Here is a 72,089-nt window from a genome sequence, read left to right on the forward strand (position 1 = left end):
TAATTTTAAAATGTTGAGAATTTATTTTTCTCTTCTTCAATAGCCTAGCAGTCAGAATTAGATGTTTGCAAATTAGTTTCAATTTAACATACAGATTCAGACTAATAAAGGAAAATGTCATGAACAGATTCTGAACATATGATGTTCTAGAGACAAAAAAGACTGCAGATTAATTGACAGATATAGCTTGGCTTAAATCTAATTAATCACTTGCTTGATTCTCTCTAAAGAAGCCTTTAAGCTTGAAGTGAATGATAAAATAATAGCATAGTAGAAATCCTTAAACAAGTATATATAGCTGCATAGGATAAAAAAAATTTTATTTTTAGAAGACTGTATTATCTGCTCATTCTATGTAAAACTAATAAACTAAAAACCCCCAGCCTTTATCTACACAAAAAAAAAAAAATTGCCCCATTAGAAATTAATTTTTCACTTTAATTCTATCCGCATGCAAACCAATTTCTGCTGCTTCTGTAAAAACATATAAGTAGAAATTATTTCAAAAACTCCTGAAGATAAACAGCATTGGAAGACCACAACAATTCTTGAAAAAAATAACAGTCTCAACAGTAATATAAAGAACTAATAAAGGGGGTTCTACATAGCCAGGACGTGCACAAGGCATGCCCAAGTGTTAGCTGACTGTGGTCAGAAGTAGGATGTCTTTTGTTTGCTTCCTCTGTTATCCAGACCATTCAATTAACCAAATAAGAGCATAGGCACATGAAAAATTGAAGTAATTTCCACCATTAGGTGCTCTTGTGTATTAGAAGCACTGTGAAAGACAACAATTCTACATTTGTCTTTGGAAGTATCTGTCGTGGTTTGTTCCTTACCTTCTAGTTTGTGACCATCGGCCCCATTGTCCCAGCATCGGAGCAACCAGGTGACAATGTGCTCCCCTGGAAGACGGGTGAAATCTTTTCGCATATTCCGCAGTTCGGTTGAGGTCTGGGGTAGAGAAGTGACCTCTTCTTCTTCTTCCTCTTCCTCTGATCCACGTAGTAGTAACTCTTGTTCAGATGCTGTTGCATGTAGTAATGGCATTGGGTCTTCATCTTTCTTCGCTTCACGGGTTGCTTTTAGTGCCTCTCGTCTGCTTTTGCTTGCAGGGGCAACAGACATTGTCACAAACTGGCCATTTGGTTTAGCTGCAGTGTTTGTCACTGTGGTTGGAGTGACTGCAGTGTCTGCCACTAGGATTGGAGTGGCTGCAGTATCTGTTGCCGGGGTTGGTGCAGCTGTTGTGCTTGGGAGTTGAGTAACACCAACAGCTGCATTGTCTGTTGCTGTCGTGGTTTGAGTAGCTACTGTGCTTGTCACTGGGGTTGGTGTAGTTGTGGTGCTTGGGGCAGCCACATTGTCTGTTGCTGTCGGGGTTTGAGTAGCTGCTGTGCTTGTAGTTGGTATAGCTGCGTTGTCTGTTGCGTTGCCATCAGATCCAGAGACATTTTTTTCCCTTTGAAGGTGCTGGATAGTGTTGAGCAGGGCTCAACACTAGGCGTAGGCCAAGCCCACGCACGTTGCAGCGAGTTGTCCCTCTCTGGTATAACCAGGACGACAGCACACCTCATTTAAGTGTTTTACTAGTTTTTCTGGATGTTGCACTTGTTCAGTGGTGAAGTTCCAAAGCACTGGAGGGGCCCACTGGCCTAGATACTTGCCCATACTATCCCACACACCCTGCCACTCATGACTGTCCAGCCTCAGGGAAAATCTCTAGGTGGTCCTCCTATATCGTCGTCTAACCCTAGACCAGATTTGAACCCGATACTGCTTAACTTTCGAGATCAGACGAAATAGGGTGTTCCCAGGGCGGGATGGCCGTGGGTAAAACACACTCCGTATGTTTGCCAACATGCTGATCCCCAGCACAATCAACAGGCAGGTTTCAAGGGTATTCAAAGGCCATCTAAAACCTTCAGAACTCTCAACTGCTGTTGCAAATAGGCTGGTGGGGGAACGGGGGGTGAAAGAGAATGCCTCCTTCGTAAGTTGACCTCCCGAGGAGAAAAAAAAAGGTATGCAATTGCTAAAATATTTCATTTTATACCTCCCAAAGTATAGAGGTGATGGCCACGCTGGAACCACAAACCAGACCAGTTTCATGATCAATGAGTCTATTGTATTACAAGTCATGACCATGAAGTACAGTGAAACAAGAACCTTAGCCCAGGCCCCCCAGCCGCTAAACACTAAAACAGCAAAGAGTGGCTGTAAGTAAGGTACAACATGCTGAAACTCTGAGATCAAGTGCAACAAGTCTGAGAGCCAAATAATCACCATTGTGACGAGTAGTAACAATGAGTGCTTGTCACAAATATGATTAGACACACTCTGGTCAGATCTGTCGTTATCTCAACCCTTCTTGCCCCACGTTGGGCCCCACGAAGAACTGTCGTGGTTTGAGCCCAGCCGGTAACTCAGAACCACGCAGCCGCTCGCTCACTCTCCCCCTTCTTCCTCCCCCCGCTCCCGGAGGGATGGGGAGGAGAATCGGAAGAATGTAACTCCCACGGGCTGAGATAAGAGCAGTCCTGCAACTAAGGTATAATACAAAACCACTACTGCTACCACCAACGATAATAATGATTAGTGAAATAACAAGGGGAGAGGATACAATTGCTCACCACCAGCCGACCGATACCCAGCCCGACCTGAGCAGTGATCTGGGCCTTCCGGGTAACTTCCCCCAGTTTACATACTGGGCATGATGTGCTGTGGTATGGAATACCCCTTTGGCTAGTTTGGGTCAGGTGTCCTGTCTCTGCTTCCTCCCAGCTTCCCCTCCTCCCTGGCAGACCATGAGACTGAGAAAGTCCTTGGTTGGAGTAAACATTGGTTAGCAACAACTGAAAACATCGGCGTTACCAGCGTTGTTCCCAGGCTGAAAGTTAAAAAACACAGCACTGCACCAGCTACTAAGAAGGAGAAAAATGACTGCTGTAGCTGAACCCAGAACAGTATCTTAGGTAACTGTGTTTTGTGCTCTGTAGGCAACATCTAGCCAATATTACTCACAGTGAGCTGTGCTTTTATTTTCCCTATTCTATAGCTCATGCAGCCATTCAGCAGGACTTTGATCCTGAATATTTATTGGTGTTCTGACTTCAGAAGCACGTCATCAAACCATCCATGGGCAATTTTGTTCTGAAACCACTATGTCCTGGTTTCAGCTATAACAGTTTTGGGGTTTTTCTTTCCTTCCTAGTAGCTGATGCAGCGCTGTGTTTTGGCTTTAGTCTGAGAACACTGTTAACACATCAATGCTTTAGATTTTGCTAGGTAGCGCTTACCCTGATTAAGGACTTTTCAGTCTCTCATGCTGTGCCAGTGAGGAGGGGAACAAGAATCCAGGAGGAAGCAGAGACAGGACACCTGACCCAAACTAGCCAAAGGGGTATTCCATACCACAGCACGTCATGCCCAGTGTATAAACTGGGGGGAGTCACCCAGAAGGCCCAGGTCACTGCTCGGGTCTGGCTGGGTATCAGTCAGTGGGTGGTGAGCAATTGTATTGTGCATCGCTTGTGTTTATTGTTTTCCTTTCCTTTTCCCCTTTTAGTTTTATATTCTCTCCCCTTGTTGTTTCCCCTTATCATCATCATCATTATTATTATTATAAGTAGTAGTATTATATCATACTTTAGTTATTAAACTGTTTTTATCTCAACCTGTGGGATTTATATTCTTTCAGTTCTCCTTCCCACCCCTCTCAGAGAGGGGAAGTAGGGGTGAGCGGACTGCTGCATGGTTCTGAGTTATCAGCTGGGTCTAAATCACAACACCACTAGCACCGGTATGTCTATTTGCTTTTTTTATAACGATGTGAAAAAAAAAATAAAATAATATGGACAAAGGAAACAATTCTGGTAAAGTTTTCATCTAAATATTCTAAATGGATGAATAATACAAGCACTTGATCAAACAGCTACCAAGCTGAAAGTAAACACAAACCTACTGATTTCAGTAGAATCACAAGTAGTAACATTTTCTTGACATATATAATCTCTTTTCCTAAGAGATAGATCAACATTTTCATTCGGGTTGAGTTTAACATACTATACACTACAACTTCTTGCAACACTTCAGTTAAGATTGGGGTAAACTATTTTTCCTTCTTAATAGAAAGTGTATTCTTCTACAGGTTTGTTTTTGTTTCTTTTAAAAAGAGCTTACAAATGGATTTATTTCTTAGTTATGAATCACAGTGCGTGTTTTTAGATATCCTTGATTATGACTTTTTTTTTTTTTAACTTTCTATTAATGTAGAAGGGTCTACATCTTTTTTTTGGATTTCAGTTGTAAATAACAAACATGTCACACAGAGATTTCTTCAGTAGAAGATAAAGACTGTAATCATTAATCCCCACCACTCCTGTACAAGGCTTCTGAATCAAGAGTTTTTATTTAATCCTAGCATCATGTTGTATTTTATTTCAGCAGGCTTCAACTTATAATGATTGTCAATATCACGTTGACCTTCCCTGTCTCCTAGTTTCCTATAGCTCTACCATGGGAGAAAGAAATCCTTTATTATTAATAGACTATTTTGAAATCCTCTGCACATCTACCTTAGAATCATACAAAGTCAACATTCAGTGATATATGCTGCCCTATCTGTCATTTTTAATCACAAACTGTACGCTCCAAGTAATAGTTATTGTAATAGGGAATGAATAATGCCACTTTGATAATAACAAGGTTTACAATGCATGTAAAATAGATGGGAATTTCCCTTTAATTTTAATGACTGGTGTGTTTTAATAGACTATCATTCTGACATGTTGCTGGTTTTGCAATAGTAGGTGAGAGTTATCGTTGAGCATATGCAGACTTTCATTTTAAAGGAGCTTAAGATAGTCAGAAGCAGACAAATAGCAAAAAAAAAAAAAAAAAGTTGTCAAATTGATAAAATGTACCAAGATATTTTAATCTAAAAATGGTTCCTGGTGTTGGAAATTATAGTTAATTTAACATCAGAAAGGGAATTACAACTTTCAGGAACCAACAGACATGATCATTTCCTTTGACCAACCATCTTTGCTTTTGTGGGAGTGTGGGATGTGGGGTGATGAAAAATGACTTTTGGGTTTTGGTTTGGTTTTTGTTTTGGTTTGGGTTTTTTTAAATAAATAATTAAAATGTAAGTAGAGAGTACATCAGCTCCTTATTAAAAAATGTTTACAAACACGAAGTGTTATACTCCATCTTACAGAGCACGGGATTCAGTTCAGAATTAGGAGTTTTGAATTTGACTGTAGTCTATGGAGATCTAGTAAATCCAGCCTGCCAGCTGAGCTGGTGAATCTGCCAGGGCTGCCAGATAGATACAACTCAAAATTGACAGGAGAGCTGTGTCTGTCTGGAGCTAGAAGTGGGGAAGGAATACCCCTGGTCACTGTGATGACACCAAATGCTCGTTAGGTAAGTGACAACAAGCCCATATGTAGGTACCTAATGCATAGACTGCTAAATTTAGGTGTCTTACTCCTTACAAATAGCAGAAGCTCTCTGAATTGGTTGTGGGGGCTTCTAGATATGGTGGAGATAAAAAATGGTCTATATTATATTTACGGTGTATTGAAAATTCTTTAAATATACGTTTTACTGTGTCTGTTGTATCTAAGATGAATAATAGATATTGTTAGTTTTCTGAAAAAAATTACTTCCCATTTTTAGTTAAAATTGCTGTAAAACACATTTGCTTACCCCTCAGGTGCTTTTAAAATGATGCTGGTTTTCATCCGTTTCCACATAACCCAAGGTCTCTCTAAATAGTTTTGTCACTGAAGGTCTTCTTTGCAGTAAACAATTAGACAAGCTACAAGCGGCACACCAAAGTCTTCCTCTCTGGAGACATTCAAAACTGCCTGGACATATTCCGGTGTAATCTGCTCTAGGTGTCTCTGTCTTGACAGCAGGATGGGACTAGATGATCTCCAGAGGTCTGTTCCAACCCTAATGGTTCCGTGATTCTGTGAAAATGAAGAAATTGGATAATAAACTCATAAGTCATCAAAGAAGGTAAGTACTTTCCTGAATTATAATAAAGACTTTTTATTTAGACTAGGCATATGCTTAAATACTTTGCAGGCAAGGACTAACCCAATTTATTTTAGGATCACAAAGGTACATACGATGTAAATGTTCAAAAGCATGGGTTTCCTGCTACTGATCTGTCCAGCCCACATGCTAGTTTTTTTCCAAATGTTGATTACATTTTCTTAGCAAGTGGAGCTATGAGGTGATATCTTAAATCTGCAAATAAGTGTTTTCATATTATGCATCTTACATTAAATAGACACAATAAAATTCTTTTTAGATGCAATTTTAGTTTATTCTTGTAGGTTTGGAGTAACGAAGCTTTCTTGGTCCAAAAGCAATAATTTAAAATCTCAATATTTATATGTGGTTTAATTATATATATTCCTTACGAATAAGATTAGGAGAAGGGTGCTAACAACACACCATGTGAAACTAACAATGAGATACTATCCTTTCTAGCTGCAGGGTTAGTGAGGCAAAGCTAATAAATTAAACTATGAAACCAAAAACTAATAAACCTCTAGGAGTAAAAAGAACTTCTTTCGTAATTGAAAACATGAGAGATTTGTGAGCCAGTGGCAATCACACTACAGAGTTCAGTGAATAAAACAAAGTCCCTAGAAGGCTGAAAATATGAGATATTCAGCATTATGAAAAAAGAGGAGGGAAAAGGTTTATAAAGGAGTTGTGTTCAATACAGTGCATAGTCAAATACATGTTTCAACAGTGCAATATGCTCAAATACAAATATGTTTAAATAATGAGGGGGAAACCACTTTATTTTGAATTATTTATGTAATGTTCTATTTATCAATGTTCTATGTCTTTGTAATTCTATTTTCACCTTGCTTTAATTTGTTGCATTTCAGAAGGTATAAAACAGATTTCAATCTGAAGCACCAGTGAGGGCAGAAATGCTTGTTCCATCTTATCTGTGTTGTAGCTATCTCTAATAAAGTCAGCTAGGTTTGTTCTTGCTTTGCTCAATGGACATTGTCCCAGAGCACCCACAGTGAAAATACATGATTGGTCTTGCTTTTGGATCAGTTGAGCTAGCTCCTGCCAATACTCAGACACAGTCCATGTATTCTATATAGCCTACCACTGCATGGTCTCTTTCAGAAATCCAACAGGAAGATGCTTTGCCCCAGCTAGGCTCCCTCTGAAAAGTCTGACAGCACCAAGCATGAGTATGTGCATGAGCACACACTCATGAGCATATCAGGCACACCATGAGTACCATCTGATCCTACGTAGTATGAAGCAGGAACTGGTCTTCTCAGACTTTTTACCTCAGAATTTTTCTCTTTTTGTAGCTTAATTTAGGGTTAGAGTACAGATTTGTGAACTTGAAGACAATTGGTGTAAAACTGTTTGCTGCAAAATCCAATGTTTTAGTGGTAATTTGCTATCCCCAACTGTAAGAATATGGTTTTCACAGTGTTTAATGACAGGATTAGAATTACAGTTTGAAATACATAAGGGTATATGTAAGGAAAGCTAAAGACAGAGAATGCCAGTGTATGGCTGAACTCAAAAGACCACCTCAGTAAGAAACTACTTGATTTTGACTGCAAATAATCTCCATTGTTGTTGGCTATGCACAGTTACCCACTAAGAGTGAGGAGAGGATTAGAGATTAAAACTTAAATTGAGGATTACCAGAGGTTTTGTTACGTATTTCAGAAGTCCATGGCTAGGAGAGCATTGGCAACTACATAAAAGTTTCTACAAGTATTCATGCTATTTGTGCTGTCATACTGAAAAAAACTGGAAAAACAGTTAGTGTCAATATAGGGTGTCTACTTTAAAGTAAGTACCGATGACGTGTTCAGTAAACAACACCTTTTGATTTCACTTCATCTTGTTAAGCACAAACAACAGTTTCAGCCCTGGAACAGTCTGAATCCCAAAAGGTTTTGGTTTGGGTTTTTTTCTTGAACAAAAAAAAAAGGGGGGGGGGAAGGGGAGGTAAAAGAAAACCTGAACAACCAAACAAACCACCAAAATACAACCCACAACAAGAAAACCCTAGATGAAAATTGATGAATGTTTTGTTGCTAATTAAATCTTTGACCTATTTCCATCCTGCACTCACCCTCCTCCCAAAGAAAACAGTACTGATGGCAAAAGACACAGGTAGGACAACACAGATACACAATTTTGATTTTGAAAAGCACGATTTTATCATACCTGCCCATTCTGACAGAAATGTTACCCATATTTCTTAAAATAAGCTTAAAACAAACATTGTAAATACTTCCCTTTCCCTTAGACAGCTCTGCAGTGATGGTAGAAAGGGATCAGAATATGGAAGAGATGACAACCAAACCAGCCAATATGCTTTCTTAAAATAAGACAAGTGCAAATAGCGCAAAAAAATAAATTAGATCATTAACTGTTGTCATAAATAATGGTAAAATATAGATAAAGCATCTCTTTAATATTAGTCTTGACTAGATTAGTTTATTAAGACCTCAGTACAATGCACTAAGTTTCTGTCTGTAGGCAAGCAAATAACCTGCAGGACATTATGACTTTCACTCACTACTCTGTTGCACTGTCTTTGAATGCCATATTCCATTAATCCCTCCTTAAGCTGCCCATCTGCAATGTGAGCACTTTTCCCTTCAACTCGCATGAAACTAAAGGCAATGGAATTCACAATGATTTGTTAAATATGTCCTATAAGCAGATATTAGTGTGCCATCATTGTGCACGTACTCCACATTACTCATGCAGCGTGTTTATAAATTACATTGTCATCATGAACCTCTTTTATGCACTTTGTTTGTCCTTGGTGTCTTAAAATACAGACTGGTTATCAGTCAAAGCTGTAGGAAATATCCTACAAGGTCATTCAGTGCAAAACAGATGTCCACATAATTTATGGCGATAAACATGTGCTTGTGCTTTATTAGACTAAATATTAGGTAATAAATTAAAGGAGGTATTATCTTGCAGGGGGTTAATCAACCTGACTCTATAGTGTGTAATTTATTTTACTGTTCAGGATTTTAAATGTTTTGGGTTTGGTAAGCTGTTTTTCTAACAGAGACAAAATTAGTGTGGCTGCCACAATATTTTATAAATACGTTTTAATAAACATATCTGTAATAAAAGGCAAGTGTTGCAGTAACTATGATTATTCATCATAACATTAACACGAGCAATTTGATGATGATCTTCCATGTGTAACATTGAAAAAGCAAATTTTCATTGCCATTTCCTACCCTAAGTTTTATGAAGAGTTTATTCCTGAAGTAAGCAGTAAAAACGTGATAAAATTCAGAATAGGTTTTAACCTTTAGGTTGTAATACTTTATTGCCCCTTCCTCTTAACGAAATCCTTCTCAAAGAGCTATATTTAGAAGATTGATTATTTCCATTAATGTTTGTTACAGAAATTTTCTCAACCAAGGTAGAATACACACAAATCAACAATTTCTGAAAAATCATTTGTTCCATTAAATCAGGGTTGTTACTAAGTTTCTCCAAACTAGGCCAAGATATGAAGCTTCCCCCCATCTCTGTAATAATATTGTCATGTGGCATTTTCTCAAAATTAATAAGGTGTTGCTGTTTATGTTAATTATTTTTCAAAGAGGTCTTGATTTGAATTCCGGTGCTTAACGATGCATGCATTGTCAAGTGGAGAAAAGACAGGCTTACAGCTAATATTCCTTCAGTCACTTTCTCTTCATTAGAAGAAAAGACATACAATATGAAGCTGCCACAGGACCTACTTCTGAAGTTTACAATATAAAATACCCCCATGTTGCAACACAGTACCACAAAGATTGCATATGTGCAGTTCTGCTGTTTCTTTCCTGCTATAAGGTAGTATATGCCAGGTACTGCTGGTCAGTCTGCTTCCACATAGCACAGGGAAAAACCGCGAACTGTGGATGCAACTAACCTGGAACAAATACACACATATGTGCATGCACAGAGTTGCTCAAAATGCTCAACAGTCCTTTGTCAATGGCTTATATGTGTTGCACCAAATATGTGACAGCAGAAACCACAGCAGCAAATCCTACACTCAACCATGCAAGACTTCATTTGTCCTTCTAACAGACAAGAGTCCTGTTTCTTAGGTTGTATGTAGAAGTTAAACACTTTCTCTTCACATCTAAATGAAATTAGAATTTGACTTATTGAATGAAGTGCTCTGGCCAGATTTAGCTAGGATGTAAAAGATTGCTCTAAGTGAAAATCACAGTGTAACAGACCTGAAGTGAACACTAAGGTCTTTTGACAAACTCTGAAGAAATGCCTTCATCAGATCTGTCCATTCCTAGTATAACATAAACATTCTTTCAGGAGAATTTGTTCAGTCTTTAGGTTTTAAAATGGACCTACGCTGTTTGAATGACCCTAAGTATTTAGGTCAAGGAATTAAAACATAAATAATGTATAAAAGGAAATCTTTCAAGATGACTTCTGTCTCTGTAAAGACAGCAGCTCCTGATGAATACTGCAGGAATTTCAAATGCAGCCTTTCTCTCCTTGTTGCCCTACCGAAAGAAATGGTAATGTTCAATTATAAAATTAGCCAAAAGTCTTCCTGATCATTACCACTTTTTTCAAAAGCATGGGACTATGTTTTATGAAGATAAACCCATGATTTGAATACATCACTCAAGGATTAATCTGCCAAGTGGAGTCACAACCTATGCTTACTTCCTCTTTCACTTTTTACTGAATACAAGTTATACACACAGAAGGACTTTTTTGCCATTGAAAGTTAAGAACACACAAAAAAGGGTTTTTTTTTATATTTATGGACAGTTTTCTTCCACCTTTTCTACAGGTGTAACAACAACAAGCTGAAATTCTCTCTCACTCTCTGTATATGGAGAATCAAATTCAAGTTGTGATGTACATGGCAATGGAAACCAAGTTTTATAACTTGTTTCTACCTGTTCGGCAAACCCATCAAAGTCATTCACTTTAAACATCGAAATCTGGTACAGTTGCCAGATACTTCTTACAGAATACAAGGTTAGAAAAGTAGAGATGGCAGTGTAAGGAGGACATGTAGACATGTAGAGTCTACTTCAGTTTCTGCTTCTCCACTAAGGAGACACATATCCACTCTCATTCACCTTCAGGAGTTTCTGTATACAGTGCACATCTGTCTTCAGTATTAGGACTAATTTACTTTCACCTCTGTTGTGTCTAAAATACCTGGGAGAATCTTCTCCAGAATTGAAAAACATTTGTTTTACATGATGGATTATGACTGGGTGTATTCAAAATGCTGTCAAGAAGCTAGATAGAATTATATTCATAGACCTGTCAGGTTTCATTCATTTTCTATGACTTTCTCTCTATTTTACTGACAATTTCAGATCATTTGGAGCAATTTGGGGTACACAAAGTGATTCATAATAATTTTGGAGGCTCCTTTGAGAACTTTGCAATATTATCAGGACTACTCCTGCTAAAGGCACATTTTACTGTCTCTCATAATTTGTTTCTGTTTTCTAACGATGTGTTGCCTAGTTTTCCATTGGGCCCTTTTTTTATTTTTCCCTGCACAGCTGACGGGAAAGATGAAAAATACATGCACAGAATAAAAACAGGTAACTGTCTTAAAAACATAGTTTAATTTGTATACTACAGAAGTGTACCAAAATCCAGAAACTTTCCTCAGCAATGGCAGGTAAGAAAAAGTCTTCTTATACTACCAGAGCTTTTGAGATCCAGAAAGAAAATCTAAAATCTGAAGAGAAGCAGTAATTACAAAATGGGAAAGAAAGTTCATCTACCAACTGAAAATGATTATATGATGCAGATATGCTGAGAAAGACTTGGGGGTGCTGGCTGACAAGAAACTCAGCATGACCTGGCAATGTGCACTCACAGCCCTGAAAGCCAAGCATATGCTGGGCTTTATCAAAAGGAGCACCAGCAGGTCGAGGCAGATGATTTCCCCCCTCTACTCCGCTCCCCTGAGACCCCATCTGGAGCACTGCATTCAGCTTTGGGACCCCCAACAGAAGAGAGAAGTGGACCTGCTCAAGCTAGTCCAGAGGAGGGCCATGGAGAAGACCAGAGGGCTGGAGCACCTCTTTAATGAAGACAGGGTGAGACAGTTGGGGTTGGGCTCTGGGGAGACCTTAAAGCAGCCTTCCAATAGGGGGTCTAAAACAAATCCGGAGAGAGATTTTTTGCAACGATCTGTGGTGACAGGACAAGGGGCAATGGCTTTAAGCTGACAGATGGGAGATTTAGGCTAGATAAAAGGAAGAAGTTCTTTGCTACGAGGGTGGTGAGACACTGGAACAGATTGCCCAGAGAAGTTGTGAGTGCCCCATCCCTGGTAGTGTTCAAGACCAGGCTGGATGGGCCTTCGGCGACATGGTCTAGTGGAAGGTGCCACTGCTCATGGCAGGGGGGTTGGAATTAGATGATGTTTAAGGTCGCTTCCAACCCAAGCCATTCTATGATTCTATAATATTAGTCTAATGATTTTTCACTGCTTTCCATGTTTTTCATATTTTCCTGGATTAAATGTTCTGTGCAGATGATAATTTTCCTCTTTCTTTTTGAAAACTAACCTAATATTTTCCCCTAGGGAAAAAAAAAAAAAAAAAAGAGAGACTACAAATGTTGGTGTAACAAGCCAGGAGATTATCACCTTTCAAAAACTTCTCTGTCTGGACTCTTGGGAAGACCATGCCATTACAATTTTTATCTGTGATCTCAGCAGTACCATTATTATATATGAAAGAGCTGATTTTAAATGTAATTTGCATAGAAGTGCTATTCTAGAGCTCCAGATACTTAAATTGCTTTAAAAATCTGTCTTTCTGGTGAATAACCAATATTTTTGAAAGTTGAAGCCTGGCTGTCCATTAGCTTTTCTACTTCCACAGCCCTTACAGGTAAAAGATAAAGATTGTGTTAGGAAGCAGTGGCATGGTATATAATGCCAACATCACAAAGGGCATAATAACGCCCATAAACCATTGCCTGACTAGTAAACTTTTTAGAAGAAAATCACACATTTTGTTGTTTTATTATTCTCATAACCATTCCATAAATGAAAAATAATAAATAAGAAAAAAAAGATAAGTGATAAATGGTAGAGAAAACTTTAAGGCAAAGTATGGCTATTGTCAGCTTTATTTTGTATGTATGTTCTTACAGTGAAGAAAGAGATAGGTAAAGCAAGGCTTTGCTTCCATACTGGAAACAAAGCTAATGTACTTATTCAAATGATAGGATTTCTTTCGATATGTGGACAAGCAAAGAAGATGATAGAGCTTGTTTGGTTTCTTTGCCAGAAATTATAAGTGGTTCATCTAGACAAAGATACACCTTTAATAATACTGCATCTTTCATTTCTATGACAAGTAATTTTTTCCAGGTTTGAACTTGAAAAATTGTATTGTTTAATAAAATTGACACTTCAAGAACTACTAACAATAATGTTAAAAAATAAAGTACTATGTGTCACATGTAATAGTAAAAATTTCAAAATTTAAAACTAAGCCACTAATAAAATGTGGTAAAAAGATGAATACAAATATACAAAACAATTTTTAAAGCATCCTGAAGCACTGTCTTAATATGGGCGAAGAGCATTTGGGAACAGAACCGTAACAGTAACTGAGAGGGGATCTCAGTAATGCATACAAATATCTCAAAGGCAGGTGCCAGAAGGATGATGCCAGACTGGGAAGAGGGTGCCCAGCAACAAGACAAGGGGCAATGTCCATAAACTAGAACACAAGAGAACACAAGAAGTTTCACCTCAGCATGAGGAATTTCTTTACGTTGAGTGTGGCAGAGCACTAGAACAGGCTGCCCAGGGGCGTTGTGGAGTCTCCCTCTCTGGAGACATTCAAAACCTGCCTGGGCACATTCCTGCGTAACCTGCTCTAGGTGGCCCTGCCTTGGCAAGGGGGTTGGACTAGATGGTCTCCAGAGGTCCTTTCCAACCCTAATGATTATGTGATTCTATGATTCTATTATCAGCTCTCTATTGCTACTTATCTATATATAATATGGCGTAATACAAGTTACTATAGGCCCCAAGTTATGACAAGATTTTTTGGGAAGAGATTTAAGTGGATTTTGTGCTGAGCTATAGCTGAAGAATATGGAATTTAGCATTCTAAAGTACCATGCTTCTCTGCTTTGCTCCACTCCTCAGCAAGTCAAATACTCATTATTTCACTTTTTACTCAGAGATACAGGATTAAATCACTAACTCACTGTGTTCAAAGGAAGGAAATCTCAATATGCCTGATGGTGTGGTTTAAGCCCAGCCGGTAACTCAGAACCACGCAGCCACTCAGTCGCTTCCCCTTTTCTTCCCCCCGCTGCTGGAGGGGTGGGGAGGAGAACCGAAAGAATGTAACTCCCACAGGTTGAGGTAAGAACCATCCAGTAACTAAGGTATAATATAAAACCACTACTACTACCACCAATAACAAAAATTATAAGGGAAATAACAAGGGGAGAGGATACAATTGCTCACCACCCACCAACCGATACCCAGCCTGACCCGAGCAGCGATCTGAGCCTTCCGGGTAACTCCCCCCAGTTTATATACTGGGCATGACATGCTGTGGTATGGAATACCCCTTTGGCTAGTTTGGGTCAGGTGTCATGTCTCTTCTTCCTCCTGGCTTCCCCTCCTCCCTGGCAGAGCATGAGACTGAGAAAGTCCTTGGTCGGGGTAAACATTACTTAACAAGAACTAAAAACATCGATGTGTTATCAGCGTTGTTCCCAGGCTGAAAGTCAAAAACACAGCACTGCACCAGCTACTAAGAAGGAGAAAAATGACTGCTACTGCTGAACCCAGGACACCTGGATGCTACTAAACTTTGGAAAATGGGAGATATTAATGTAAATTGCCTTTGATGTAAATATAAGAAATGTTAGAGTTGAAAAATGCTTATGTAACTGATTAATTATATCTCAGTTGAACCTACATGTGGTCAAGGACTAAGACCTGAAGGAAGATACAGTATTCCTCTCTGTTGTTCCACTGAACAGCAGTGATTAAACTAGGTGAGCTGATTGAAATATCTCTATTACTTACTATCCATCTAAAAGAAGCCAAATACCTATTTTCTAAAACATTATTTCAATTTTTAATTATCACCTATTGCTCCGTTTGGGCAAAGAGCATAAAACACAGTGAGCAAACACACGAGAATATTCTGTAGTGTTTTTTATTATTTATAAACACCAGCTGTTGCTGGGAAAATTTACTTTATATCAAGCGAGATAAAATACTTTTCAAAAATACAATCATAAATCCAGACTGTTCTATTTTTTCTTTTTTTTTTTTTGTGGCAAGCAGAGTGTCCCATGTGGTCAAGAGACAAGAATATTGAGACTATGTAATTTTGCATTATAGTGTGGTGGTAGGGCCCAGTTGTTAACTGGCACTGTTGCTCTTATGGGACTATCCGGTGATACAGAATTTACTAATTTGAATCTGTAATTAAATTTGACATTAACAAGTCAGTTACAACTGTCCTGTGTCTCTCTTTTGGTTTAATTTTTTTAGGCCTAATGAGGGAACAGATTCCTTTTTTGGTAAATAGAAATATCACCAACATTAGCTGTAGTTCTCAAATGGAACAGATATATATATCCTTTACTGTCCTAAAACCCTCTCAATCTCTGAACATATCAGTACACAACACAATCCAAAATGTGTTTGATAGATGACAAAGGTCAATTTGTCATTTATTCTCAGAAATTTATTCTCAGAAAAGGAAAAAGCAATTCTATTCTTTCCTTCTCTCCAAGAAATAGCTATTTCCATCCTTTGTCTATACAATTCTCTTATGTGTTCTTACCTTATAGCTCTCTGTTTCTCTCCTATTTCATTTTTCTCCAAAAAGAGGTGGACCAGAGGTTTGGGACCCAAAAAGCATAGTTCAAAATACTTCTTTCACAAGACAGGCTGATAGGATGAAGAGATAAAGGCAGTCGACCTGTAGCATAAAAGTGTTTTCATGATAATTTTTAAGAGTTGTATTATCATTCATAGGGCAAATTCCACAATTCTAGATGTTTACAGGTAATTGATACATAAAAAGTGAAATTTCTACTCATTAAACATAGTCTGTGACAAATTATTTCTAGGTATATTGGTAGGCATGCCAGGTACAAAAGCAACACAATGCCTCAGTTATTCCACACTAGGCTACAGTCATGCAGTTCTAGGACGAAAGTTAAACTTGTTTAGCACTAGCATGGAAATTAATTCAGTTTTCACAGTGTGTGTATACTATGAAAGTATCTCCTTGGATTATCAATGAAGAATTGTAGACCAATAGTTTTAGCTAAGAACTAAAGATATATTATTTGACAAACTAAAGTTAACATTCAAATAAACAAATTACAAGGCATAATCCCTTCTGAACTTCTTGTCACAAAGAAAAAGTTATCTTTTTCAAATAATTCAGTGTATAATTCACTATTATTGTAGATTGCATAATATTCAAATTACTGCTACAAATAATGGGGTGTAAGTTACTCCTAGGGAGATTCTGATTGGACATAAAAGAAAAATTTTTCAGAATGAGAACCATTAGCCATTGTAACAATCTCCCCAGGGAAGTGGTGGATTCCTCAACATTGGATGTTTTTAAGATTCAGCTGTACAGGGTGCTGGGACATCTAGAGTAGACTATGCTTTTGCCAAGACAGGTTGGATGAGGTGATCCTTGAGATCCCTTCCAACCTGATATTCTATGATTCTATGAAATATGTTTGCTTAAGGTGTTTGCTTTAAGTTCTTAGAGTATTGCTTTACTTTTGGCATACAGCAAAGAAGATTACTTTATGCCAAGAGGAATATCTAATAAGCATGTCAAGTTTCTATCAATTCCTTGTTTGGAACTCACTAATAATGATCAAACAATATCAAAAGTTGAACCATTGCTTTCTCAGAAGCACTAGAAGACAATTTTATATGAAATTCTTATATTACATCATCTGCCTATACTGATCATCTTACATGAGACTGTTCAAAACTTAGCCAACCATCAAATTATCCCTTTGTGACCTAATCCATGGACTTCTTTTCTTTTTGGACCATTTGGATTTTACTCCTCTCCAGTAAAACCCAAAGTTCAAATTTAATCCAAAACGTTGCCTTCAGACATGAGCTCTTTCACTACCACAGCTCCTTAGTCCCTGGCATTAGTTCTTGTTTTAAAAGGAAATAATGGAATAGAATGGTATTTAGGCCCCTGCCATGTATTCCCATCCAGCTCACATTGAGCAACTAGGTCCAAATGTAATTAACCTTTGTTTTCTATTTTCATCTCCTTTTTATCACATCTCAGAATTCTCTAATGTTCTGGAGCTTTGAGCCTGTAGGCTTTTCACAAGCTGTAGCTGATAAGCATTGCCAAGGCAGTTGACACCCTTTGTTTCAGTCCATGTCAGACATTCTTGTTCATTAACTTCTAGGTGGACCTTATTCTAACTTTCTTTTGCCGTTACAGGCACAGATCAATGTAACGCTCAGACTAGATCCATAAACTTAGCACTACTACATGTGGATTTCATAAAAAGTAGGTGAAGAATTTGTTTAGGTTATCAGGCAGTAATCTTGCCACCTAAATTAGTGAATGAAATAGTCATATCAAAACTGTAGGGAGGAAGAAGTGCTTCTTATAGTAGGATATTATGCTACTTTGTAGGTATAGTTTTCATGAATATGGTAACATTCTTTGCATAAGATGACCAGTGCAACTGAGTTTTACCATGAGACTAAGTGAAAAGACATTCTACTTTAATATTACTATGCTGCATGCAATATGTAGTACATTCATTTTATGTACAAAATAGGAATATTTTTCAGAAATGGAATATTTTAGTGAATGTTTGCATCTAAATATCACTGCCAAATCACTGGTATTCTGTTATCTTGTAAGGTCATCACCAGCAAAGCAGACAGACCTGGTTATGCCCTGTGAATATTAAGATTCCAAACAATATCTCCAGCCTTGTTTAGCATCCTTTTTATGACTTGTTTATTTCTCCAAATCTATTTGCCCTAACCTCTTATGACAGCCTGGATTGAAGCCCTGTACTTGCAGCAAGACCTCTATTGCTGCTGTGGGAATTGATTGGCAGGCTATCACATGCAAGGAAGCTGACACCAATGTTCCACTCACGACTAAGCCTGACACAGCTGGCCCTGGCCTGGTAGCTGAAAATTATTCAGAAGTTGAATTGCTGGGCTGCAGAGAAATAATAATTATAGAGACAGTTACTACCACCTCTGTGAAAGACTTATTCTGATCTGTTTATCAATATCATATACAGTATCATTATGAATTCTTACCAAGTACCTTGGACGTAAGAGAAACTTCTAATATATAGTGACATCTATTTTTTTGTAGCTGTGGCAAAGTACAGTCTTTAAGATAATACAAAGTGATGACAACACATTAACGATGGTGAGCGAGTAATATTTTATAACAGCTCTTCAATATTTCTGACATCAAATAATATCTCTAGCTAGTGATATCATCAAGACACAATGCCTCTAAATACCCTTCATAAAGGAGAAAATTGCTTGCATCATTTCACTGATGATATTAAATCTGATTTGTTTGCCAAATATGCGTAAGACCTTCAGCATTTGGCAGCTAATAGTAAGGATTAGCATTCTAGAATTGTTGCTGGAATGGCTGAGAAAACAACAACAACAAACCCCCCTTTTGTAATTAGACATTTAAGTGAAAAAGCTTGCTTGGCAGAAATCCAGTGCCTATATATTAATGTAAATAGCCATTACAGCAACTTTCTTTATTGCTGTTCTCATGAGATCCAACAACACAAACAACAAAGATGTGCCAACTGTTCTCTACTGGGATAGTCTGTTACAGCAGAAAAATAATGCATGAAATGCCATTGTTCCCACAGAAGCTCTCCTATATATTACAATAAAATGTATTTGTATTTTACTTTTAAACGATAACAGTCTGTTGTGTCACTATTAACTTTTTCAGTCTGTGATTGATAGTGTGATTCCCTGGATTTAGTAAAGTGTGCAAAACAGAACAGCAACAGAAACATCAGTAGGAGTATGTCCTGTTGGAGAAGGACCAGAAGGGAAGGATAAAGTGTAGGGTTTACTTTTTTTGAGACACAAAGTTATTTTAAGTAACTTACATTGGCACACTTCCAAATATTTCCCAGAACAATTGCTAAATTGTATTTTCAATAATCTTAGGAAAAAGAGGAGGAATACTAAAGTGTCCAGAAATGCATCTAATTAATTGATCATGTCCCTGTTCTGAAGTAAATGTTTACAAATAATCTCTGCTCTCAACATTTGAAACCTTACTGCACTAGAAAAAGAACATGACTACGCACCTAGGAGATCTCTGTCTTCATGCCTTCTCCCTTCTTTTACCCCTGTAAGAAAGTGGTATCAGGGAAAGAGTATCCATGGATTTTTAAGAAATAGCTGTGCTCAGATCAGAACGTTAAAAGAAACATCTGCTTTGTCTTGCTCTTTGCTAGATGTTTACAACAGTTAATGATTTAGAACTACTAGTTCTACATTCTTAGGTGTACTTATTACACTTTCACATAAAATAACAGTAGGAACTCAGTCTTCCAGGATTAACTTTTACTTCTTATGTTTTAGAATAGCTAGATGACTATAAATCTATAGCTTTGTTATCTGGATTGCAAAGTCAGGCTTTCTGCTCACTGCACACATGTATGCCAGGTAAGATATGAACTGACATCAGGCAGCAACCAGAAAAAGAGTATTTTGGGGAGAGCATGGAAGAGTATTTTGGGAAAAGCATAGAAGAAACACTATTCCACTTCTCTTATTTTTGGGTATCTTAGCCACCATTTCCCCCATAGAGCTGAGAGAAGGAACAAGTTCTCTTAGCCTTTTACAATTTATCTTGATACCAAAAAGAAACCAGATTACTGAAACTCTGTCGCAATGGGTATTCATTCAAAATGGAGTTCTTAGTTTACCATCAGAGACATCTAAGAAAACAAGGAACAGGATAGGTTTGGGCATCTGGTGAGAACAGAGGGGCAGATGGGGCCAGAATCATCATTAGGAAATTTGGCAAAGATATGTAATTTTGTGTTTATTTGTTTTAAATACCTAAACCAGAATTGTGTGGAAGTGAGCATCTGGGAGGAGACAGATGGAGTAGGGAGAAAGGTACAGCTGCCAAAACCTTAGGAAACAATAGAGTAACTTCTAGAGAGACTGCTTGAAAGAGGAATTCTGAGGAAAAAAAATGTGAGGAAAAGTATAATGCAGTAACTCTGTAGAAATATAGAGAGGAAAAATGGAAAGTTTAAATTTTGCCTTGCTGGAATGAGAGCTCTGTTGCTCCTGTTATTTAGAATGTGCAAAACTCCGATTACAAACTGTCCTCTTTGTAAGGAGATAAAATATTGCATCTCTACTCACTGCTTAAATCAAAGTGAGTTCTTGAATGGTCAGGAGAATCTCCTAAACACTAGGATAAAATTATTTTGTACAAATAGCATTTAGGCAAACTTAAAATCATGCCATGTCAACAGCACAGACTGAGAGAATTCTGTAAATTATATGTTATAGAGTAGTAGTTAGCGAAGTCTTCTAAATAGAAGAGATTTACATTCAGGCAAAGGAATACAAAACCTGTATCCCATATCCCTTGATAATGTTTCAGATAAAGACCTGTTGATTGAAACAGGGAATACTGCCATTTTGCAAACTGGCAAATCTAAGCATTGTTGATGAAGATTCTCTTGATTTATTTCGATAATTTTTTTTCACCTGTATGTTTTGGTTTCATTTTAAGTGTCAACACTCTTCTCCCCCGAAGTTCTGGAAAATAAAATGATTCACTGGGGGGAAAATGTAATAGTTTTCTGAAAATAATCTGGCAGCAAAGAAAAATAGCCTTATGCAGAGAAGGCATAAGGCTGTAATAGTTGCAGCCTTTATTTACCAGGGAATACAGTGGTAGCTGGCTGAGTTTGATTGTTTGAGGTAAAAGTAACCAAAAGATATTAACATCTTCCATAGTAGTTACTCTAATTCCCAGTAGAAGAGAACAGAGCTTCTTTCCAGTACAGAGCAACTCAAGCAACACAACCCCAAAAACCTGATACAGTTGACCAGAGAGTTTGCATGGTAGCTTTATGATATATAAACTTGCAAAGCAGGATCCCTTGGGATCATCTGAGCATGTATGTAGTCATTCTTGGTTTACATTCATAACCCTTCTCTGTGTAAATTTATCGGCATTATGTTAGAAAGCAAGAAACAGCTGTTAGGGTACCACATGAGGGTTGCCAGAGCTTCAGTCATTGCAGTCACAGGAGCCCCAACAATTGTGCAGCTGTGTTTATGTTAAACCAAAAACTAGTCGGTTCAGGTACAGCATCATCTGCCTCTGGTTTCTGCTCCCAAAACTGCTGGTATAACAGGAATTACATACATCAGCCAAAATATTTTCTTAATAGAACATTTCAAGAAACCTATTTATCTCTAAATACTTAGAGGAGAGGCATAACTGTCGGCATCAGTAGGAATATGAAGCTAACATAGTCACAAGAAACATTTTAGCTACTCCATGGCACAGCACACCTGTAGATCAGCATTAAAAATTTATTTAGAAACAAATCCCACTTTTTTGAGCAAGTATGTTGCATACTGAGCAGTTTCACTATCTGAAGAATGTTCAACTGAAAACACCTCACAAATATAAGTTAGAACAGATTCTTATATTTAAAAGATAGTATTTTAGCTTTTCTAGCTTCATATGCTTTAAAGAACAAAACCAGCATAAACTATATGAGAACACTTAATTTTAAATGACTGATGTCATACCTATCCACAGCCTGACACCGATATTCATAGTTGCACTTGATTTTTATGAAGGAATAGATATTCCTATTCTACTATAATTGCTGACGGTAAGCCACTTATGTATGTATCTTTTTTTGAATGCTGTCTGCTAGTCTTTTAGAATAGTTTAATAACTTATATTACTTCTTACTCTTCCTATAATCTTTAGGTAGGTGATTTAAAAGTCAATGCTTAGTTAACTAAAATGACTACTTAAAACTATTTGATCGGAAAGCCTTTTACCTCATGTTGGAATTCCTTCTCAGCCAATACATACAAATACCATTTTTTATAACTTTTTGATGTCAATTTTTTTTTATGGAAGGTAAATTGCAAAAAGTTTTAGTTCTGAAATATTATAAATGCACATTTATTGAGTCTAAGCATTTTGACGTTTTGCAATTTATTTTTTTTCTGACATGAAAGCAACATTTTCTAATAGTGTTGAAAGTACTACATCACATAGCATTCTGTGCATTTTGAGGAGAGTTCATGTCAGAGTATGCAAGATGTATGGAAGAAGTGGAATCATCAGTTCAACTCTTAGAAGAAAGATTTACAATGTGGTTAATATTGATCAGTATTGATATGTGCTGGAGTTAAGCATTTCAGGACATTTCAATGGATCATTTTGCTTATGTGAACTGACTGGTTGAATGAGCTGGAAACTAATATTTCATTTTTATTTTCTGAATCTAAAATTTTTCATAAAAATCAATGTTATTGTAGGGAGGGTAAACATTAAAGTATAAGCACTACATTTGTCAGATCTGTTTTCCATGGAAAATTCTTCAACCTTCAAAAATACATGTAAGATATTTTTTTATATGCTCTTTTGGAGAAAAAATTTATAGAATTTTGTACTGGTGCTCTTTGAGTTCTGAAGTTCTAAGAGTAAATTTTGATCGCATAGATCCAAATTGAAAAAGCCAGAAGCTCAGACACTAATATGAAATTGTTTTTTTTGTAGTTAAAATTTACCTAGCAAGCTAAAATGTTGCAATATTTATCATTACTCTACATATAGTTACAGCTTCAGAAAATATTTGTAGGTATCAATTTCACCACACTTTAAAACCACTTTATTTAAAGAAAGTCTTTGTTTACCCTCTTGACATTTTCGATAAAATAGGTAAATAAAGCCTAAATTGCAATGTACCATACTGAAAAGAAACTTATTTAGAATTCGATTGAATGCATAATTCTGTAAAAATATATTAGATCTTTCTAATTCAGATCCTCCCTAGTATACACAGTTTTCAAGTTTCTAATTTAGATGTGAAGCTTTTACAGATACAGTAACAGAAATCCGGGGATGTACTAGGCTAGTATTTAAACTTCTCACTAGTCCAGATTTCCTACTCCCTTTCATAATTATAGAGGGCATTCAGGTACATCTAATATTTTCCTAGGCTAAGATCACATGCTTGTGCACAAGTTGTCGGTAGCACAAAGCATGGAGCAAGGGTGATCAAGTACTAGCATAGCCTGGAAACCTCCTGAACAGTTGGGCTGCTAGACACAACCTGTGAACTCCAACTCCAAAGGCACAGGTACCAAACTGTATGGACACAATGAGACTGCTTTGAGACCTAGTCTGATGTACCTCTGCCCAAACGTTGTGCCTTTGACAGTGCTTCCTCATCCTGCCAGTTCTTGCATCTGCATGGATAGCTATTGTATTCAATAGCAAAGATGAGGACCTACCCTATACAAGGCCTAGATCGAAAGTTTGAATGCATTATGGTTAATGTCAGCTATTAAAACAGAGCAATGGGAAAGATGATTTTAGACGGAAATCAAATGTTTTTAAAATTATATACTCTTTCAAGAAAATTTGTTTTAATACCCATTTCCTGTTTTGGTACATGGTCATAAAAATATAGTTTTCTTAAAGATATGTCCTTGGCAATGTACTGGGCTTCACAGGATTTCGTAGTATGATTCATAAACTGATTAAAGATATCACCTAAAAGAAAAAAAAATGTATATTGTCTTGTTAACTCCTATTGGAAAATGCTTCCTAGATATTTAAATATATCTTTTCAAAATAGATAAACACTAGGCCTTGTGGAAAAATCTGTATTTTAATAAATAAAACTATTTGCTCAATAAAGTATACATTTGTATTGTGCCCTCTTTTACAATATTTTTCTCTTTATCCTCTCCTGCCCCTTATCCACAAAAAAATATTTTAAATGCAACTACTGTGGCTCCTATTGCTGAACATTTAAATTCAAAATACTTTTCTCATGTATAGGCCTTGGTACTTAGTTGCATCATTTCTACTAAAATGCAGCATTACCTAAGCCTCTTGGTCAGTGGAAACTGTATTTTGCACGAAAGCTGCCTAAGTGATGCATCCCATGAAGATGCGAGCAAACTAAGCAATCCAGGACATAAAAAATAGGGACACAAAATCTTCAGATTACAATCTTATGGAGTTATTTTATCTAAATTCCAGAATGGAAACATTTTACTATATATGCATTTTTAACAACTCTGCCATTCATTGCTGTTTCAAAAAATTAATGTTTCATAAAACTAATGATTAATGTAGAAACTATTTTAGAACAACTTGCATTAAAAAAAAAGCAAACATTATACGTTTATTAATGTTAGAAAATTATCCTGTGAAGTGTAACAAATGGTGTTGGATTTCGAAGTTCTTAAAGGGTTCCTAGAAATCATTGTCTCAAAACTATAAACTGAGGTGCCATAACTGGATTGTTTGGGTTTGCTTTTTATTTTAAAAAGAACAAATGATAACGTTACATAGCTAGGAAAAGAAAAAAAAAAGAGTAGGGCAAATCAAATGCCCTCATTTGTGTCAATGGCTGATTGCACAGAGAAGAAATTCCCATGTCTGGACCTAAAAATAAATCACTGTCTTAAAAAAAAAATCAACAAAACCCCAAAATAGAAGACATATTTCAGTGTCTTCAGGGATTTTTCTTGACGTATCTGCCACACACACAGTACAGCTTTAAATATCTTTGTTGAAGGAAAGTAATCCTCAAACTCAATTTAATTCTGTCTATACTTCCTTATCTGACAAGTTTAGGAAATAAAATTTGTTTGTAAGTAAAAGTTTGCATGCTTTCCAGCTAATAAGAAAAGTAAATCTTTTAATTAGTAGAAAGAGATGAGGGACTGAAATGTAAACTTTTTTAGTCTAAACCAACAATTTATAAACATCCAATCCAGCATGGTTTAGTTTTACTATCCTAGAACATGGTCAATAAAATCGATTAGGTTCCTAAAGTCTGCTAAAGGGTACAAAGGAAGAAGATAAGCTTCTGCATGTGGAAGTGCTGATGCTAGTGAGCCAGCTGTAATCATGTAGCATGAGGTATACTGAAAGAGATATTCCATGAAAACAAAAAAACCTTTAGATTGCTTCTTATAAAGCCGTCCCACCTCTATTAAATTTAAACTTCCCTGCATCTGATTTCTATCTTATGAAGTCCAACCCTAATCACAATCATTAAGGCAGGGAGAAAACAGAAATGAGGAATAACTGGGAATAATTCAAAGCCTTTTGCCTTACCATATATTGGATAGAATTTCAAACATGTTTCAAGTTGCCTAACAGTGGAGTGAAATAATACAAAGTCTCCAGAAACCTTTCCCTCTCCCTCTTTATTAGTTAGGATCTTTAATGCAAATAAATATAATACTTTCTATGATTCATTCTACTGTGAAGAGTCTTCATTTCATAGTGATTCACAGTGTAAAATTATTTAAAAAATTTTATAAAAACTGAGAATGGTGAGCATGGTCAAAGACAGCCTGAAAGCAGTCAGATGTTGCAGGCAGTATGCTCTCTTCTACTGTCTCATAACTCTATGTCACCTACCTCCAAGCTATGTTTGTTACAGGTACTGAGAAATTTCCTTTCTTGTGCTTCACTGCTGAATCAAAATTGGTTTTATCTCCAGTTGTAAGTTTTGTGGGGCTACATACTGGATCTGGGAATTAGAGATGGACATAAATTTTAAAATCCTTCAGTATCCCAAACACCTAACTGGAGAAGAGCAATAGATAACACATACGAAAAACATGCTGAACGAACTCATATGAAAGAGTGCAGGCAACAGGCTAACTTCAGACATCAAAGACTATGTAGACAATTTAACAGGCTGGCAGCTTACCACAAATATAAACCCACATGGAGTGGGGATTGAAGCTGCAGAGATTGAAAAACAATTGCTTACTGAGTAGCACTCTGTGAAATGGTTTGTATACTGTGAAATAAGCCCATTTCTTTTATCTTTTCAATTGCGAAGGAGAAATTTTATTTTTTTTTTGGCCAGAACACAGTGATCCATAAATACTTTTTTAAATCCCAAGAAGCAGTTGTTTCCTCCTTCTCAATCAAACAAGTAATTTAGCAGCTCAGCCATTGCTCTACAAAAAGAATTCTCTCCCTACCCATTCTCGTAGGGACTTTGAATACAGTACATTTTGTGGCTGCCATTAAAACATCAGCATAGACTCCCAGCAGCTGCTGAGCCATATGCATATATCTGCCAAAAATTCAGAAAGTGATACAAATAGATCATACAAATAACTTTTTTTGTGAGATGTGCTTAAAAAATGGTGATTTTTTTTTTTTTTTAGATGGCAGTTGATGCATTTTTTAGTTCAGATACTGGAATATGCCAATATTTTAGAGTAATAATATTTTACGTCAGAGTATATATTTTACAGTTACATATTTTTCTATCTAATTTTCTATTTTAACAATGAAATAGATATTCTTGATAATACTTCATTTCTTCCTTTGTCATATTACAGTTTCACTCTTCTGTCTGTCTCATACAAATTTTCTCAATTACCTCAAGTATTGTCACTTGCATAAAAGAGACACTGAAAGCAATTTAGCTTAACAGGATATTTGTATGTTCTGAATATAGACTACCCTTTATGGCTGATAAATTAAGTTTATAGGATGAATCATAGAAAAAAAAAAGACTCAAAAGTTTTAAACATTTATTTTTTTTAAATGTCCCCAAAAAGTATGTTCCACATGAAACACAATAGCTTCCTCTGCCTTCCATATGCTATTAACTTTAGTGTGGGCATATGTATAATTTTACAGATTTCTACAGGAGATTTGGAGAACAGGTCAAGGTGACAGCAACTCTGTTATATAATTTCCATAGTAAAACTCTAAACCACATAAAAATAAACTCCTGAGCTTTTATCACAAAAAATAATAATAAAAAAATTCAGAAAGCAATTGCTTTTTGCATGCACATTTAACTTGAAGTGTTAGGCTTAGAACATAAAGACACAAAAGCTTTGCTTGTGAAATCACCAAGCCATTTAAACCACAATAGCTTGTCTCAGGAAACACATAACACAACCCTTTCTCAGGCATAGCTCTCCTCCCTCTCTTTTTTTCTTCCCCCCAAATTGGCTGAGTGACTTGCCAAAAAAAAAAGGATAAGGAGAAATAAATCACAGAAACATAGAATGGTTTGGTTTGGAAGACACCTTTAAATATCGTCTAGTTCCAAGCCCCTTTGCCACGGGCAGGGACACCCTCAACTAGACCGGGCTGCTCAAAGCCCCATCCAACCTGGCCTTGAATGCTTCCAGAGATGGAGCATCCACAACTTCTCTGGGCAATCTGCTCCAATGTCTCACCACCCTGATCATGAAAACTTTCTTCCTTATATGCAGTGTAAATTTATGCTCTTTAAAACTATTTTCCCTCACACTGTCACTAGATGCTCTGGTAAAAAGTGTTTCTCCATCTTTTGTATAAATCCCCTTTATAAAGTGAAAGGCCACTGTATAAAATGGAAAGGCCACTGTAAGGTGTCTTGAGCCTTCTCTTCTCTAGCTGACCCTTAGCTTCCTAATCCCATCCCCACACACCTGAGCAGCATTCCTATATTCTTCCCAAGGTACACATCCTCGGTTCCACCGGTTATGCACTTTTTTTGTATACTTCACTTTGACCAGGGGGTCCTTACTGAGCTATGCTCCCTCACCCTAATTATTACATGTGGAAATTGAGTGCTCTTGTGCTCTAAGAAAAATTTCCTTAAAGAGCTGCCAGGTCTGTTCAGCTCCTTTGTCCCTAAGGGCAGTTTCCCAGGGGGGTCTCATCCACTAATTCGTTAAACTGAAAATTCAGCATCCTGACTCTACTGGTTGCTGGAGAGGGACTTTTCATCAGGGACTATAGCGATAGGACAAAGGGTAATGGGTTCAAACTAAAACAGGGGAAGTTCAGGCTGGATGTAGGAAGAAGTTCTTTACTGTGAGTGCGGTGAGTCACTGGAACAGGTTGCCCAAAGAAGAGGTAAATGCTCCATCCCTGGCAGTGTTCAAGGCCAGGTTGGACTGAGCCTTGAGTGACATGGTCTAGTGCGAGGCATCCCTGCCTGTGGCAGGCAGGTTGGAACTAGATGATCTTAAGGTTCTTTCCAACCCTAACTATTCTATGATTCTACTCTTCACCTGGCCTGTATTCCTCAAGATTGTGAATTCCACCAGAGCATCATCACTGCAGCCAAAGTTGCCACCAACCTTGACATCCCTAATTAGTTATTCATTGTTGGTGAGCAACAAGCCTAGTAACACTCCTCTGGTCAGGCTGTCTATCACCTGGATTAAAAAGTTATCCATAACTTTCTCCAAGAGTGCTTTCTGTGCCACTTTTTCATCAGATAACAGGGTGATTGAAGTCCCCCAGCAGGATCAGAGCTGATAAACATTTTGTTTCCTGTAGTTGAAGTAAGAATGTTTTGTCAACATCCTCCTCTTGGTCAGGTAGCCTGTAATAAACATAAACGACAGTTTTCTTTATTGGCTTGACCCCTAATTTTTACCCATAAGCTCTCAACCTGTTCATTGCTATTTTTCAAAGACAGCTCTGTGCAGTCAATCCATCCTTTTACATAGAGGGCAACATCCCCACCTTTCCTTCCTTGCCTGTCCCTTCTAAACAGTTTATAGCTATCAATTGCAATGTTCTAATTATACATTTCACCCCACTGTGTTTTAAATCTAACTTTTTAGCTGCATAATACCTTCCAGCTCCTCCTGCTTGTTATCCATGCTTCAGGCATTGGTATAGAGGCACTTCAGCTGGGCTGTTGACTGTGTCACCTTTTTATAGGAAGTGGTCTAATTCCTTTGAGGCATTTCACAGGTGTTTCCCTGTTGGTTCCTAATATATTAGCACCTCTGGACCTTCTAAAAAAATCTTGATGTACAAGATGTTAATTGGCACTGATTCCTTAAGAAAGAAGCAAAGGATCTCACCAGTGCTTGAGAAGATTTGTCATTTACGGTTTTGTGTAATGGTATGGAAGGCGCTATGTATTACCAGTAGCTCAAACAAGTGTAAAATTGTTTTTTACCCTTATGCTATATGGCTACATAAATCTTAAATATAAATAAACATACAATATGTAGTGACTGCAGACGCTTGTATTTCTCTGTAATTGGAAACCGAAAGCAGCATTAAAAAGAAAAAATTAAAAAAAACCCCAAGACTTGTTGGATCATGTGGTTTGGGATTGAAAGATCCATTTGAAATGTTCAAATGCTTATTCTTCCTCCCTATGAAAAACAAGAAAAAGAATGGAGGACATTTACATGAATTTTAGTAATTCCACTACAAAGTTTTATATGACACTGGAATTAATCATAATGTCTAAGCTGATTTACCCTCGCAATTTTGAAATGCACAGCTCTGCAAATATGATTTCTTTTAAATACAGCACTTGAAAGGAAAAATATTTACTTTACTTTTTTTGTAAAAGCAGTACAAGAAGAAAGATTAACAATGAAATATGCATAAGCACTAACACATTCTCCCAGCATGTTCTCTTAGTAATTTTTTGATGTCTTATTGAAAGAACATTTGGCCCAGACTTGAACTCATACCTATCGAAAGTGATGATATATTGCAACAACCTGGAAGCATGCTGTGGAGAAACTCAAAAGCAGAAGGAGAAAGCCAGCCCTATTTTTTTTGACTTTCTGACAAGACAGAACTAAGGAAAGATTTTTCTACTAAAGCTTAGAGGAAGAAAAACAATTTTTTAAAGCTGAAAAATGAAGCAAAATCTGAACTTTTACCTCCCACAACCTGAAAAGGAGTGAGAAAAGACCTGTGAAGGTTCATAACTTATATCTTAAAGCAAGTTTCTCTTCAAATATTTGTCAGCTACAACAGAAAAATAATTTTCATAACAAATGAAGTTTGGTGAACCAGACAGCTTTAGGTATGTGATGATGTTCATCACAAACTACTCAGTTACCATACTAGCACCTTAGAATCCAATCCATTCTTCCAGAGTGTCTCTTTTAACTTTAGGTTTTAATAAGATCATGGTAAGAAGAGCATCCATCTACAAAAGGCTAAAGAAACATTTTTAAAAATCTGGCTGGAAATGTCTAGTGTTTTTGTTTCCCTCATATATCCAGCCCTCTGGTAGACAGAAAATGAAACTGGATTAAAAAGAAAGGGAAGCTCATGGAATGATATGAGTTAGAAAACGCACGGTCTAATAGATGAGAAAAAAAAATATTGGATGATGATGATAGTTATGATGGTGATGATGATAATAATAACAATGAAGTGTACTTTGTAGAAAAACAAAAAGGGAAGAAGGAATAAAAAAAAATATTAAAAAGTAAGTTGGATGAAAAAACCCCACAAAAAATAGTCCTAGAAAATGAGAAGATACCAAAGAAAACTGACAGATCCCTGAAATTATAAAAAATATTAAGTTCTTAATATGTGCAGATGAGAGACTTTAGGCAATTGTATCTCTCAAAATTTTATATGTATGGCTTCCAGATTTTAGCCATGGACTCTAGCAATATGCATAGAAAGTAGTTCAAAACTGTAACTTGATGTCAACTGCAGGTTCTATGGAACTATTTTGTGCTCAGCAGTGATGCACACAGTGCACTCTACAAACACTCAAGTGCTGCCTACGAAATTGCTTATACTGACTCACCCAACGACTACTCTAATACAAAAGTAATTATGTTTTTTGAGGAAAGGTGATGAAAGACCATACTAAAATTTAGGGTCTCTAGTTTAACTTTAGGAATGATCTTTTGTAAAGGCAGTTAACCACTTCTACTTATACTACTTCCCTTATCTCAAAGCAGGCATATTATTTTCCTTCCTTTAGTACTTTAAAACCTAAGACTACCTTAGTACAGCTATTGTCATGTGCTTATGTGCAGCTAGAAATAGGCATAAAATTCTCCCTTATCTCTTTCATCGGTGTCATATACAGAGCATTATCCTTCTTTTAATTTACCCTTATTTTAAAAACTAAGAAAAAATTACATAAAAGTTTTTGCATTGTTTTTTTCTCATTTCATGAGGTTGGACAAGGTATACAGCAACAACATGTATTTTCCATATTACTACTGGCCTTGTCTAGCTGAACCTGCAAATAAATATACAACACAGCATGATCCAGATAAATTATGGAAACAAAGAATGAACAAACCGAATCCATCAGAGACTATAATACCAGAGACTAGAATACATTTAGTAACTCCAGCTATTTCAATCTTTCCATACACGAGAGAAACAGGACCCAACAACAGTTTCAAGAATTTTTTTTCCTTGAAAATGAGTTAGTTGTGTGGCTCTTGCAATCTTCCTCTATACTAAAAAATGGGTTCAAACTTACACAGGGGAACTTTAGGTTAGATATAAGGAAGAAGTTCTTTACACTAAAGCTGGTGAGGCACTGGAATGGGTTACCCAAGGAAGCGGTGAATGCTCCATCCCTGTCAGTGTTCAAGGCCAGATCGGATGGAGCCTTGGGTGACATGGTTTAGTGCGAGGTGTCCCTGCCAATGGCAGGAGGGTTGGAACTAGTTGATCTTAAGGTCCTTTCCAACACTAACTATTCTATGATTCTATGATAAATTAGATGACTGGAGCATAAGTCAAGTAAGGTCTTCTGGACATAGAGGACATAACACGCTCACGTGTAGAAAACTATGTGTGATCCAGGTGGGGTTAAACGGTTTGAAGGAGGAATCACTAGAAAGGCACAAGCACCAAGTGTGTAGACTGAGACATTTGCAAGGCACTAGATCATAGCATGCTGACAACCCAAAGATTACAACTCAGGAGAGACTGGAAAGGCAGTTTCACGCAGCTTCAAAAGTTAGGACCCATCATAACTGTAACAAGGAATGCAAGCATAGGATGGTAACAGAGGCCTTGAGAACACAGCCACAAGATGACACCATAGACCCTACTGGTATAAACACAAATCACAGAGAAAATCTTCTCAACCTTCGGAGCCAGATGAAGTTGGTTTCAGGGCATAACAGACCATAATAGTATATGCAAAACAACTCAGATGGTAAAAATATGAGGCAAAAAGCAAGAAGGTTTAAAAAACACAGCCTCTACAAAATGTGAGCAAATGAACACCACAGAGTGTAATTTCTCCTACTTTTAATGACAATATGCTTCACCACCACTACCGCATATCTGCAGTAAGTTCTCCCTCAGAGCACCACTTTTTGATTCATTATTGACCACATTTTGCTACTAAAACTAGGGAATCATATGCAAAGTATTATTTCTTACAACACTGACAGCTTAAGTAAATTAGAATTTTAAAATGCATCTTGTGTGCCTACGCTTTTTGCTCCAATCTTCCCATATGGCAAGGTGGTTAATACAGCAGCCCAAAGTCAGGATAAAGTTGAATGCAACAGAGCCAATAGCAATAGCTGGAATAGTGGATGAAAGTAGACGAAAATAAGATCTATTAACATCATAGCCTTCAGTCACAATAGACTTTGACTGTCATTTTCCTGCGACAAGAAAGGCATTCCTCACTCCCAGTGCTTCTGCATTGCACTCCTGAAACTCTCCAGTTGCATCACTTTTGGTGATGGAGAAGTTAGTCCAGATTCTGAGTCTCGTTTAACCTCTCTGGTAACTGTACAACTCTCTGTGGCAACAAAGCCCATATTTCAAAGTAGGGGTTGGTCACTAAAGAGAACAAAGCCTTATCTTTTTTCTGTATGGATGGTACTTTGAGAGATGCCTTTTATTTTGGGTTGATTTTGGTTTGGTTTTGTTGGGTTTTTTTCTCTGGAATGTGGTGGATTTCCAGTTAGACAGAACAATGGATCTGATGTGACAACCAAGACAGTCCTACAGGTGATAACATAAACCCAAGACGTATCTTCATTGACGAAGATGAGGTCAGATCCTTCCAAATTAAACAGGGAAAACAAAAAAGAGTGTTCTTTCTCTCTGTTGTTCAAATACTACTTTTTCACTCAAGCTGGGTAACAAACCGGACTTACTAAGGCAATTTCAGTCTTTATTTCCTTCTTGTTCCAGACTAGGAAGGCTCCCTACAAAGAGTGTGGTGACATTTAAACTAAAAAGCTTATGAAAAACTCATTTCAAGATTGATGGCACTATTTTATCCATAGGAGAAATTCAAATGACCTTTTCTTTTTGTAGACTTGGTGGGGAGGAGGAAGAGAAAGCCCTTCATTAGACATCTTTGAGGTATGATCATAACCTACCAAAACAACACAACAAATTCAAAAGCTAAGAGAAAACAGTATTACATTTTCTTTGTTACTGTGTCTCATGCACTTTTTATCTCCAGAGAAATAGCTGAAAATTATTTAAGGAAAACTGTTTTATCTTTCCTCTTTTTTAAATTTTTTATTACTCAGAAAAACAACAACAGATGAAAAAGTGAATTGCTGTTATGGCCCATAAAGATCATCATGCAAATTAACCTAAGAAGATTAAAGTACCAGAGCTTATATTATCCAGGTTGAAGATGCATTACTGCTATTTTTGATTATAAGAAATTATAAACAAAAAGGAAGACAATCTGTTTTCCAAGCTGTTTAGGACTTCCTGTCTTTCTCAGCAAGGAGTTGACTGAAAATGTAAAAGTTATCCTCTCCTCTTCACTTTCTGTAATAAATAAACTGGAGGAGATCTACACTTAATTCAATACCAATTTTATTCTTTTAAAGTAAAAGAAGGGTATTTCTGGTTCCAGTTTGTTGAGGATGTTTCAAAATGTGTCAGCATTATTTGAAAATCACTGCAATATTTGCCTATGAAAGTAGACTTGTCTAGCACCGGATTTTCTAGACAAAATAAATGCAAGCAAAATTCTGCCCTCTTGCAGAAATGCCATACATTAGCATATGAACCTGCAAACTTCAGTAATTGTTATTCTACATTTAATAAAAGCTGTTCTTAAAAAAAAAATCTGACAAATGAAAGGAATTTTAGATTTTTCTTTTATTTAGTTCATAGAATCATAGGACCAAATAGTTTGGAAAAGACCTTTAAGATTATCAAGTCTAACCTTTACCCCAAGACTGCCAAGTCCACCACCAAGCCATGTCACTGAAGGCCTCATCTACATGGTTTTTGAACACTTCCAGGGATGGTGATTCCACCACTGCCCTGGGCAGCCTGTTCCAACACCTGACCACCCTCTCTGTGAAGAAATTTTTCCTAATATCCAGTCTAAACCTTCCCTGGAACAGCTTGAGGTAATTTTCTTTTGTCCTATCACTTGTTTCCTGGAAGAAGACACCAACCCTCACCCTGCTACGACCTCCTTTCAGGTAGTTGTAGAGAGTGACAAGGTCCCCCCTGAGCCTTCTCTTCTCCAGACTAAACATACCCAGTTCCCTCAGCCGCTTCTCATAAGACTTCTTCTCCAGTCCCTTCACCAGCTTTGTTGCCCTTCTCTGGACCAGCTCCAGCAGCTCAATAACTCTCTCATAGTGAGGGGCCTAGAACTGGACACAGTATTTTAGGTATGGCCTCACCAGTGCCCAGTACAGGGGAATGATCACTGCACTGGCCCTGCTGGCCACACTGTTGCTCATACAGGCCAGGATGCCGTTGGCCTTCTCAGCTGCCTGGGCACACTGGCAGCTCGTGTTCAGTGGCCATCTATCAGCATCCCCAGGTCTTTTTCTGCCAAACACCTTTCCAGCCAATCCTCCCCAAGCTTGTTAACATTGCATGGGGTTTTTGTGGCCTAAGTGCAGGACCCAGCACTTTGTCTTGTTGAACCTCATACCACTGGCCACAGCCCATCGGTCTAGCCTGTCCAGATCCCCCTGCAAAGCCTTCCTACTCTCCATCAGATCAAAACTCCCAGCCAACTTGATGTCATCTGCAAATTTACCAAGGGTGCACTTAATCCCCTCATCCAGCTAATTTATAAAAGATATTAAACAACACTGGCCCTAATATCAAGACTCAGGGGACACCATTAATGACCAGTCTCCAACTAGATGTTCAACACAATTCTCTTGATCTTGTGGTCTTACTCTACAGAACAGGTCTCCTCTCTGAGTTTTTACCTTCCTTTTTGAAACAATCATATTAGAGGTAGGAAAATACTTTCATAACTTCTATTATAACCTGTACGACTTCCGTGTAAACTAAGGCAGAATAGAACCCATTGGGTTATTCTGAGAACAATGTGTCCTGTTTGTGAATCCAATTTCTTTTCTTGTTTAAAAAGGAAAGGGACCATTTTGCTGATTAAAAAAAAAAAAAAAGTATTTCAATTCTTGTTGAGTTTGCTTTTATTAGCAAAACAAACAACAATTGAAATAAAGAAAAAAGAACACTTCTTTTATATATACTCTTAAATCCTCCTGTTTATTTTACCTAGATATATTCAAAGATAGTGAGAAGCAGAATTAAGTAAATGAACCTCAGGTCCCAGTAAACCAATCTAAATCCATTATGTGTGACTTTTCTCCCACTGCATACTATTTCACAGAAACACAAACATCTTGCTTTCTTAATCTATTCTGCAACATAGAGTTAACCACTCTTATTTCACCCTACCTGGATAATGGGTTCCTTAACTTTTCAAGTCATTTATTGAAGAATAATATGCAGCCAGCACAGCCACCTGGCAGTGTAAAAAATAATTTAAAATGAAAGCTATAGAAATGTAAGTGAATTATGGATGCCAAGGCCCTCAAAAATGGTTTATTTGAAATTATTCTCATCTTATCACTGAGATACAAAGTTCATTCCTTTTAGACTAATTTTTAGTCTCCTTAGTTGCAGAAATATTGCAGACATGGAACTCAGACACAGAAATAGCTCATCGGATTTGATCAGGTGATATTTAGTAAAAACTTGTTGGGCAGGAGCATAGATACCTGGAGAAATAAATAAATTAATAGAGCTTCTGTCACCTTTTCACAGGTTATCCCTGAATACCAAACACATACTGGTTCCCCCAAAGAACCTTTTTCTTCAGTATTTGTAGTTAAACCAGAGAATCTCCTGCTTAATTGTTATGATTGATTGAGGTATTATCAGCAATTTAACACTTTAAAGTAGTGAAGGCAAGTGTGTATCTCAATAAGCAATGCAAATAACTGGATTTCTGAATGCCAGACTGTAAGGAAGCCTCTTCATTATCATATTGATTTTACTGTAAACAAGTTTTCTTTTGCAGCTGAAAAGGCAAATTGAATCTTCAATCAAATATTTCTGCAAAAATGAGTTATAATCAGAGGTCCAAACTAAAAGGCTGCAGAGGGATTAGGAGTGGTCGTTTTGGGTATAAAGGATGCCCCTGGAAAAAGAATTACATTCTAGAACAGTAAACACTTGTTGGTTTTTTTTTTTAATGACTGAAAATATCTTGTGAATGGGCTCTGTTACAAAACTGGTATGAAAAATGTCTACTTTTCATGTGATCAGAACGGGCTTCATGAAGCAAAATACGAAAACTTTAGGAGGCAATCTAAGGTTTAAGCATCATTTGCAAACATATAAGATTTCTGATAGAAAATAAGTTTGTTTTGTTTTTAGAAATAACTGTTTAACTCATGGAAAATGTAAAGCCTAAATCAGTCCTCTGTTTTGTCTGGAAAATTTATTTGTGTCAACAACTTCAGTAAACATTGTTTCAGACATAACCAATGTAGGCATTAAATTTATCTCTTCCTTCACAGAAAGATTTAATGTTGGTACTGAGGCACATTGTCTAAAAATGAATGCAAGGCATCCTATTAACCTGACCTGGTAGCAATGGGTTTTTTTGTCCCATCTGCTTTAGAGATATTATTCTCTCATAAAAGCCTTGGAAATTGCCTTTCAATTTGCATGACATTAAATAATCATCTTGGAATTGCTGCATTACAAAATATTCAGCTGCAGCATGTCACTTAAGTAATTGCAAATAAGAATACTTGTACTTAAAGGACTTGTTCCTATGTGCTAGAGGAACTGTAAATTTACCATTCCACAGTGAATCCTCTATGCATCAGAATCTGAAGACTCTGGAAAACAATGAGAAAGAGTAAATTCTCCTATTTTATTCACTTTATTTTTACACTGTTATTTAAAATCTCATGTCCAGAGTACAAAATGGTACAGTGGCTTACTACTCTGATTTTTCACCTGTGAGACAACACAGGATGATACCTGACGTTTCAGAAGTGAAAATATTTTTGGTTGTCTGAAACTTGTCTGTTTGGCATGTTTGCGCATATCACAAAACTGCGGCTTGTTTTATTTCAACTACCTATCCTGATTCAGAATAAAACTCATACTGCAGAGTCAGAAGTGTTGTAGGTTAGGTTATTTCTGTGTAGAAAATACCGATGGGAAATTTTAGCACTTATATTGGGCTACATATCATATTTCGATCAATACATGGTTTTCGATACACCTCATTATGTGCATCTAAGAAACTCTGGAGGAAAGGTTTTTTTGAGGGAAATGACAATTTATCAAACAGAATGTTTGCCAGGATCGATCAGTTTCAGCTAAACATTTGTTAGGAAGAAAAGAAAGAAATTTTGAGAATAAGGGAGTATACTTGGATGCATACACTGCTGACAGTATGGTGCCTAGGATATTGAACTAACTCATGGGGATGTAGTTTTTATCCAAATGTGTTCCACAGCAATATCTGATCACTCTGTGCCTGCAGGTAAGTAGCATCCCTATGTCACAGGTAAGAAATTAAGACATTGAGTGTCTTCAGAAATTTTCAATTATAATTTCATTATATAAGAAATCTGTATGACAGAGATGAAAAGAAAAAGGCAGATGGATTTAAGTTATCTGATTTTTTTTTTCCAAGTGCCATGTGTCTTTTCTATACTAGATATATAGCCTTGTAAATACTCTGTAGTAGTATTCCCCCACCAAAAATATTAGCCTATCTTTGCACTTAGACATCTCTAATGTTTTCTGCTTTCTCCAATTGTTCGTATGAAGCCTTTATGATATGCTAGTCTACAGCATATTCTTATAAGAAAATCCCATTATCTGAGTATATGTTCAGTCTTCCAGTGAGAATCATTTGCAGTAAAACCTCTCTCATTTTTTCCAGATATCCATTTATACAGAGTCAGGTCACTAGTTCCATTGGGACAGATGGAATTTCTACCTAATTTTGTTCCACTTTTCTCCACTATGAATTTATTTCATTTAGTTGTTGCTTCTGTCACTTTGGTTACTACAGGCACTAACATAAATTTAGTATTTTCTCCTATACCATTCACAGCACTTTGATTTGAAATTACCATGAGACCATTCATGGTGTTTTCAACATTTTCAGCAGGAAAAACGATTTGCTATCCAACCGCCTCTTCAATGTTATTGATAATCAACTAAATAAGCAAACTTAAGTGCTTAAAAGTCAGGGTGTTTGAAAATCTTCTGGTACAGCCTTTCAGTGTTCTAGTGCCAATTCTCGAAAGCAATTTGAGAAATTACTAATAGTAATGTTCCTTCAGTTTGGTAGTCTCAGCATGAAAGAAACTAGCTTGAAATTAAAAAGCAAGAAATAAAGTACTTCTTATGTAATCAACTGTATATCTAACCTGTGGAATTCACTTCTATAAGATTCTAGTTAAATGTTTCGGAATAAGTTAGACATTACATATATAAAAGTTGCAGATTAAGAAGCACCAATTATGATAAATTTAGAAAGGCTATTGTTAGTTCTCAAACCTCAAAGAATAAATTTATATAAACTAGTCATAAATAATTATATAATTATATTTAATAATTATACAACACAGTATAAATATATAATAGTATTTTAGTAAAACAATGTGATTATATAATGAATAATAATTTTATAAATTTATCCTGAATTGGATTCAAAAAGAATTATCCTATGTTAAGTACACTATAGTTTAACCATACTTGGAGAGTAAGTTAGATATACTTCAAGTATACAGTGGTTTCCATAATGCATAAAGAAAAAAGATAATAAACATGTTTCCTTTAAAGGTAAGTGATTATGCATGTCATGAAATTATAAGTGAATGAAAATTATGTGAATTAAAATCTCTGTGTTTGCTAGGTTATTTAATCTAAAGCATGCAGTTAACTATCATTCATTTCATCAGTTATCTGAGGGGCACTCATGTTAAAGCCTCTCTACACTGTCATAAGTCTGTAGTTCAGTGCAGAAAAAAAGCTTGGGTTTTAATTCCAACTCTGGCACTGCTTTAACACATTAATGTGGCTAATCACTTTAGAGCCAGATGTTTTAATTTGATGTGGAATGTTGAAGGCCTAAACATTCATATCTAATTTATAAATAAATAATAAAAGTTACACAGACACTCAGACATAGAGGATGATTTCCAGAGATCCTCCAGACTCGCGTTTAAAGTAAGTAGCACTCTGTAAGTGCTAGGTTACTTGCAATTAACCATTTCTGTAAAACCCATTTGCAGCAGAATAACATTTTAATAGCAAATAATGTTATAATTCATGTTTCTCATTTCACAGATGGAAAATTAAATCATCTTGGATCTGTTATACCAAACAGTTAACATATTCTGTCTAAGCAGTAAATACAGAATGACGAAGCCTTAGTTTCACACTTTGGTTCTTTATTTTGATGACAGTACTTCTTTCTAGTATACTCTTCCCATCAAATTAAAATAACCCTGAAATATAAAAACCTGAAATCCACAATCTTAATTTTGTTGAAGACAATATTAGCCACACTGAGAAAAGGCATACTTATTCTGATTTTAAACTCTTGTCAATTCGTGTTTAGAAGATTATATAAAAAGTTTCAAATCACATTTGCAGCCAGATGAAATTGCAAAAAGTCTAACCTATTGCTAAAAGGTAATGAGTCAGTGTGATTCACTGCAGCTCCTTGGTGATTTCTGTACAAACCAATGAAATGAAAGGGCACAAAAGCCATTCACAGTGAAGATAATCCTTAGTTCTAACTCATATAAAATCTGATGTCATGAAAATGTGTAACAGTGAGAAGAAGGAAACACAAAAGACATAAAAATCCTTGCCCTTCCCACTCCCAAATCTCCACAACACAAATATTAAAACCTTAAAATCAGATATTAGGATGACAGTGCTGAAATGCTGAATCTTACAGTTCACGTAATTTGTAAGAAAATAGGTAGTCAAAATGAGAAATTTGTTAATAAAGCTCTTGCACTTAAACTTACAAGGAAAACAGATCATGTGGGTCAGCAAACACCCCACATAGCCCATTAAGAATGGTAGTATTTCTGCAGAATGACCTTTAGCATGAAGAAGAAAATGAATAAATGTATTATAGTGAAAAAACCTAAACACAGACCATTTTTATATATTACATCATACATAAACAGCTAATATTTTAAGATATTTTTAAAAAATCTGAACAGATTAAAGTTTCTGAAAGTATCTGACCAAAGGATATTTATTTCTCCAGAAATACTTGAAAAACTCTATACATTTATTAGTTGTTATACACAAGCACACACAAATACGCATATTTTTCATTTCAGTCTGAAAGTAGAAATATCTGTTTGTAGATTAAGGAGTCATTCAAGTCCAATGTATAAAATTTCTGCCAGAACGTAACCAACAGAGGGAAACCTTGTTATTGCTCTAAGATGCCAGTTTTAACTAAATTGATAAACATCTATATATGTCAAAAAGATTGATTGTATTAAAAACGTAATTTAACAACGGAACTTTTTTTTCTTACTCAATCGTCAAGTAGTAGACAGTCATCAAGTCTAATTATTCAAAACATATGTAGATCTCAAACAGTAGAGCCATAGTCCTATGCCATACAGCTATTCTTTCTGGTTGTGGTGGGTTGACCCTGGCTGGGTGACAGGTACCCACCAAAGCCACTCTCTCACTCCTCTCCTCAGCTGGACATTGAAGAGAAAATATAATGAAAGCTTGTGGGTCAAAGGAGAGATCACTCATCAATTACTGTCATGGGCAAAACAGACTTGACTCGAGGAAAATTAATTTCATTTACTGCTAATCAAATCAGAGTAGGATAATGAGAAATAAACACAAATCTTAAAAACAGCTTTCGCCTACCCCTCCCTTCTTCCAACACTCAACTTCACTCCCGAATTCTGTACCTCCCCGACCCTGAGCTTCACAGGATGATGGGCTATGGGGGTTGTGGTCAGTCATCACATGTTGTCTCTGCCATTCCTGCCTCCTCAGGAGGAGGATTCCTCACAGTCTTCCCCTGCTTGAGTGTGGGGTCCCTCTCACAGGAGATAGTCCTCCATGAACTTCTCCAACATGTGTCCTTCCCATGAGCTGCAGTTCCTCATGAACTGCTCCAGCGTCGGCCCCTTCCATGGGGTGCAGCCCTTCAGAAACAGACTGCTCCAGCGTGGGTCCCTTCCATGGGGTGCAGTCGTTCAGGGACAGACTGGTCCAGCATGGGTCCCTGCGAGGTCACAAGTCCTGCAGTAAACCTGCTCCAGCTTGGATTTCCCACAGGGCCACAGCCTCCTCTGGGCATCCCCCTGCTTCAGTGTGGGGTCCTCCAGAGACTGCAGGTGGGTATCTGCTCCACCATGGACCTCCATGGGCTGCAGAGACACAGCGTGCCCCACCATGGTCCTCCATGGGCCGCAGGGACACAGCGTGCCCCACCATGGTCTGCACTAAGGGCTGCAGGGGAACCTCTGCTCTAGTGCCTGAAGCACCTGCTCCCCTCCTTCTGCACTGATGCTGGTGTCTGCAGGGTTCTTTTTCTCACATATACTCACCCTCTCCAGGGTGCTGTTCCATAGCAGGCTTTTCTAACCCCTTCTTAAATCTGTTATCTCAGAGTTGCTACCACCATTGTTGATGGGTTCAGCCTTGGCCAGTGGTGAGTTCATCTTGGAGCCAACATGCATTGGTTATATTGGACATGAGGGAAGCTTCTGGCAGCCCCCTACTACCAAAACCTTGTCATGCAAGACCAATACACTGGTCAACAAGAATAAAAAAAAGTCTCACACTTGGTCCTGATGAGGAGGATCTGTATGGAATGCTAGACACTGACCTCCTATGTGGAGTCTAGACCTGAACAGAGGCTTTTTAATGATCAGAGATGGATACACTCCTGACAGAAAACTACTGCAAGGTAAGTCATCATTCACTAACCTGAGTCCTCTCCCTAAGGTAAATTCAGTCTATTTTTTTTTTTCCCAGAGTAACATGTTAAACATCACAGACAGTGGTTAAGGGATTTATGGAGAAGACATTTTCCATTTGGACAGGTTTACAGGAATGTGTCAATAGATGAAAAACAGAGCATAATATCAGTGTTTATTGGTATGAAATATAGTTGTACCTATTTTTAAGCTATTTTACTCTTCTGAGGACCTTTATTTTCATCTCCCTCTCATTTTTTTTTCTTTTTCCTTTCCTCCTTTTTTTTTGGTTTCCTTTGTCTCCTTTCTGATCTTTTTTCTTTCTTTCTTTCTTTCTTTCTTTCTTTCTTTCTTTCTTTCTTTCTTTCTTTCTTTCTTTCTTTCTTTCTTTCTTTCTTTCTTTCTTTCTTTCTTTCTTTCTTTCTTTCTTTCTTTCTTTCTTTTCTTCTTTCTTCTTTTCTTCTTCCTTCTTTCCTTCTTTCTTTCCTAATGTCTTAATATCTTTCAATCTCTCTCTCATTATTTCTTATTTTTATTCTCAAATAGATTTTTGTCTGGTTGGCCTTATGATACACATTATCTGTGCTGGGAGGAAGTAGAAATGGCACATGCAGTCTTTCAGTCTTGTTCTATTTTCCCGGATGTTGATTGCATAAACTTAATATGGTTACAAACCGAAATATCGGCTCATTACAGTTTCAGGCATGTCCCTCATTTCACTTAATGTTGTTAATGGAGCACCATAATTTAATATATCTGGATTACTTGGGGGGCGGGGGCATGCTGTGTGTCAAGAAGGACTTGATAAAAATATTTCTTTTGGAGTCTTGTATATGCCTTTTTCTCAGAGAAGAGTTAATTACTTAAGATTTGAATGGTTCCCTATATTTAGTTGTTAGGGCAAAACATCATCCTTTTGGCTAAATAAGAGAGTTCAGATCTGAAGCATGCATGATTGCAAAGTTCTTTTTTTTCTTAAAGTATAGTTAATGAGAAATAATTTTGATAATTGTTATCCTTTTATATATACATGATCTTTTTTGACACCATAAGATCATCATCAGAAACTACAGAATTTGTAAATTAAAGATGGCTTTTGTATTTTGTAGGCACCATGGTAGGTCTATTTTTGTTTGTTCCTATATCTATTTTCAACTGAAAGAGCTCATGATCTTCCCATAATTTGCTAAACTTGGGTTTGTTGGGGTTTTTTTTATTTTTTTCTATAATATTCCTAGTAAAACAAAATCCAAAAATGCAATGTCTTTTTACTGACTGACAAAAAAAAACCAACACAACACTAAGTTCTACATTCAAGAACACCAAATTGTGCTATTATGATTTTTCCATTAGTCAATTTTGTCTCATTTTTACTTCCTAGAAAAGCCAGATAATATCAAAAAATCTCTGTTCATATCCTGATCTGAGTCTGAAGCCTTTTAATAGAATATATAATTTTACTGTAACATTTTTAATATTTTCCTCAAAATAATTTGAATAATTTGACCTGTATCAATCTATGTCTATTGTACTATTGTTTCTTTGTTTTGGTTTGGTTTGGTTTGGTTTCATTTTTTTGTTTTTCCTTGTTTAGTTGGTTGGTTTTTCTTTGAATCATTTATTTCCTCATTATGCGCCGCTACCCTATTCATTGTATTAGTATTTCAGTCCCTTCTGTGTTATGCCTTGTACTATGTTCGTTACTGCTTTTCCATTACTTTAGAACAAGTTTTACAGCCAATATGAGTAATACCATTTAGCATCCATTTATATTTCCAAGCTGAATTCTATATTTTGTGTGGCTCATCTTGGTGGGGAACACTTTTGTTTCTTAGACTCCTGGGTAAAAGCTCGATTACAGCTGTATCTCTCAGGCTTGATATAAGTCTGTCAAATCTTCTCAGCTCTGAGAAGAATCTTAACTGACTTTTTGGAAACCTCTCGGGTATCTTCCCCTCTGCTTTCACAGTCTGCTGTTACTGACATCATCTTCCCATCGATCTAGCTAATTTATTCTTGTTCCTTAGACCTTTGCTTTCTGATTGACAACTTTGCCTACACACTCTTCAGAGAAGTCTCTCTTACTTTTTCTTTTGTAACTTTTCCCCCCCTCGATTTGCATTTTTTCCTCCTGACTTATTCATGTGATCACATTCTTCAGTGCATCACCCTTTCTTAACAGTTTGCCCTATAGCCTATCCTTCACAGTAAATTTTAAAAGCAGAGATTGGACAAATAACTGATCTTCCTATCATATTAGAAACCTTTTCTGGCTTCTCTCTTTGGTGCCCTTTCATTTCTCAGATCTATTTCTCCATCAAGTCTACTTGTCTATATTTCATTCATAAATAACTTGTGAAGGTAGCCACTCAAGAACAACATACATGCAGCAGTTTTGGCATCCCATAACCCATTTTGTCTCCTCCATTTTTCAGGTCACTTTGACTACTGCCTCAGATTCTATGAACATCTCTTTCTAGTTCTCACACTTCAAAAGAAAAACAATACTCCTGAAACCTACTCCTCCTAGCCATGACATTTCTCATTTTCTTCTCTCTATGCCATTTGACCTTTCAGGTCCAAAGTACAGAAACAAAGCTCTCCTCCTCAGCAAATGACAATCTGTCTGTCTGTAGACTGAAGTAGTGTATTTTAGTTTCACAAAGAAACATCCAGACAGATTCTGCTCAAAGAATTTTAAGAGGAATGAGCCTGCCAATCAAGGAAATGAACATGGAAAACAAGGTTTCTATCTGATATTCACATTAAATTGTTTATTCTTTATAAGATGAAAATATAATTTTGAATTAAGAATAGCAGTGTCATTTGTAGGTATCCACTTCATCCTTGTGCATATGCTTGTAAGGTAAATAGACAGTAAAGGAGGAACAAATATTAAAACAGTCATTTAAAAAAAAAACAGGGGGAAGAATAATGTTCCTAGAACTTAACTCTTTGAGAATACCAGCACCCATTCTTACAAGCAGATATTTTAAGACAAATTTTTGACCTAACGTTATGTAAGAAAACCAAATATATTTGGGTCATATCTTTATCAATGATCTGAATGAGAGGATTGAGTGCGCCCTCAGTAAATTTGCAGATGACACCAAATTGGGTGGTTGCTATCTGCTTCTGGATAGAAAGGCTCTGCAGAGGGGTCTGGACAGGGTGGATAGATGGGCTGTGGCCAATGATATGAGGTTCAACAAGGCTCAGTGCCAGATCCTGCACTTGGGCCGCAACAACCCCATGCAATGCTGCAGGCCTGGGGAAGAGTGGCTGGAAAGCTGCTCACAGAAAAGGACCTGGGGGTGCTGATTGGCGGCTGCTGAACATAAGCCAGTTTGTGCCCAGGCAGCCAAGAAGGCCAATAGCATCCCGGCTTGTATCAAAATAGTGTGGCCAGCAGGGCCAGTGCAGTGTTCATCCCCTGTAGGTAGTTAAGGTCTGGCGGCCGGAAGATATCGCACTGTATATCAGAGCCCCTCCCCTGATACTTTTACAAGCCCCCATAGCATGGAGAGGGGAATTGTGGGGCAAGGCCTGGCGATACCATAAAAGGCAAAAATTGTTAACCTGCCTTCTGATTGGATCAGCATAGGTACTTCCGTGTGGCAGAAGGTATATAATGCTTGCTGTTGTTTAATAAAACGCTATTTGATCATCCTCCATATTGGTGTCTGTGATCTCTAGCCCTAAGCCAGGGGGTTGGCTTAGTTCTGCAAGTCTTGGCTGAAGCAACGCAGCAACAAGTGGTGACCCCGACGTGATTCGTTCGGAGGGCAGAGGTGTAGCTCGCAAGCATGGAAGTAACGATTAAGGTACTGAAAACTTTGGCAAAGGAATTTAAGATTTGTATCAAATCTGGCAGCGTTAAGGCGTGCCTGGAATCTTTGATTCACAGTGGGGTGATTACTCACCCTGCTCAGATGTTTAATTCAAAAACTTGGCCACAACTTAAGCAGACACTGGTTGAGAAGGCACTGGCGGGAAAGCCAGAAGCCCTCGTTACTCTGGGAAAGTTGTTGGCCTTATTGCAATCGGCTCAAGAAGATCGGGAGGCATGGGAGGCGGCGCAGTTGTATTTGCGGGGAGCCACGCTTGAAACTGCGCCTCCCACTATGACAACGGCAGTGCAGACTGGCGGGCCTGGTGGGGAGGGCAGGGTGGAGGACAAGTTTATGGAGGAACAGCCTGAGACGCAGGCATTTCCTGTTACTGAGCCTGAAAAGGAGCCCCCTGCGACCGGTGCGCAGGGAGGGGCCGCACGGACGGAGCCCCCCGCGCCACCAGCGTATCCATGGGGGGAGTTAGAGGATGTCGTGGCCCGTCTTAACAAGGAGTGTCTTAAAGGGGGCGCCGCAGATAGGGGCGGCGAGTCTGTAGCCCATCTTAACAAGGAGTGTCTTGAAGGAGGCGCAGCAGATCGGGGCGGCGAGTCTGTGCTGAATGGACCAAAAAATCAGAATCTAGACCCCCTAGATGCGCTCCCAGGCATGGTACTGAGGTCTCTAGATGACGATGAGTTGTCAGACCTGGGATGGAGACGTGTGGGTGACAGTGACCTAGGACCCTTTGGGGCACGGAAGAAGGAACGCAGTACCCCAAAGGAACAAGCGGCGTGGCGGGAATGGCGGGGAGGTGGGCGTGAAATGCGTTCTGACTCTGAGTCAGAAAATGAGGAAGCTACGATGAGAGGCGTTGGACCTCCTCAGGACTCGGGTGCCGGGGAAAAGAGGTATAAAACCCCGGGGGCGCTTATAGAGGAACTTGCCAGAGCAATACGTATGCTGCGGGCACAGACCAAGAAACAGGGATGCGCCTTGCAGCAGCTGGGCGAACCCCCGCCCCCGGTGGCGCAGCCAAATTGGAACTTGATTGCGAGGGACTATGTGCTAAGTGGCGTAACCCTAGAAGCCCTACCTGCGGCCACGCCTCCACAGGCATTCCCTGTTCAGGTTGGGCCACAAGGAGGAGCTATGTGGACGTCCCTAGATGCTAAGTTGGTTCAGGCCCTTCACAAGGCAATAAAAGAGGAAGGTTTGTCGAGCGAAACCACAGCTATGCTGCTCGACTCCGCCCACGTCCAACCACTAGCCCCTGCCGACGCTAGGCAGCTGGCAAGGGCGGTGCTAACTGGCCCACTATTCCTTCTTTGGAAGGAGGCGTGGTATCTCGACCTGCAAGCCCGCATACAAGCTGCAACGACAGATGGGTGCCTAGCAGGTGTATTAAGGCGGAATTAAAGGAGACAGATAACTGATACCCATGCAAGTTGTACCAGAATAAAACTAATGAAAACTGTGAGTTCTTGCCCGCAGGACTGGATTGTCGGACGCCCTCGCAACCCGTACGTCCCAGTGATGAATGAAGATGACAAGTAAGAGGATTAGACCTGATGTTTCTACAGCAAGGGGGAGTGTGCGCTGCACTAGGGGAAGAGTGTTGTGTATATGCAGACCACACCGGAATAGTAAGAGACACTACGGCCAAATTGCGCAAGGGTTTGGAAAAACGAAAGAGGGAACGAGAGGCACAGCAAGGTTGGTTTACGTCATGGTTTAACCATTCACCATGGCTGACCACCCTGATATCTACCCTAATAGGACCAATCACAATGATTGTGATAGCATTGATTTTTGGACCCTGTATATTGAACAAGCTCGTTTCATTTGTTAAAAGCCGACTAGAGAGTGTTAACATTATGTTAATGGCATGCCAGCGATTGCTCTAAGACTGTTTCCGTTTAAAATTCCCTTTAGCTATCCTCAGTTATACACCACTACTCCCAGTTGTCCCCCAGTTATCTTTGTTTAGCATGCCTTATATTCTCTATTTAAGCTTATGATGCATATTTCTAGATTGTTGTAAAAAATAACATAGAAACGGCACGCATTTACTATGTTTCCAGCCAAGTTTATGATATGTATTTTTAGGATTGTTATATCTTAATCAATTTATTTGTGCATAGGGAGGGGGGAAATGTAGGTAGTTAAGGTCTGGCGGCCGGAAGATATCGCGCTGTATGGAAAGAGAGAGCCCCTCCCCTGATACTTTTACAAGCCCCCATAGCATGGAGAGGGGAATTGTGGGGCAAGGCCTGGCGATACCATAAAAGGCAAAAATTGTTAACCTGCCTTCTGATTGGATCAGCATAGGTACTTCCGTGTGGCAGAAGGTATATAATGCTTGCTGTTGTTTAATAAAACGCTATTTGATCATCCTCCATATTGGTGTCTGTGATCTCTAGCCCTAAGCCAGGGGGTTGGCTTAGTTCTGCAAGTCTTGGCTGAAGCAATGCAGCAACAATCCCCATGTACTGGGCACTGGAGAGGCCACACCTGTAATACTGTGTTCAGTTTTAGGCCCCTCACTACAAGACAGATATTGAGTTGTTGAAGTGTGTCCGAAGAGCAACAAAGCTGGTCAAGGGTCTGGAGAACAAGTCTTGTGAGAAGCAAATGAGGGAATTGGGGCTGTTTAGTCTGGAGAAAAGCAGGCTCAGGGGAGACCTTATCTCTCTCTACAACTACCTGAAAGGAGATTGTACTGAGGTGAGGGTTGGTATCTTCTTCCAGGCAACAAGTGATAGGACAAAAGAAAATTGCCTCAAGTTGTTCCAGGGGAGGTTTAGACTGGATATTAGGAAAAATTTCTTCAGAGACAAGGAAGTACAAAATGAAATATAATCCTTTGTAAACGAGAAAATTCAGTTTTAAGTAACTTTAAACTTGGTGGCTTTGTACATAACAACAAAACTTTCCAAACCTAAAAAGCCCAACCAAAAGAACATAATAAGGATCATTGTATAAGATAAATCATTGTAGCTGACATAGTTTTAGAACCTTATGACCTTTGCACAAAATTTATTGTAAGCAAAACAGGACTGTAGATAAAGAGTGTCTGAAACTAGCAGATGTTCAGGATGTGCTGTAGCTAAGTTAACTGATAAGCAGAAGGATGGGAAGAAATCAGTGTTACTGAACTAATTAAACTGGTGTAAGCACTTATCTACTATGCAGACCTCAAAGACTACCAGAACAAGAATTCAAGGAAAAGATAAGGTGATGAAGAGGAAGATGATGAAGAAACAACCACCAAAGGTCCCAAAGACCACTATCATAATAAAGTGCTCGTGCGGGAAGAATGTTCTAGGAATGTGATGTCATGTATAAACAACTTCATGAATATGTATACAATATAATGAATATGTATGACTAATGACAATATAATCATGGTTTGATTGATGCTCGGACAGAACACGCTAGGAGGAGCTATCCCCCGTGTTCTCCGGCGCCGTAGTAAAGAATACCTGCTTGTCAACTTAAAACTTTGTTGGCTAGTTCTTAATGAGTTCTACGTATCACTTCACCAGCAGGGTTGTCAAGCATTGGAACAGGCTGCTCAGGGACATGGCTGAGGTGCTATCCCTGGAGGTATTTAAAAGACATGTAGATGTGGCATGTAGCAACATGGGTTAGTAATGGACTTGGAAATGCTAGGTTGATGTTGGAGTTGATGATCTGAAAGGTCTTTTCCAACCTAAATGATTCTATGATTCTATATTTATTTTTGCCTGATTCAGCTGATTATACTGTCCCTCATTATATAAAGAAATGAATAACAAATTCTTCCTGATTTTCTTAGGGTAAGAAGTTGATGTCATTTTGGGGAAACTTGATTCATATTGCAACCACAGAACCAATTTTGTCAGAGTCCAATCAGAGATGAAACTCTAACTTGTTAAAGTGTAGATAAAGAAATTCATTATTAATAGTCATTTGGACTATTAGAACGGTAAACCAAAACCATTATTGGTCAAAAATCATGGCTTCTGGATGTATAGCATATAATATTAGAGAAAGCTGGGTTGTTTTTTTTCAATGAAGAAAGAAGGTAGAATTTCTGACACAAAAAGTAATGTGACACTGAATGTTTAGCTGAGTGATTTTCAGACTTTCTCTTTTGGAGGAGAAAGAAATGCACCAGATTTCTTCCTAGCATAAAATCCTATCAAAATTTACCTTAGGTATTTTAGTAATTACAATTAAAACAAATATTTTATGAATAACCTTACCATTATTCAGTTAAATCTAAAGATAAAGTATTTAAGTTAAGGTTGATCTTGTATTACTCATCAACTATATCAAATCCAGAGATTAAGGTTCTATACTTTATCATCCACCAGACAAACGAAAATAGGGACCTGACCATGCTTTCATGGAGATCAATCCTATCGCAACTACAACTGTATTGACCCTAGTTTCATTAAGCCTGATTTATACTGATGTGAAAGGGAAAACACATTGTTCATTTTGAAATATTACTCCTCTAATTGATTTTAATTATGAAAATGAACTTTATGCTTGCCAAAGGCAGCTCATATATAACCCTGAAGAATTAAGATTATAGCACTGGTGAAAGCACAGCACCTGGAGAGTGGGACTGTAGCTACAACTAGAGCTCCATGTGATGCTAGAAAGACTAGTTACTTGATCTTCCACAAGATTTGACAGCAGCTTCTTAAATCAGTCAGAAGTGTGTGGTTTAGTGAAAATCTATTTTCCTTTTATAAAAACCAAGGTCCGTGTATTCATATAATCTTTGCTATAAAGGTTCAGTCCAGATGCAATAACAAACACACAAGACCACCTTGAAAGTGTATCACTGAACTGACAGGTCATTTATTCCTCCTATTTGCCTCTCTTGCTCTTGTGCACTGGAAGCAAGATCAGCTCTTTAGGAAACCAGCTATGGGGTGTACAAATTCAACATTAGTGAGCTAATTCGCAGACATACAAAAGCTTAACTGTCTTCAGTAAATCATGTCACAGATACTATCTAAAATTTCACTGCGGATGTTAGAAATTTTAAGTTAAGAAGTAAATCAACTAATTTAGCTCATTAAAAATTGTTCATATATGAAAGAAAACACCTCAGAACCAGCAAGGACATAATTACAGATTCATGAAGCTAGATGGACATGTTCTCTGTATGTGTCATTTGAGGGCAAATTTGCTACTTTTAAGTAAAAAAAGGCTGCATATTGGAGCACACAGTAATCTAAACCCAACATGACACAGAGATTGACTGACTATTAGCTTCCACCAGTTTTCATTTATCTGTAACTTTTTCCCTTTCTGATGTGCATTTTGTAAAAGAGTAGGTATTGTTATTATGCTTTGTATTTTATCATCTTGAAGCACTAGAAGAAAGACAAGAAGAGAGAAGTTATTTTTTACTCTGTCACAGATGACTAGGAAAAATGTAGTCAATGTGATATAAAAGACTAAACCAATTACAGAGGTTGTTTTCATTTGACCAGGAAAAAGGTCAGACACTGTGATTGAGATCCTCCCTAACTGAAACATAGCAACCTAAGCATATCTTTAGCAATAACATATGAAAAGTATTTCAAAGTGCAATCTGAGCACATGATGAATGTAAAATGACGATCTGTTTAGGGCAAATGCTGACAGGATTTTACTTTCAGCATTTACTCTAATTTTTTTTCTTTCCTGCCTCGGGAGCATATTCATTTCACAGCCTTTTAACATGGTATTCATGTCATGGTTTAGGCAGTGTGCATATGTAGATGTGCATAGTTATGAATTCTGTTTTTATTTTGGTGATTTTTTTTTTTTAATTGATAAATGTTTGTTTTTACTAGCCCTTTTTTCCCAGTGTTTGACACTGTTTTTCCAGCATAACACTGTTTTTAAAGGAGTTATAACCCAGCGCAAGATTCTGCAGAGTTTATTAAAGACGATTGAGCAGTAAACTGCTTTTGCTATGAAAAAAAAATATTTTTTTCTGTATGTATGGATTGGATTACATACATCTTTCTCAGTGGAGTGAAAAGTGTTGCTGAGATGAGGAATGTTGCATTTCAAGCATGACCTCAGTGCAACTACTCCTTGGTGACATTATGTTGCTTCATGGTTTGAGATTTGAGATCTTTTTTTTTTTTTGGACTGAGGTCATTAGAAGACACTCATGTAAGGATGAGCTCATACAGGAATCTTGATCTGGGAACTGGGAACTATTGGTACTGCAGAACCACAAATGTTTATGTGAAGTCATTTCTGCCCTTTTCATAAACATCTGGTGGCAAGCTGAACTATATTTGTCACTCACCAAAAAGAGAAAAATCCTGTTTTATGAATAAACAGCAAGATAGGTTTACACAATCACATGACCTAATTTCCACAGATTAACAAAATAGTGCTCAGTTGAAAAGTGCTAGCTGAAACAGCTATTCCAGCTAGTTAACTTTATACATAACATTGTATTTGCAATGAATAAAAACATGAGTCAATTACTGCAAGTCTGCTACTGAAATGCCTCAACATTTTTGCATACTTTTTGCATACTTTTCCTAGGTAATATTTTTTTTTGCAGAAAACCTGACTGGCATATTTTTCAGCACAATTTGTCAAATTTGAATGACAGTACATTTGAAAAAGAAACATTATCAATCTTGTCAATTAGAAATATATACATATATTTTCCAAAAATATGTTTGCTAACTGACTTTGAATTTATTTCCATTAGGTTTGTCATGCTTACAATATCAGAGAGAAATTTGTCCCAAAGTTAAAATAGACAGATAAAACCAACAAACTCAAAAAAATCTCCTATATAACACAGTAGGAATCCTGTGCTTCTTACAGAAAAATACTATCACATTTTCTCTTCACACATTTTAATATTAGGAGACTGTAAACAGACAGTATTTCAGTTTTATAGCCTACTCTCATGAGAAAAATAGAAAAAAGAGTTATGGAATCTAGGAATTGTTTTGTGTAGTGAGAACTTGGCAGCTGGATATGCTATTTTGAATACTTTTTTTTTTTTTTTTCAAAAGAAATTATTATCAGTTTCAGTAGGAAGCCAGTCCTGCATTCATATAAGTTTTCTTTTTCCGGTATATAATGTTGATTAGCAGTACAAAGCTTTTTGTCTTGTTTATAGTGGCACTTCTACCCATGCATTTAGCATGTTAGCAGTTGCATGAAAGAGTTTGTCAAAGGAAGTAATGCAAGCTGCCCCCCCAAGACAAGAACCAGCAGTTTTCCTTTTGCGCACTTCCTCTCACAGCAGTCCACAGCAAAGCACCTCACAATTGCAACTGATAGGTATGAGACCATCAGCAATGTGTACAAGGCAAAACCACAAATTTCTTTTGTTAAGTAGTATCTGTGGACCAGTTTTGTCTTCGTGTTCCCTCCATTCCTCCCTGTCAAGCACTGAAAAGCTTTATGTTCCCTAGGAGGAGGTAGATACTCCCACCACAGCACAGTCTGCAGAGCAGTGGCTACTTACATACTACTAATAGGTAATATCAAAACTCCAAGCAGCCATACCACCAAATTACTAGATGCTGATATGCTCCACTTTCCTGTCTACAACACATCCTGCTGTGAGCTCTGTTGCATTGCTGTAGGGGCCTGTGTTCCCTGTGCTGAAATATTGCAACCAGAGTAGAGTAGGAAGGAGATCTCTGTCCTACCTCTATACTGCCCTACCAGAATACTGTTACATCCTGAAATAAGTTTATTAATTATTAGCATGATATTTTTATGTGAGATAAGAAGCATTACTACTGTAAATGATTCAAATTATAATCCCTACCAGTAAGCATTTTGAAAACTCCAAACTTTGTAGTAAAGAGAAACTCTTATTTAAATAGCTACTTTAATGATCACTGGAGTGACTCCTCCATTTGTAAAATGTTGAGAAGTGGAACACTTTTTTGGTCCCTTCAAATGACAAAAGGATTTGCCTGCTGATGCCTATCCTTCTCTGCTGGTTCACACTACAAAGCATATGCAAAAAAGCATTTGCTCAGCTGCCAACTTCTCTCTCTCTTTCTTCCAGGTTTTTTTTGGTAATAAAACTAAAACCTTGGCTGAACTACCCAGATACGAAGCATGAAGCTGTATGTCCTATTATGCCAATACCTGCACAATCAAAATCCATTACACTTTGTGATTCTTCCAAAAAACACGCTATGATCTTTGAAGGTGAACAGAGAATGAGGACAGAAGTTTATGGCTCTCGAGCTATGTTCTTAAGTTCTTGGCCAGTTTCTGAAGGACTGCACCCCATGGAAAGGGTCCTTGCTGGAGCAGTTCTTGAAGAACTGCATCCCATGGGAAGAACTTATACTGGAGATGCTCATGAAAGACTATTTCCTGTGAGACAAACCCCATGCTGAAGCAATTATCCACATAAAAATCTTCCCAGATGCAGGAGGAAAGGTTGGAGGGTCCATATACACCTGGATTCAGAGAATACACTTGGATTCAGAGGAGACCAGAAACAGTTTTCAATAGTCTTTCCTCATTGTGTTGAACAGGAATAACACTTCAAAATTAGGTGCTAGACCAGGAAACAAAATATTTCAAGTCTGTTATCTAAGAGAAAGAAATCTTTCTCAGTCTATCAGAAACAATGAATAGTAGAATGTAACCATTACTGCCAAATTTGAGACCTAATCTTTTCTCCCTCTTCCCTGCCATTGCCTGCCATCCAGACCCTAGCCTCTCTTGATAAGTACTGCTCCACATTTAGTCTGACAATACTGACATACTCTGTGCTCCAGGTATTGAAGTCTCCATGAGGTCAGACAGCTATAAATGTGTATTACACCAATAAATCAGAAAAAGCATTCCAGACAATCCCAATGAACAATTTATAGTCAAGGGCTTTCTGGCAAATTCTTGGTGCTTGGTTATGCATACAGCACTATCACTCCAAGCACATTCCTACTATCTGCAAGTATATGCTTTTCTTTTACCCAGTCTACTGGAGAGAGCGAGCTTGATTAGCTCATTTGGAGAGAAGGTAAAGTGCTAGAATGCTAATGTACATTTCTGGGAATTATTTACTAGAGGGAGGACTGCCACACTGAAAAATCAGTTTTGCTTTCAGCCTTGAAAAAGAAGGTCTTTAGTAATTCCAGTCTTAATAGAGTGAATTTCACAGTTTAAGTTCTGCTGTAGTCCCAGATTCATCTTTCCAGAATAGTCTAAACAACATCTAGGCTGCTAAAAGAAACAGAAAACCATGGGTTTGGTTGCAACTTTACCTTTAAATATATATATATATATTAAAAAAAAAAAAAAAGAAAAAAGAAGAAAGATTGGTCTTTTTCAAATTTGAACAAAAATACATATTATGATATTATGACTCTTAACACCATTTCTTTTAATGTTGAAAAAAACACCATAACAAAAAAGAATCTGACCTTGCTGTTACATATTGTGGAGTTTGACTCATGAAACAAACTATTTTGGAAGTGTACTAATTAGACCTAGTTATAAGCATTGCATTAATTATAGAAATGTTATGTGTTAGTAGTATGACTAGAAAGCTTTTTAATTATAAAATAAGATTATACCTACTAAATTATATGTCTAACCTATATTAATTCACTTACTATTTCAGTCACTAGGGGTTTTATTTTATAATTAAAAAGCTTTCTAGTCATACTAGTCATACATATTATTGCTATGGAATATTTCTATGCATAGTGAGAACCTACATGAATTAAATTACAGATAATGAAAACCACAGCCTTTTCTACAGAACAGATTCATTCTAGTAAAATCTTTAAAGCCCTTCATTGCATTGGTCAAAATAATGCTCCGTTACCTGCTGACTCAGTAAACATGTATTAGCTGTATGCATATTGGCACTTCCATTGAAACCCAACAAATGTAGGAAAATATGCTAAAAGCGGACATTGGACCTCACTGTGCAGAGAGACTTAATGAGTAATTTGCTGATTAAACAATGAATGGAAAATAGCTATTCACAAGCTTATCATGGTCTGAAAATAAATTCTAAGCAGTGTTTTAGAGACATACATATACTTCTGCCTCCTATTGTTTGTCAATGAGTAAGAAAAGCAAAGCAAGGGTAGATGCAGCAGCAATAGACCTGCTCAAAGTTGTGCCAGCTGAAATGAATACTTCCAAATCATTTCATCAGAAAAATCAACTGGTGAATGTTATATTTCAGCTCAACTACCACTTCACTGCGTGACTGTCAGTTACTTCAAACAACTCACTACCCTAACTACCAGTTTCGGTATGGAAGCTTTAAGACCAATCTGCATTACCCCAGAGGCATGAAGTGGTGACAGATGGAACTGAAGCATGTTGTTCAAGATGAATTCAGAAATATTTGGGTTTGTGTAAAAGGATCCAAACAACAGAACCACTTTTAATGATTCTGGACTAATATCTCTCCTCACATTAGGCTGATGCAAGGCAATTCTCCCATAGTCCTGAACACAAATTGCAGGATGTACATAAGAAGGGAAGGGAGAGAATCACATTTTCAAATGATCTTTTTTAACATAAATCATCCTACCCAAAAAATACAACATGAAAAAAGTGAAGGCATTAAAGGGCTAACAAGTTAGTATTGGAAGAGAAAATGAGTGAATCACTAAGCAAATGTGGGCAAAACTCAGGCTTTTTCCCAGTTCCCTCTGTTGTTTTCAGTTCCTCTGGATAGGGATGTATTGGCATTTGTCACCAAATATGTAACTTCTGATGAAGAAGTGCTGTGCTATTGGCAAGAGTCTAGTGCCCTCAGAGAACCATCTTATATGAGTTTACTGTTTATCCATGTTTAGCAAAACATTAGGAAAAGGAGGAAGTGGGACACAGCGTTGGCAAGGTAGCATACTTGCAGCCTGAAGGGAAGTATCTGCCAGGGAACACAAACACTAAATCAGAGACTTGAAAGGTTCTCAGGGGTTTTCTTTATATAACTTTAAAAAATGTGAGCCTCAGGCTTTGCAAATTAAATTAATTTCAAGTGCTACAAAAATATTTTTCATGCCAACAGAGAATGAGAAACATCCTGACCTAGGAAGCTTAACAAAGTGTGTGGAAGACAGAGGCCCCTGCTGGTGAGCAGAGAGGAGGTCTTCTCTGACCTTTCACACTAGCAACAAGGCAGGTCCTCTCCTGCACCCAGATTTAGCCAAATAGGCTTTGTGAAGCAGAGGCACCGATTCCAGGAAGCACACCAGGTGACATCGTCACCTCTTCTGACCCATAGTTCTGTTCAGAAGCAGCACAGTGAGAAATATTAGTTCAAGAATTCATCCTACCACAAGTATGAAGAACAGTCTTTGAATTCCCAGTGTCTCTGCCAGCTGGCAACAAAGGGAATTCAAGATGCAAAACGCTTTATGGAAAGCAGATAAAGTTAAAAGACAAAAAAGAAAAAAGAAAAAAGAAAAAAAAGGAAGCTTTCTACTTGAAAAAGAGAAAGGTAAATTTTTTGAGTTTTCTGTCAAACCTTTTAAACTGTTCCACTTAAAGGCAAATACCGAGAGAAAGTAAGTCACTTTCTGGGCTTAAATTAAAGGAAGCTTGTAAAGCTGATATACTTTTTAAGATAGAAGATCTGGAAAGAAAAACTGTCAAATGGCAAACATATGAAGTAGTACAATTACAAGTACTCACCAAAATAAAATTCAAAGAAATGTCTTCAAAACACATAAGCTTTTGAAAATATACTTCACTTTCATATGAAAAAAATGTTAACAGAGAGCACATTTAATGTTGGTGGAGGAAATCTTTTTCGCCTTTTCCTTCAAGTTCTTCACCAGTTTAACTTTTGCACACAGCACTTGGCCCAACCTCGAGTACTGTGTAGTGTTGGGCTTCGTGATATGAGCAGGATATAAAAACGTTAGAATATGTCCAAAGTGTGCAACACAGATGGTGAAAGGAGAAGAGTGCAAGACTTATGAGAAGTGGCTGAGGATATTAAATTTGCTTAGATTACAGAAAAGACTGATGGGTGACCTCACTGCTGTCTACAACTTCCTCATGAAGGGGAGCAGCGAGGGAGGTGCTGATCTCTCTGGTGTCTAGTAGTAGAACATGAGAAAATGGATTAAAACTGCATCAAGAAAGTTCAGACTGGATGCTAGGAAAAAGGTTTTTCCTGAGAGGATGGTCAAGCACTGGAACATGCTGACAGGGAACTGGTCATGGCCCCTGTCAGTGTTCAAGAATTTGAACAATGCTCTTAGATATATACCCTGTTTAGAGTCAGGAGTTTGACTTGATGAGCCTTGTGAGCCCCTTCCAACTCAGGATATTCTTCAACTTCTGGATCAATTTTATTTTGATTCCAAAAACTGACTTAGATATTTTCCTTTCAGTAGCTGTGTGAAAATCAAGCTGCATATCCTTTAGCTGTTCTTCCTTACCTGGCATGTCCTATGTCTCTTGGAAAATAAAGGTGGTAGTGGGAGTGAGGGAACCATTCTAGTCTTCAGCTGTCCTTTTTCAGCTCTTATGAAAAATATGTCAAATTAAAAGCTTTCAGCTGAATATTATACCAAACATTTCCATTAAATCATTATACCCAGCAACATTCACTCAAATTTGGATGTTACTCACACAAGAGTTTTGTCATTGCAAAGCTCTTGGCCTTGTAGAAATACAAGCGGTATGTTTATAACAAATAAAAACTAAGATATCTTAGTATGAAATGTACTTGCTTCATCTTTCCAGGATCATTTATTAAATATCTTGTTATATAAAATTTTAAAATGTATATAGTATTGGTATAGATTTTTGGATGCACATAAACTGAAAAGTTTTGTATTTATCCTCTACTGAGTATATTGGATTGAAGCATCCTTAAAATCTTCTGGTTTCATAATAAAGTATTGCACCCTAGACGTTAATTTTATTTGCCACATTTAGTCTCTGCTTTTTTAATCATTTTTACTGAAGATTAGACAAAACCAGCTTTCTTTCATCTGGAGCAAACAAGATTCAAGTGTTTACATAACAAAGTTTGGTGCTGTACTTCTCTCAGGCAAGTCCTTATCTTAAAATATGAATCCACAACAATTCTGTTTCCTAAAGTAAAATTTTCGGTTGTAATGATGCACATAATATTAAATTTCAAAAAAATATTTAGATTATGTAGTTGGTTTTGGGAAATAAGATTTCAAGGAACTCTGAAATAGCCAATCAGCAATCATGGCACGATATTTTTGACAACTTTTCTCACCTGCCTTGGAAAGGTGGTACTATTACTTTTGAGAAATGAATCTTCTAGGTGGATTCTTCCTAAGGTTATTTCATGCTTTCCACCTATCCTCTGTTCCTCAGAGATTAACAGAACACACCTGCATCTTGGATTTTAAGTGTTGCCTCATGTCTTAGCCTTTGACTGCAGATGAAAGTCAATGATTTGTCAGTGCAATCATCAAGGAACTTTTACTGGTTGTACTGATGGAGGTTGCTTTCAAAAAAGGCAGTGGGAGCTTTGCTAACACCATGACTATGATTCAGCTGTATCAAAACTGTTAAGAAATAAAAGAAGTGTGTTGTGCATTTTGCTGGTATTTAAATGCTCAAAATAAAACATCTATTAAAGTTTATTTTCAATAGAATCTTGAACTGAGCATGTACTACTTAAGAAAATAAATGACTAAATGTAGCAAATTTTTTTTTTTTTGGCTGGGAGAAAAAAATCCCACTTCCTCTTGTCAGTTAACAGGTAGGATAAGTAACACTTTGAATTAATCAATCCTTGTTCATGATTTGTTGTAAGAAGTCAGGTTTTGTGTAATTATTCCAATGATTAAAAATATTCTGCCTATATGTTACTCTGCGCAGCTTTTCAGAAACAGACTGCAGTAAGCGCAAAGAGAGAAAAAAACCCCGAGAATTAATTGCTTGGACAGGTTACAAAAGACTTGCATACATACTCTCTCAGGGATGGAATCTTAGCAACATACATTCTTCCCATCTTCAGCCACTTAATTCAGACAGTGTAATGTATCATTACAGAGAGCGCATTTCTGACGTTTATTCCCTAGTTATCCCTAAACAAACTCCATTCTATACTAACCATATATGCTTTTAGAATTATTGTACATCTTTTTTTCTTACCTTTCTTTAGTGTTTTAAGTGTCTAACACGCATTTTCCCTTCGGAAACAGTTGTGGGGTTTTGAATTTTTATTTTTAAAATTCTGCTTCCAAAAAGTTAAGTATTATTTCAAAAATCCTATAAAGAAAAATGACAAGAATCCATTTCCATCAAAAGGCAGATAATTGGGTCCAAGTATCATCAGTTCTTACACCCACTTTTAATTTTTATCTTGAAAAAAGTCTATAAAATTATGGATACACTTTCTTCTTCTAAGCAAGACCTGAGGGTCAGCAAATTAAATTAACATTTCCAGGTGGAAGGTTTAAAATTGCATCACGCAGTGGTCAAAGGACTGGAGTGACAGTCCAGCAAGCTGTTTTAATGTCTACCTGTGATGCTAAAGTGAACAAGTGGTCTTAGTCCTTTGTCTTCATTTTCACGCTTCTGAGGTCATCCAGGAAACCATTGTCACCCAAAACAGAATTTGTACATTTATAGCAGGGCAACAATGAAAATTTATCTGATTTTCCCTTAGTGCAAACATTTACATGATGAGGAAGAAAGAGACTCACACATATTAACTGCAGTGAATTTCAGCTGTTTCATATTCTTCTAAAAAAGTGATTTTTGAAAAATATTATTTCATCAACTGTTAAAATGGTGAATAAGTGTATTTAAGTACAGGTAATATATTTTCTTTAAATACAGTGACAGTCAGACAGATTATGTAGCAGATTAATGACCAATATTTCTGGGTGTCCTTCTGGTCAACATTAAATGTATGATTTTGGACAAATAAGTAAGTCTTACTGTGATTTTGCTTACATCACTGTAAAGTAATACCTACTTTGCAGGTATTTATATATCATGAATATTTGAAATATATTTGGATGGGCCAAAATGACACATATCATAGGAGTAGAAATGTGTGCCATCTGATGCTCTCCTAGGCAAACATACTATGTCCCTTTCTCATCCACAACTTAAAGGAAGAGTTCAATTTATTGATATGCTGTAGTATGGAGCAACATACTTTATTATCAAAGTATTTGTTACTAAAGCTATTGACAAACCTCTATTTAGTAGTGTCTGTTCTGCAAGCTAGAAAATCACCTTTGCTAGGAACTAGTGTTTTTTAAATGGGGAAAAGAAATTGAGCTTGGGAACAATTCTGGAAATCACACCTGGCCTTACAAAGAAGTTGAAAGACTCCTTGAAAACCTCTCAGTCCACATAGGCTTTGTCTAATCCTAGGGAGGGAGAGATCTACTTAAAATATATATACAGATGTGAAACATTGTGTTTATAATTCACGTAGGTTTTTTTACAAAATGTACAGAAACTTCAAAGTATGCTGCTTCACCATCTGGTTTTTCTCATTAGTCTTGCTTATACCTGTCCTTCAAAATAACAGTCTTTGCTAGCAAACTCTCTGGATAAAAGGTTTTCAAATATAAAATCCAGAGTCAACTCAGTTAATATAGCTATTCACACAATTTTCTTTAAAACCTTTTTAATTCAGCAGTATATATCTCATTTCGCAGATATCCAGAGTTCTAAATTACCTTAAGAAATTTATTGCTGAAAATGAAGGTAACTGCTACTATAAGGTTAAGTTCTTCCCTTAGAAGGGGCTGTTTCTAGCTTGAAATATGCAGCAAATTCTGCCAACTGTGAATATCTCACCTACCTAAAGACTAAATTTGCCATAGGTGACTGCCAAATCCTTCCTGCTTGTCTGTGAGACCAGCATCTCACCCTATAACATGTTTATTTTCTCACACTGGCAAGTTGTTGACTCACAAGGCAGAATGAGAAGTGAATGTGGAAATCATGCATCGATCACTTCCCATCACATTCCCCAGCCCAAATGTCAGTGATTAGACAAACTTGGGTTGACAGGCGTCCTGTCTGGACAAACAGCTTGTCAAGTTTTCTAATAGGATTCAGCTGCTCTCTCACCATAAACTTTACAACCTGAATCACTTCAAATGTTTTCCAGTGGAAATGGGTGAAATTGAATGAACAGAGAAAGGAGATTTTAATTTTGCCAATTTTAGAATAAATTACAACTTTCAGAACTTTACTTTTGGTAATTATTTTATTGTAACAAAACCAGGAAAATTCCAACTTTAATATAAACATTAATCTACAGTTGTCATGCTATTTTTTTCTTTTAGCAAAAGCATGGTGCAGGCAATGTCCCTGATACTGAATCAATGCTCCTGATTTAGGAGACAAACTACTTTCAGAAACATGATTGCATTTACATGAAGAAACTAGTAGGACAAATTTTTTCAATAGCAATCAGTGCTCCAGATAATCATCACAGTCACATTGGAGGGATGAATTTCGTTCAGGATCTTTACTCATTAGAAAAGTACATATTAGACGTAAAAGCAAAATATAGTACAGTACTATCATGTTCATATTAAATACGCATTCATATTAATAGTATTAATAGTATTCATATTAAATGGATTGCAACTAAAAGCTGCTTAGCTTGCACAGGAACACTTTATTACTACACCGGTAGTAGTAGGAAAAACCAAACACAATACTCCATTGCAGCCAAAAACTATGATTATATACCTGAAAAAGCATGGATAAGAAACTTCTTGGAAATAAAAGCAATTTATTGTGTTTATTAAACCTGAAAATGGTTTATTTTTATCTCATTCTTTTATTGATCTTCTCATAATCATAAACACTGAACCTTTAGAAAAAAATTAAAACAATGAAAGGTTTCAAGTAAGGATTGATTACAAAATACTAAGGATATTTTTAATCCCAGGAAATTTTCTGGATTCTGCATCATAGGGGGACAGACAATTGCAACACCAGTTTGAATGTCTAAAAATATGGATTAGTTTACTGAAAGCACAGTAAATGTGGTTGTTAATAGAATACGAGGTCCTATAAAAAAACAACTCAATAACAATATAGGCATGACTAAGCAGGAACAATACATTTGCCTAAAATCTTCCATAAACAAATAAACTCAACACTAATTATCATTACTTCATACTGTGGGGTCTCCGGATCTTGAAAAAAAGTTGTGTGTGTGCAGTTCACATTGTAGAAACAGAGGCCAAGTTCAAAGTTAAGGCCACTTCGAGAGTCACTTCAAAAACCTGATGCTACACATTGTCTCCACTGTACTGTCATTTGAACATCAGTTCCATTCTTTCCACTACACCATGTAACTTTAATACTCTTTGGCCACTCTGCTAGTTAGACCCGATGTGTAGGCATTCCCCAGTAACACCAACCCCCCCATTTTCAAAGACAGACTAATTCAAATAATTGAAAAACTCCATAGATGAACTCCAAATTCTCAAAATTTTCTGAAACTTTTTTTTTCCTGCTACTATAGTGTTTCTCTCTTTTATTTTTTTTTTTTTTAAAAAAACCTTACAGAATGAAATGAAACAAAATGCTAGGAGAAAAACATAAAAATATTTAAGATGATGAAAAATATATACTGATATTTTTCAGATTACTCTAGTAAATGACAGTTGTTCTTTTAAAACATAAAAAAAAAAAAGTAATCATCTTCATTGTCTTAGTCTAAAGAACACAAAACAAACTCCACCCTAATGCATCAGGGAGAAAAATACGTGTAGATAATGGAAAGATTTTGAACACAACCCAGCATATATTTGAAGCTGATATGATTCATTGACACAAACACTTATTTTTCTGGAAACAACCTTTATATTTATATCATTGATTTGACACAAGAAAACTAATCTAAAGGAAAAAGACACATTATGAAACATCTCTATAAAAGAGACGTATTCAAATGGTTCAAATACAAATTCAACAGCCAAGAAGCACAACAAAAAATTACATGCATATATAATAAAGCAATCCAGAAACACGTCACGTATCACCACTTACTGAACACTATTAACAGCTACCACAAAAAAACAGCTTTTATGAGAACTCAGATGTTTGTACATGTAAAGGCTGAAGAATGTTAATGTGTTACAGTCATGCTTGGTCCAAGAGACATGATCATAGAATTATAGAATAGTAAGGGTTGGAAAGGACCTTAAGATCATCTAGTTCCAACCCCCCTGCCATGGGCATGGACACCTTGCACTAAACCATGTGGTCCAAGGCTCTGTCCCACCTGGCCTTGAACACCGCCAGGGATGAAGCATTCACAACTTCCTTGGGCAACCCATTCCAGTGCTTCACCACCCTCACTGTAAAAAGCTTCTTCCTTACATCTAATCTAAACTTTCCTTGTTTAAGTTTGAAGCCATTACACCTTGTCCTACCATGCTGATATCGTGCTGGAAGTCATTCACAGGAGGAATTCACAAAATTCCGTGGCAACATGTGACAAAACTCTTTTTTTCAAGGAAATCTTCCTGGTTTCCCACCAGCAAATCTTACAACCCAAAGTTCACTTGGTAGTCTGGTACCAAACTGGAAATCTCTGAGGACTGAGTGACTCACGTTCTTTTAGGTAAATTTTGAGTCTAGATTATGATTATTAAGAGTTTGACCCCACCTGCAAAGGGTCCAGGTTACTCTAGATAGTAAGAAAGTTACACTAATTATTAGAAATTGTGTTTAGCTAAAAGCTATGATAACTGCTAAAAGTTCTGTGTAACAGTAAGCTACACTAACTGCTAGAAATATTAGATAACAATAAGCTATGCTGATTGTTAAAGTTTTTATGTAAAAATAAAGCTCTAATCTAAACCACAACCCTGTGGCCAGTCTTCGTTCTACCAAGGATCCCTAAAACAATCTGTCTGTCTCTGTAGTGTCACTTGACACCCAGACATGGACATTTGAATGCAAAATGAAATATTAGAAAAAAATAGTACTTTGAAGGAAAAGGAATAAGAAACTGCTCTTACAATTTTTTCATGCTGAGCTAAACACCACTTTTTTCCCCCTAAACTTCAAGATTAATTTTTTCCTTCAACCTTCATTTTTTTTATTTACTTTGTATGTATATACACATACATACATACACATTAAAAATGTGTATGCACAAGTGTACAAATATATTAAGCGTTCCTTATTTGCTCTGCCACCCCTAGACAAGAGGTTCAGCTACCTTCTGGAGCAATAGGTCAGAATATGCAGCTCATACAGAAGATTCACTTAAAATTCTAATACCTCTTGTGGTTGTGAAAGCCAAGTTTTATGAAGAACATTCAGTGCAAACCCTGACTTTAGACATTAATGAAAATTTCTCAGTATCCGCAAATATTGCTCTAGTGCCTAGGAAATAGCCAAGAAAACACTGGTGCCGACATATTTAATTTTTAATTGGGATAAATGCTATGTGTCCAGCAAGAACAGACTTAAGTTGCAGGCACTTAATAAACCTAGATATAGGAATAGACTAAAACAGAGGGAGGGGGAGGAGAGGGACAGCAGGCATGCAGGCAGAGAAGGTTATATCTCTATCCTGATAGTAGGGCAGTCTGAGAAACACTGGAGTAAGTGGAGCTTTCTAGCACTGCTGCCTCCCTGGAGAATGCAAGCAGCTTTTCATTTAAAGAAAAGCAAATACAGTATCAGGGCATTGCTGCTAGCACTGCCTGTTAACAGCAGGGAGACCAGTTTCACAGAACTGATTTTCAGGTGATCTTCCTTTTGATGAGATCCTTTTCATTCCCACTCTGTAGGAGAGAATTACAAGATGTGAACCCCTGTATCTCAGTAGGTTTGCTCTGTCTCTAATGAGATAGAAGGGAAAACCCTGTCAAGACTAATACTCCTCTAGCAGAAGACCTTAAAATGAAAATGATGCAGTGCTCTGTGTGACAACTTGCCCTTAAAATATCAGGCTTGTTGCATTTTCTCTTTTCTCCCCATCAAATTCATTGTCTACCTTACTTAGTAGCACATTAACAATTAAATAAAACCCCAAAAAACATAAACAACAAAAAAACAGCATTTGAGGTTAAGGACTCTCTAAACTTCCAGGCATTTTTAAATGTGAATTGGTAACTGTCTTTTTTCTTTTCTTGTCCCGTATATCATGTGAACGCACAATCCCAGTAGCAGAAACGTCTTCCAGAAGTCATGTAGAAAAGATTATGTACATAAGACTTGCAAATTTTTTGCAAATCTATGAAGTCCAAATATCTTGTCCTTGTCTTAGACAAGCAAAGTATGAATATTATGGCTTCATGCAGCAGAAATACACATACACTGAATTACAAACACAGTATTAATTCTACTGTGTAAAATGAGTGTCAGTTTAGGTAATATATATAGTTTCCTTGCTCTTCCTAGAAATTATTATTTAAACAGAAAATCATCTAAGCATTTAACACTAACATTTTCTGGTTAAAATATTTTAATCGTTGAAAGCTAAGAACAAAAGACCTCACCTGGAGACTTTTTTTTTTTTGATAGTGTGTGTGGAGTATTGTGTAAGAAGTACAGATTTAAAATACTGTGCAAAACTGGCATGATGTGCTTTCAACACCACTTTCAATCAAATACATTTATTCTATTGGTTTTCTGTTAACTGCTTCTATCCTCAGAATTTGTTTGCAACTAAAGCAGATACATCAAAGTAAAACCTCAAGTAAAGGATGCAGTTCAGAACAGCTCCACAGCTGGGAACATTGAAAATCCATATCTAAGCAATGACAAGAATCTTCTATTTTATTTCAATGGTATTTTACTTTACCAAGTAGTAAAATACGCAATTGGAGGAACTTTACAGTTAAACAATGTGCCTTAGTAAGCAACAAAAACCAGATGAAAGGCATGCACGTGTCCCAGCTGGAACTCATGTGAGTGGCTAAAAAAGAATCTGGGATAAGGTAAGAGATGGTGACAGTAGGTTTATGTATGTATTTGTACAGAGAGACAGAAAGACAGATATAATGTTTAATAAATGATAGCCAGAATATTCTGCAAACTTTATATCCAGAAAATTATTTGTGCAAAGCTTTTGAAGAAAACTGTTTAAATGTTGTCCTGTCCAGAGCAAAAAAGCCAGAACCAACCCAAAGCCTTGGATTGTAAGTGCTGTTGGGAATTAAGAATACATGAAAGAAAGATGAAGAAAATAGCTTTGCGAAACAAAACTTTACCCTTCCATTTGATTTTCAAATCTTTTGATGGGTCTTAGAGATGACACAGGAAACATGGAATTTTCTGTTTATTACCTAGTAGCTTTTCCCAACTTCAAATAATGCAGCTTAATGAAGTTGTAATATTTATAGACTCTAAGATCTCTATTTATGGTGATTTATTGCATTTATAAATTATATGAAGAGGAAAGGAAGTCTGAAGTGTTCCAACAGTACAACTAGTTATACTTAAAGGCATAGTAAAAGTCTTTGAAAGAAAAAAAGAGCTGAGTGTCTCAAAAATATTGGAGGGAGATAAAGAAAAAAACCCTGTAAGTCTGTGTCAAAAGGAAAGCTACTGCAGAGGACATTAAAATATTGCTGTTGTCCAGGGAAGGTGCTTCTTACGGCAACAACACAATGTGCTACTGATTTGCAAACTCTCATCTGGCCAGGACAAATTCTTCTCTACAGGAATTGAATAGAGATGAGGGATACAAAAATGTCTCAGTTCTGAGATTTATAATTTCTTTGGTACTATCTTATGATACCTGTAGTAAGAGAATATAAGTAACTGGTATTGACTCAAGTAACACACCGGAGGATGGAAATCCTTTGCTACTTCCAGGAAATAGAAGTAAACTACATGGGCATATATAAATAATTTCAGATGATAGCCTCCAGAATCTTGGTGCAGTTCCAAATCCCTGGATATGGAGGATTACTTGAATTTCATACGCAGTAGTGAAAAATTTCACACGGTTCACTCGCACTTGCTGAAATGATGTAGGAATCTTGAGTCTACAGGTCTGCCTCTAATTTAATAGATATACTTTATACTTTAATTGCTAAAACCCAGGAAAACTATGCTGCTCATTCCACAGTCAAGCATGAACAAAATGGACGGGATTTCATGTAAATGAAGGAGTGTATCTGGGTCATCTTTTACATCATCTCTCTTTTTATTATTCCAGTTGATATCCTGATAGGTTGTGAGAAGATACGCAAGTGTAATCTTTATTAAGTCTCCTCCATGACTGTTGTTAATCCAAAGAGACTTTCAGATACTGGCTAAAAAATTCCTCTTAAAAAATATCTGCTAAAAAAGTATCTGTGATAAGAAATAATTACTCATGCAATAACATTTTCAGCCTTTCCATATGTATATTTATTTATTTATATATTTATTTGTGGGGACAGGGAGAATGCTAAGTGGGAAATAAAACTATTTCAAGCTAAAACGACTGGGGGACCATAATCACTGTCATCTCTGACAAATGACAGATAGAATCATAGAATCATAGAATCGTAAGGGTTGGAAAGGACCTTAAGATCATCTAGTTCCAACCCCCCTGCCAGGGGCAAGGACACCTTGCCCTAAACCATGTGGCTCAAGGCTCTGTCCAACCTGGCCTTGAACACCGCCAGGGATGGAGCATCCACAACCTCCCTGGGCAACCCATTCCAGTGCTTCACCACCCTCACTGTAAAGAACTTCTTCCTTATATCTAATCTAAACTTCCTCTGTTTCAGTTTGAACCCATTACCCCTTGTCCTACCACTACAGTCCCTAAGGAAGAGTCCCTCCCCAGCATCCTTATAGGCCCCCTTCAGATACTGGAAGGCTGCTATGAGGTCACCACACGGCCTTCTCTTCTCCAGGCTGAACAGCCCCAACTTTCTCAGCCTGTCTTCATACGGGAGGTGCTCCAGCCCTCTTATCATCCTCGTGGCCCTCCTCTGGACTCGCTCCAACAGCTCCATGTCCTTTTTATGTTGAGGACACCAGAACTGTACACAGTACTCCAAGTGGGGTCTCACAAGAGCAGAGTAGAGGGGCAGGATCACCTCCTTCAACCTGCTGGTCACGCTTCTTTTGATGCAGCCCAAGATGCGGTTGGCTTTCTGGGCTGCAAGCGCACACTGCCGGCTCATGTTAAGCTTCTCGTCAACCAACACCCCCAAGTCCTTCTCTGCAGGGCTGCTCTGAATCTCTTCTCTGCCCAGCCTGTAGCAGTGCCTGGGGTTGCCCCGACCCAGGTGTAGGACCTTGCACTTGGCTTGGTTAAACTTCATAAGGTTGGCATCGGCCCACCTCACAAGCGTGTCAAGGTCCCTCTGGATGGCATCCCTTCCCTCCAGCGTATCAACCGAACCACACAGCTTGGTGTCATCGGCAAACTTGCTGAGGGCGCACTCAATCCCACTGTCCATGTCGCCGACAAAGATGTTGAACAGGACCGGTCCCAACACCGATCCCTGAGGGACACCACTCGTTACAGGTTTCCAACTGGACATCGAGCCATTTACCACAACTCTTTGCGTGCGGCCATCGAGCCAGTTTTTTATCCACCGAGTGGTCCATCTATCAAATTGATGTCTCTCCAATTTAGAGACAAGGATGTCATGTGGGACAGTGTCGAATGCTTTGCACAAGTCCAGGTAGATGACATCAACTGCTCTGCCGCTGTCCATCAGTTCCGTGGCTCCATCACAGAAGGCCACCAAATTGGTCAGGCAGGATTTCCCCTTAGTGAAGCCATGTTGGCTGTCACCAACCACCTCGTTGTTTTTCATGTGCCTTAGCATGTTTTCCAGGAGAAACTGTTCCAAGATTTTGCCAGGCACAGAGGTGAGACTGACTGGTCTGTAGTTCCCCGGGTCTTCCACCTTCCCCTTCTTGAAAATGGGGGTTATATTACCCTTCCTCCAGTCATCGGGAACTTCACCTGACTGCCAAGATTTTTCGAATATGATGGACAGTGGCTTAGCAACTTCATTCGCCAGCTCCTTCAGGACCCGTGGATGGATTTCATCAGGTCCCGTGGACTTGTGCACGTTCAGGTTCTTAAGATGGTCTCGAACCTGATCCTCTCCTACAGTGGGCCTAAGCTCTTCGTTCTCACAGTCCCTGCATTTGCTTTCCAAGACTTGGGTTGTGTGGTCAGAGCATTTGCTGGTGAAGACTGAGGCAAAGAAGTCATTAAGAACCTCAGCCTTCTCCAAATCCATGGTAGCCAGCTCTCCTGATAGCTTCTGGCGAGGGCCTACATTGTCCCTAGCCTGTCTTTTATTTGCTACGTATCTATAGAATCCTTTCCTTTTATCTTTTACATCCCTTGCCAAACTTAATTCTAGCTGGGCCTTAGCTTTCCTAACCTGGTCCCTAGCTTCTCGGGCAATGCTCCTGTATTCTTCCCAGGCCGCCTGTCCTTGCTTCCACCTTCTATAAGCTTCTTTTTTCCCTCTAAGTTTCCTCAGCAGCTCCTTGTCCATCCATGGAGGTCTCCTGGCCCTCCTGCTGCACTTTCTTCTAGTCGGGATGCAACACTCTTGAGCACGTAGCAGGTGATCCTTGAATATCAGCCAGCAGTATTGGGCCCCCCTGCCCTCTAGGAGTGTATCCCATGAAACCTTACTAAGGAGGTTCCTGAAGAGGCCAAAGTCTGCTTTCTTGAAGTCCAGGGCAGTGAGCTTGCTGCACGCTCTTCTCACCGTCCTGAGGATCTCAAACTCAACCATCTCGTGATCACTAGAGCCAAGGCTGCCCTGGAGCGTTACATTTCCAACCAGTCCCTCCCTGTTGGTGAGCACAAGGTCCAGCATGGCACCTCTCCTCGTCGGCTCCTCTATTGCTTGAAAGAGGAAGTTGTCTTCCACACAATTAAGGAACCTCCTGGATTGCTTGTGCCGGGCCGTACCGTCCCTCCAACAGATGTCAGGATGGTTGAAGTCCCCCATGAGGACCAGGGCCTGCGAGCGTGAGGCTGCTCCTATCTGTCTGTAGAGCGCTTCATCCACAGAGTCCTCTTGATCAGGCGGCCTGTAACAGATCCCCACCGTAATGCCCCCTGTTGCTGTTTTCCCTTTGATCCTGACCCACAAACACTCTGTTACCTCATCACCCATCCCCAGACAGAGTTCCATACTCTCTAGCCTATCACTGACATAGATAGAAACATCCCCTCCCCATCTGCCTGGCCTGTCTTTTCTAAACAGCCTGTAACCTTCCATTCCGACATTCCAGTCATAGGAGCCATCCCACCATGTTTCTGTGATACCAATGACATCATATTCCCGTAGCCTTGCACACATCTCTAATTCCTCTTGCTTGTTCCCCATACTACGGGCGTTTGTATAGAGGCACCTTAGCTGAGCTCCAAATGAAGCCGACTCAATGGCTGGGGCAGCTGGAACATCTCTACATCGCTCCAAGCACTTATTACAGGTGCTGGCAACTGACCAGGAATGTTGGGATGGATCAATGCTCCCCTCCCCCAACACATCTAGTTTAAAGCTTTCCTGACCAGCCTGGCAAGCCTCCTACCAAAACAGCTCTTCCCCATCTTTGTCAGACCAGCTCCACCAGCCTCCAGTAGATCTGGCCTCCCAAATGGAGCCCCATGTTCTAAATAGCCAAACCCCTGACTATGGCACCAGCTTTCTAACCATTTATTAACCTGCCAGACACGCCTAGCTTTTTTAAGGTCCTCCCCTTTGCCCTGGAGAATCGATGAAAAAACTATCTGAGCTCCAGAGCCCCTAACCACCTCTCCCAGGGCTCTGTAGTCCTTCTTAATGTCCTCCAGGCAACTGCTGTCTATATCTCTAGCACCCACATGGACCACTAGAAGGGGGTAATAGTCAGCAGGACTTACTAGAGCAGGCAGCCTCTCAGCAACATCCCTGATCCGAGCCCCCGGCAGGCAACACACCTCC

The sequence above is a fragment of the Strigops habroptila genome, chromosome 1, assembly GCF_004027225.2.
Source record: "Strigops habroptila isolate Jane chromosome 1, bStrHab1.2.pri, whole genome shotgun sequence".
Classification (NCBI taxonomy): domain Eukaryota; kingdom Metazoa; phylum Chordata; class Aves; order Psittaciformes; family Psittacidae; genus Strigops; species Strigops habroptila.